Here is a 60,000-nt window from a genome sequence, read left to right as displayed (position 1 = left end):
TAACTTATTGACTACATAATAACATGTCCAGTCCTGATGTTAATTATACATATACATATGATACATGCACAAGCATATAGATGATTTAGTTAAAGACATTTATGTCCTGTTGACTGGTATGTAGTTCCAGAGTAAACCCGGGCATTGAATGTGTTCTCTGTGTTTGTGGGGGTGTTTCAGTGTGATAACTATGAGATCAGGCCGGGGAAGTACCTGGGCGTGTGCATCTCTGTGGCAAACAACCGCCTGTTTGTCGGATCAATCCCAAAGAACAAGACCAGAGAGAGCATTCTGGAGGACTTTGGAAAGGTCACAGGTCAGAGTTCAGAGCTCTTACCCTTAAATCGTCATCTGACACACAGTTAATCCAGGTCTCTAGAGGCACCAGACATACATTTAATCCAGGTCTCTAGAGACATCTGACACACAGTTAATCTGTGTCTCTAGAGGCACAAGACATAAAGTTAATCCAGGTCTCTAGAATCATCTGACATACATTTAGTCCAGGTCTCTAGAGACATTTGACATACATTTAATCCAGGTCTCTAGAGACATCTGACATACAGTTAATCCAGGTCTCTAGAGACATTTGACATACATTTAATCCAGGTCTCTAGAGACGTCTGACATACATTTAATCCAGGTCTCTAGAGACATCTGACATACATTTAATCCAGGTCTCTAGAGACATCTGACACACAGTTAATCCAGGTCTCTAGAGACATCTGACATACATTTAATCCAAGTCTCTAGAGACATCTGACATACAGTTAATCCAGGTCTCCAGAGACATCTGACATACAATTAATCCACGTGTCTAGAGACATCTGACACACAGTTAATCCAGGTCTCTAGAGGCACCAGACATAAAGTTAATCCAGGTCTCTAGAGACATCTGACACACAGTTAATCTGTGTCTCTAGAGGCACAAGACATAAAGTTAATCCAGGTCTCTAGAGACATCTGACATACATTTAATCCAGGTCTCTAGAGACATCTGACATACAGTTAGTCCAGGTCTCTAGAGACATCTGACATACAGTTAGTCCAGGTATCTAGAGACATCTGACATACAGTTAATCCAGGTCTCTAGAGACATCTGACATACAGTTAATCCAGGTCTCTAGAGACATCTGACATACAGTTAATCCAGGTCTCTAGAGACATCTGACATACAGTTAATCCAGGTCTCTAGAGACATCTGACACACCGTTAATCGGGAAGAGTTGGAACATACTGCTCTGTGTAACTGAGGGACGAGTTTGTGCAGATAAATGTCATAATAAGTAGGGGTGCACCGATACGGCTTTTTTGGTCCTGATACCGATACCGATACCGATACCAGGGCTTTGGGTATCGGCTGATACTGAGTACCGATCTGATACCAGTGTTTAATTAATAAGATGTATGCCTCACTGTGTGGAAGAGACTGGGATCATTGTTTCAGTAGATCCCAGAGTCATGGAGGGTGATGTTGTGTAAGGCAACATCTCTCAGGCTTGACTTAAACATTACTTTCCTAACTATACAAATACACACACACACTCACACACACATATATATAGATATATAAAGTACATTTATTGAATTGTTATTTATTATTAAAAATAAATAATCTTGCACCAGCAACTGAATTCAAGAACGTTTTCTGTTATTTTGTCACTTTCACACTGTCACTGGGAAGTTTATCGTGTCTTTGCGATGCACCCGACAGAGTTAATCAGTTCTTCTAATCGTCCCATTTTTTTGTTTGGTGGAACTCATGTTCTTTGGCATGATGCTTCTGGAGGTGCTCGCACCGTCCACATAAACCCAGGTAAATCTGAAAACAAATAAATATCTCTCTGTTTAGCTCCTCCATCCGCTCTAAAACAGCGTTTTCCGCCACTGAAAACGATGCTTTTCGAAAACGCTCTCTGAGGTGCATCAATTTGAAAACGGCGGTTTTACGTTGTATTCGGACAGGGAAAACGGAGAGTTTGAGAAATGACGATGTATGGTTGCCAAAAGAGAAAGTTTAGACATTGAGCATTTGAAAAATGGTACGAAAATGATAGTATATACAGAGAATTGGATTGAATATGTCGGCCGCATAGTTTGGCCCTATTGTCACCAATACCCGATCCAGCTATTTGAGTTAGTATCGGACCAATATCAATATCAGATCGGCGCACCCCTAGTAATAAGTGATGTTACTGGGGGTTTTTGGTTATAAAACGACATCATTTGTTTTCTTACACATGAGTTCACCAGACTGTTGACTTATTTTGTTGAGTTTGTCTTGAGGCGGTATGAAGGTCTTGTTTGACATTATAAAGCTGACTGACACTGGTTCCACCTTTTCTCTGCTCCACCCTCTCTGTTATGTTCTCTGTTCTCTGGCGCTCTCAGAGGGACTACAGGAGGTCATCCTGTACACCCAGCCTGACGATAAGAAGAAGAACCGAGGTTTTTGTTTCCTGGAGTATGAAGACCATAAGTCTGCGGCCCAGGCCCGTCGGCGGCTTATGAGCGGCAAAGTGAAGGTCTGGGGGAACCCCGTCACAGTGGAGTGGGCCGACCCCGTCGCAGAACCTGACCCAGAGGTCATGGCAAAGGTCAGTCAGCTGTTTTCCTGATACAGTAGTGAGAGAGAAAGCCACACACTGAACTCTGATCAAAGCATTACTCCTTTGCCAGCCAGAGGAGAGTGGGATCTCCCTTCATGAGTGTTGGTTTCTCTGGATGTCATTTTCTCTTTATAGTCAGAGGAGGCTCTGTGTCTTCAGGCAGATTTAATGGCCAAGGATGCAGTAAAGCTGCTCTGTGACCAAAGAAAACATGAAGCAGTATATGACTAGACACTCAGTATCTGACCTCCAGTCATGGCACCATAGATTGCGTTTGAGCTTTGGCTCCTCTGAGATTTGTGCTGGAGAGAAGCTGATTGTGAATTGTGTTGTGTGTGTGTGTGTGTGTTTGGTAGGTGAAGGTGTTGTTTGTGCGTAAGTTGGCGACACCTGTGACTGAGGAGCTCCTGGAGAAAACCTTCTCTCAGTTTGGGAAGCTGGAACGGGTCAAGAAGCTAAAAGACTACGCTTTTGTTCACTTTGAGGAGCGAGATGCAGCTGTTAAGGTGAGTCATCTCTGCTCCGGACACAGGAAAATCCAATCTTCTATGGCTTCTTTATCCTCCTTTTGTTTTATCTATCAGCTCCATCATTCCTCACGCATGTCATTAAAGGAAAGTGTGCCTCGTGACTTCATCACCTACTCCATCCACTGTTTTAATGCACCCTGGCATGTGTTAATGCTGTGTGTGACGTTCTGTGTGTTATTCCGTAGGCCATGCAGGAGATGAATGGAAAGGAGCTGGGAGGAGAAGAGATAGAGATTGTTTTGGCAAAGCCTCCAGACAAGAAAAGGAAAGAGAGACAGGCTGCTCGCCAGACCAGCCGAAACACAGGGTTAGAGTCACTTCCCACTGTTACTACAGCATCACACACAACACTGATAATATGACTCCCACTGTTACTACAGCGTCACACACACCACTGATAATATTACTCCCACTGTTACTACAGCATCACACACACCACTGATAATATTACTCTCACTGTTACTACAGCGTCACACACACCACTGATAATATTACTCCCACTGTTACTACAGCATCACACACACCACTGATAATATTACTCCCACTGTTACTACAGCGTCACACACACCACTGATAATATTACTCCCACTGTTACTACAGCGTCACACACAACACTGATAATATTACTCCCACTGTTACTACAGCGTCACACACACCACTGATAATATTACTCCCACTGTTACTACAGCGTCACACACACCACTGATAATATTACTCCCACTGTTACTACAGCGTCGCATACAACACTGATAATATTACTCCCACTGTTACTACAGCGTCTCACAACACTGATAATATTACTCCCACTGTTACTACAGCGTCACACACACCACTGATAATATTACTCCCACTGTTACTACAGCGTCACACACACCACTGATAATATTACTCCCACTGTTACTACAGCGTCACACACAGCACTGATAATATTACTCCCACTGTTACTACAGCGTCACACACAGCGCTAATAATATTACTCCCACTGTTACTACAGCGTCACACACAGCGCTGATAATATTACTCCCACTGTTACTACAGCGTCACACACAGCGCTGATAATATTACTCCCACTGTTACTACAGCGTCACACACAGCGCTGATAATATTACTCCCACTGTTACTACAGCGTCACACACCACTGATAATATTACTCCCACTGTTACTACAGCGTCACACACAACACTGATAATATTACTGCCACTGTTACTACAGCGTCACACACAGCGCTGATAATATTACTCCCACTATTACTACAGCGTCACACACACCACTGATAATATTACTCCCACTGTTACTACAGCGTCTCACACAACACTGATAATATTACTCCCACTGTTACTACAGCATCACACACACCACTGATAATATTACTCCCACTGTTACTACAGCATCTCACACACACCACTGATAATATTACTCCCACTGTTACTACAGCGTCACACACATCACTGATAATATTACTCCCACTGTTACTACAGTGTCTCACAGCACCGATAATATTACTCCCACTATTACTACAGCGTCACACACAACACTGATAATATTACTCCCACGGTTACTACAGCGTCTCACACCACTGATAATATTACTCCCACTGTTACTACAGCGTCGCACACAACACTGATAATATTACTCCCACTGTTACTACAGCGTCTCACAACACTGATAATATTACTCCCACTGTTGGTACAGCATCTCACACACCACTGATAATATTACTCCCACTGTTACTACAGTGTCTCACAGCACCGATAATATTACTCCCACTATTACTACAGCGTCACACAACACTGATAATATTACTCCCACTTTTACTACAGCGTCACACACCACTGATAATATTACTCCCGCTGTTACTACAGCGTCACACACAGCGCTGATAATATTACTCCCACTGTTACTACAGCGTCACACACAGCGCTGATAATATTACTCCCACTGTTACTACAGCGTCACACACAGCGCTGATAATATTACTCCCACTGTTACTACAGCGTCACACACACCACTGATAATATTACTCCCACTGTTACTACAGCATCACACACAGCGCTGATAATATTACTCCCACTGTTACTACAGCGTCACACACACCACTGATAATATTACTCCCACTGTTACTACAGCATCTCACACACCGCTGATAATATTACTCCCACTGTTACTACAGCATCACACACACCACTGATAATATTACTCCCACTGTTACTAGTGTCTCACAGCACCGATAATATTACTCCCACTATTACTACAGCGTCACACACAACACTGATAATATTACTCCCACTGTTACTACAGCGTCACACACACCACTGATAATATTACTCCCACTGTTACTACAGCGTCACACAACACTGATAATATTACTCCCACTATTACTACAGCGTCACACACCACTGATAATATGACTCCTTAACGCCTTAACCTTCACTTTGACAATTAGTCAGAGTCAGAGTTAACGTGTTCTTTGACAGCCATAGTAGTTACATAAAGTTGAATGGGATAATTCGATTAGATTGATCTTCAGACGTCTGCTGTTGATGATATAAATGTATTGAATTTGGGATTCATACGAATATGGATGTGTTATACATGTTGATTTGGGGTTAGTAGGAACACATTTTAGTGCTAAACACATGAATTTGGGGTTAGTAGGAGTATTGTATGATGTGGGTTTTAACTGTCACATTGTCTACTGGTGCAGGTACGACGATTACTACTATTACCCTCCCCCCCGCATGCCTCCACCCGGGCGTGGCCGAGGGCGCGGCGGCCGGGGCGGATACGCCTATCCTCCCGATTACTACGGTTATGAAGAGTACTACGATGACTATTATGGCTATGATTACCATGACTACCGTGGTGGCTATGACGACCCTTACTATGGTTACGACGATGGTTACTCTATGAGGGGCAGAGGCAGCCGCGCCAGCCGGGGAGGGCCGCCTCCGCCCAGAGCCCGAGGAGTTCCCCCTGCCCGCGGGAGGGGCGGTTACGCCCTGCGCGGAGCTCCGATTGGCGCGCCAAGAGGCGGGCGCGGCGGGCGAGGAGGCCCGTTCCAGCCCCCCAGGGGTCGCGGAACCCGTGGGGCCAGGGGCAGTCGGGGCGGAAATGTGGGAGGCAAGAGAAAAGCAGATGTGTTTAACCAGCCTGATTCCAAACGCAGGCAAACCGCCAACCAGCAGAACTGGGGATCTCAACCCATCGCCCAGCAACCGCTACAGCAAGGAGGCGACTACTCCGGTAACTATGGTTACAGCAATGACACCCTGGAGTTCTCCCAGGATTCTTATGGGCAGCAGTGGAAGTAAGCACCACAAACAAACAAAGGTATTTGGCAGGAAAAAAAAATAGATGATGTTGAAAAACAAACACAGCACCCACCCACCAACTCCCGCCCCCTCCCCTTCTGAAAAACGATTGGTTGCAGCAGTTGATTGACTTTCTTTCACTATCTCTCTCTACCCGTCATCCCAACACTAAAATGTCTCAAAGGACACGCCTCCAAATTGGCCTGGTAATCCTGATTGGCTGGAAGTCAGTTTTGGCAGAAGATGAGAATGTAAACTGTTGGGATCTTTTGTTGTTGTTGTTTGTTTATGGTTTTTTGCCCTGGTTTGATCCCTAACTTCATGGGACATTTTGTCTTAAAATCACAACACTTTTATCCCATGGTTTTTTGTGTTTTATTTTTGTGTTTCTTTTTTTTTTTTTTTTTAATTTGTTTTTTTTGTTTTTTAAGCCAACGATGAACATTTTTTAAAACAAATAGAGGACATTGATTTGCAGAAATCTGAGAGGACACAGAAATCATGAAATGGCCTTGGAAGAAGCTCATGTCCATATTACCCCCCCCCACCCCCCCCTTTCTCTCTTTCAGTTGTAGTGGCATTAGGGACCTGCTTGTAAATAACGGCAGTTGGCTAGAGCTTCTTTTTCAATTGTTTGTCTTTTTTCGCAGAGGTGGAGAAAAGAATCCACTGGAAGGAAAAAAAAAAGAGTTTTGTAGCAGGACGTATCGTTAAAAGTGTATGTCTAGCATTTCTAGAGGTAGTTCAGTTGTGTTTTTTTAAACTGATATTATAACTTCAAACATTTTTTTCTTTGAAATTTGCTGGTTAGGTTTTGGTTTGGCTGACCTTAAGAGCCATCACGTTTGTTCTCTGATGTTTGTATTTATAACGTTTATTTTTTGTTTGTTCCGTTTCAATAAAACTCAATCGAGCAACAGAAATTGGTCACGTACCTCAAATTCAATGGTGTCATCGAAGTCTGATTACAAAATTCCTATTCTGAGTCTGGTTTAACTAAAGCATCGTGCCAACTGAGTTCCTGGACTGGCCAGGCATGTCACATGTGTAGTCCCATCTGAACTGGGCTGATTACAAATGAACTATATATTACACATCTTAATAAACAGTATTTTAACCCTTTGCTTTTCAGGAAAAGCTAAGTTGGAATCATAAACCATGTGAAACGACATTAAGATGAATCTGTATCCAGATTACACGGTTTGCTTCAGACGTTTTCTCTTTTCTTCGGAGTGTAAGATGATCTTACAAACCGTTGAATGCCCAACCTTCTGTTGGACTCCTCTCCAGTCTTGGATTGGACCAAACCCGACCGGATCCGTTTGAAATTCACTCCTCCATTCCAATACACGAGCAATTTTCATACCGAACATAACGACACACATATTCACACATATTCCTCCAAACTCGAACCTGTGACCTAATCACACCCACGCAAAGGGTTAAAATCCTCCCAGGTGCCAGAGCCGTCTGTTTGAATGTCCAGTGCGGTGTCTGAGTAAATCTGCGGCAGTCTGTGTGAGGTGCAGAGTGGCTGAGTGCTCTTGTGCAGTTGCTTGCGTTGGTAATGTGGTAAGTGTGTCTTCCTCTGTATCCGACTCCCCCAGGTGGCGCGGGGGCCAAGGGCGTGTTGCTAGCGTGTGAAGAACACCTCAGCTGTGTTCTTCTCAGAGGGTGAGCTGGCATTTCACCTTCTCTCTCTCTCTTACTCTCTCTCTTTTCCTCTCTCACTCGCTGTCCTCACTCGCCAATCAAGCACTACTCACTCCCTCTGCTGTGCTGCAGCTGGGTCTTTCTCTCTGTGGCCTTCCTGTTCTTCATACGGATCAGACTTCTCTACCTCTTCACTGCCTCGGTTTAATCCCTGTCAGTCAGAGCATTTCACGCTCTTTCTTTAGCACATACAGTCATGCTCCACCTTGACCTTTTTATTTGTCTATGCTCTGTGATCATGTGATTTACCACAGGTGGATCAGTTCAGTAACCATGGAAACCTCTCAAACATGCAGTGGCTGAGTACAGACCGCAGTTTGAGCCTAATCTTCCACCGTAAAAAAAATGAGCTGTGTATCTGAGAAATGGCCAGGTTGAGGAAAACATTTGCCCATACTTGCCAAAAAATACTCAGATGGACACTGACAGACCTATAAAAAAAAAAAAACCCAACCCCAGAACTGTCTGCCTGCCTGGCCCTGTGTGTCTGATAACCCAACCCCAGAACTGTCTGTCTGCCTGCCTGGCCCTGTGTGTCTGATAAGCCAACCCCAGAACTGTCTGTCTGCCTGCCTGGCCCTGTGTGTCTGATAAGCCAACCCCAGAACTGTCTGTCTGCCTGGCCCTGTGTGTCTGATAAGCCAACCCCAGAACTGTCTGTCTGCCTGCCTGGCCCTGTGTGTCTGATAAGCCAACCCCAGAACTGTCTGTCTGCCTGCCTGGCCCTGTGTGTCTGATGAGCGAAAGGACAGAGAGTGATGTAAAAGAAATCCCAATTCCCATTGGCCAAAGGACACGGCTGGTGAGTGTTTTCCCACTGGCTCCAGCAGTGAACAGGCATGAAAGGTTTATCCTGAACTTGTCCACAGGGTGGCAGTAGATGCCCTACAACTGAAGAGGTTGAAAAGGCGAAAGTATTGAGCCAAGGCTCCATCGTGCTGGCTCATCGTACAGAAGGTATGGTTGAGACAGGCAGCCGTCTGTGAGAAATAGCATCAGGATCTTAATATAATCTGTCACGAAATCCAGGGGTGAGCGACGTCTGTGGTCTCTGGGTGAAATGGAGAGTACAGACTTACATTACACAGAACAGGAGCACCATGAAGAGGAGAAACTCAAATCCCGTTAAGAAAATGTGATTGTTGGCAAAGGAGGTTAGATTCCATCGTACCCCTCTCGTGTTAGAGCGCTCTTACATGACTCCCATTTCCCAGTGGACTGAGAATTCAAACGCAGTGAGACCAGGGAGGGAGCAATGTTGGATGCCTGTTAGATTGGCTAATGGCATTCAAATCTTTGGCCTGTATTTATGTCAGTAGTGTACCACTGACACACACAGATGCAGATGTTTATGTAAGTATTTATGTCAGCCTTGTACCACAGACACACACAGATGGAGATATTTATGTCACTAGTGTACCACTGACACACACAGATGGACATGTTTATGTAAGTATTTATGTCAGCCTTGTACCACAGACACACACAGATGGACATGTTTATGTAAGTATTTATGTCAGCCTTGTACCACAGACACACACAGATGGACATGTTTATGTAAGTATTTATGTCAGCCTTGTACCACAGACACACACAGATGGACATGTTTATGTAAGTATTTATGTCAGTAATGTACCACTGACACACACAGATGGAGATGTTTATGTAAGTATTTGTCAGTAGTGTATCACTGACACACACAGATGAGGATGTTTATGTAAGTATTTATGTCAGCCTTGTACCACTGACACACACAGATGGACATGTTTATGTAAGTATTTATGTCAGCCTTGTACCACAGACACACACAGATGGACATGTTTATGTAAGTATTTATGTCAGTAATGTACCACTGACACACACAGATGGAGATGTTTATGTAAGTATTTGTCAGTAGTGTACCACTGACACACACAGATGAGGATGTTTATGTAAGTATTTATGTCAGCCTTGTACCACTGACACACACAGATGCAGATGTTTATGTAAGTATTTATGTCAGTAATGTACCACAGACACACACAGATGGAGATGTTTATGTAAGTATTTATGTCACTAGTATACCACAGACACACACAGATGGAGATGTTTATGTTGGTTTTGTCAGAGATGGAGGTGTTCATGTGAGTATTTATGAAACTATGTTGGTTTTGTCCTCTAATTGTTCCCAGGGGGCGTCTACACCCTGCTCCCCCAAAAGAGTAAAGCAGAATGGGGCACAGAGGACGGAGGAGTCTGGGTAAGGACTGATTTTATTTGCCTTTTTTTAACTATCGGACATAATGATTTAGGGATAATGCGCTGCTATTTCTCTCCGCTCCATATTTGAATGGTTTATATGAAGTGAGCTTGTTAGTCTGCTCAGACTGACCGGTCATATCTGATGTCATAATGTGTGAAGGTTCTATGGTGAGATTCCACTGAAATGTTCCGCTCCTTAGCCAACATTCTGTTCACTCGCTCACTGTGTCTCTCAGCCCTGCTTCTTCTCACACAGCTCTCTGACTGAACTAAACCACAATGGCTTTCCTCCAGTGGTCTTCGCCCAGACGTCTGCCTAAGGACAGGTCCTCTGGTCCGTCCCAAACCCCTGCCTGGGCCACACCGGGCAGCCACCTCTCTCTACACGGGTTCTCAGCTCAGACCGCGGAGAGGAGCTCTCGTCTGGGCCATACTCCAGAGCTGCTTTTTGCTCTGCTCTCCTTGGGCATTCTGCTCCTCTCTGTCACTCTGATGGCTCAGCAAACACGGCAAATACACAGGAAGAGGAAGGTGTGTGTGTGTGTGTGTGTGTGTGTGTGTGTGACATGACACGACACAGTAAACGTTACCCAGAACCAGTTGTCCAACCTGCTTTGAATCCTCTCTGTCTGTGTCGTCTGTCTCCACTGTGGTTATATGTATGTCAGAATGGATCTGAGCACTTCTCTCTGGGCACTAGGTGCAGATGAAGGTGATCATCTCTCTCTCTCTCTCTGCAGTGGAGGCGTGAGATGGAGGCTCTGGTCATGCAGTTGGCAGAGGTGGTGCTGTTGGAACAGGATGTGGCAGTGCGACTGACAGAAGCAGCACAGAGTCTGCACCTGTCCCTGAAGCCATGGTCCTATAGACCGCAACACCACACTCAGATCCACAGAGGGGCCACAGCCACATAGCTGTTTTATTTATTTTTTTTTTATTTCTGTCATAAATAAAAGTTATACATGTCATTTGAGTTTGGTTTTGATGTGTCAAGTCTGTCTTTTTTGTCAGGAGGGTCTGAAAAGTCATATATATTAGGCTGGATAAGGAGTTGGTGTTAATGTATTAAAACATTGAATATTCAGAGGTTGCTGTGAATATGCAACTTTATTTGGAATATTAAACTGATCTCAGAAGAATTTAAGTAACGCTTCACAAAAAGTTTTGATTTTTTTTGTCAGCTCACGGTTGCCAGGGCAACGTGTCCTGTGATGTCTTAAGTCAGGTGACATCACAATCGGGTGTTTGAGGCTATGTATAAGACAAGTGATTGAAGGCTGTCCTTCTGCATTCGCTTTATTCGAAGTCCATACACGCTTTAAACGGGCTGACTACCGGAGACGGCAACAAGAAAACGTCGCTTTGTCAGAGATGGCTTGTCTGAATCTCTGTGGGATGCCTGCGTGGTCACAGGTGGGCATCGAGTTCCCATCTGTGCAGTACACGGACGCTCCACCCAGTAAACTAGAGTCACCCAGTCTACACAGTGACCTGCTGTGCTGGGTCCAAGAGGAGTGGCCGAGCGTGCAGTTTGTTCTCACTGGCCTGGCTCTGCTCGTCTGCATCCTGAGTTTCTGTATCTGCATCAGGAGAAAGCTCCTAAAGGTAAGTTACCCTTCAAAACGGTCACATGCAGTTTGCTGTCCTCGAGACGGACGGGGCAGTGAGTGGCAGGCGAAAGAGGGTTGTGGTGTCCAATACGCATACGGTCCTACTTTGCCTTTTTTTTGTTTGTTTGTTTTTGTTTTTTTTTTACTGTGTAGACTGTTGTAGCTAGTTTCATAACAGCTGAAAATTGCAAGCTGAATTGGTTAACTTTGTTTAATGTTTTACAGGACGGTCTGCGATCGATGTGTCAGCTGAGCGACAAAGTGCAGATGACTGGTCCACAGAGAATGGAGCGACTAGAGCAGAGACTTGCAGCGCTAGAAAACATCATTTACCCCTGTGCGCACAGATCGCCAGTGGAGACGTGCGTGGACAGAGACCCGCTGAAGATCTCGGATGTGTCTGACTGAAACTCTCCTATCTCCGTTTTTTGATGAAACGCTGAGATAGAGTATTTTGAGCATCGGCAAGTTTATCGTAATAAAGAAAAGTCCAAATTGTGAGACATGCATGCTTTTTATTTTTAAAACTCAGATTCAATCTGTTGGAACCCAGGGAAAATTTCTGTTAGGTCCATGTTTCAACCCTGATGGGAACTGTGTAGGACTCTAAAGTGTACAGGAGCGCATTTACACGATAAAAACTTGAAATAGCCTATGTAAAAATGATGGGTCTAGATTCAAACGCGGGTTTTGATAGATGTTTCTCCAACGCTGTAAAGTGCTGGCACGTTTAAAGCAGACCATATACTTTGGGCAAGAGCGGTTCATTACAAAAGATCTTCGTTACAAAAATTTCTGCTACCTTATTTAAAACACTCAGGTGCGAAAACAAGTATTATGGACACATCGAAATTAGAGGATCAACAGCCCGCCAGCTACGATAGTGCTGTCGTATCTAGTGAATGCAAATAACTGTATTAATCTGTGAGATCTGAGAACAACGTGTTTACATGCAATACAAATCTGCTTTAGGCTGAAAATTTATTTCGCAAATTCTCGCTACGGTTCAGTGAAGTCACGTGATCCTGCTTGCGACGTCACAGATTTGTGTTAGAACCAAGATGGCGGCTGCCGGTGGAGATTCCGCTGCCGAGGGTGTTAGCTGTGACGATGCGTTTCAGACGTTTTATTCAGAGGTGAGATGAATGAACAAGATTAGAACAGACTATACGGATACTAATGAGGAGAAATATACACAGAATAAACTGCAATGCAAACTTGAAATCTGGTCAGATATGAACGCAAAAATGCTCCAGTGGGCCTAGCGAGAAACTGTAAGATGCTATTTCAGCGTTAGCTTCTCTGGCGGCTTGTATGAAAACAATTGGCAAACGGGATAAAAGCCACATTTTCCGTATTTTTAGGTGTAACTGTTGTACTTTGAATGTGAATCGTAAGTTTAGGTACAAGCCTTTCAGATGCTCTTGTTGTGGTTTTGAAATTAAGGCAATGTTCGGAATATATGCTTAACTCATAGTCCTGACACCGAGTGCTTTATATCTGATAACGCCAGAAACACCATCCGTGATAATTAATGCTGATAGCTTTTGTTACGTATTCAGAGTGCAAAACAGAACTGAACAAGTCACCATGAATAGCTATGTATGCGTGTACCGTTTACTCATAATGTCAGTTGTATCGTTAATAACCGCTTGAGGCTCAATTCAGTCACTTGGACAAAGCCACGATGTGAAGATTTAAGACGCGACGTTTAGTGTTTGGAGACGCAGACTTGGAACTATCTTTCTGTCATCAGCTGATTATGTTTTTCTCCTTTGTGTTTATGTGTGTGTGTGTGCGCGTGTGTTTCTGTAACGGGGAACAGGTGAAGCAAATTGAGAAGAGAGATTCTGTGTTAACCCCAAAGCAGCAAATTGACAGGTTGCTGAGGCCAGGTTCGTCCTACTTCAATCTGAACCCGTTTGAGGTGAGTGGTCTTTCCATCACACCGCCGTCTCAGAGAGAGTGGAGCGGCTGAGGTGTCGAGACCCGTGTCACTGCTGACCCGTCTATCTGCACTGATGAACTGTGTTGTCTTTAATGGACCCTAGGTCTTACAGATTGACCCAGACGCGTCAGACGACGAGATTAAGAAACGGTTCAGGCAGGTGGGTTTGGGCCAGCGGCCTTCAGAGAAAGGGGGACTTTCCCCCTTGTTGCTAAGGACATTGTTGCTAAGGGAACTTGTCTCCCATTGGGTGACTTATATGTGTCCTGTGTCTGTCAGCTATCCATCTTGGTCCATCCAGACAAGAACCAGGATGATGCAGATAGAGCCCAGCAGGCATTTGAAGGTAAGTGAACACACACAGTGATACATGAGAACAACTCATTAACACACTCAGAACAGAGCACCTCATTAACACACTCAGAACAGAGCACCTCATTAACACACTCAGAACAGAGTACCTCAGTTTAGTGGTCTTCAAAACAGAGCGAGAACAGTCGAGATGGTGCCAAAGACACACCGTTTACTCTTTTAAAGTAGGGGGGGGGGGCATGTGCCTTTTTTAAAAATTATTCGTGTGTGTGTGCGTGTGTGCGTGCGCGTGTGTGCGTGTGTGTGTGTGCGTGTGTGTGTGTGCGTGTGTGTGTGCGCGTGTGTGTGCGCGCGTGTGTGTGCGTGCGTGTGTGTGTGTGCGCGTGCGTGTGTGTGTGTGTGCGCGTTTGTGTGTGTGTGTGTGTGCGTGCGTGTGTGTGTGTGTGCGTGCGTGCGTGCGTGTGTGTGTGTGCATGTGTGTGTCCGTCTGAAGCTGTGGACAAGGCGTACAAATTGCTTCTGGATGCAGAGCAGAAGAAGAGGGCGATTGATGTGATCCAGGCGGGGAGGGAGTATGTGGAGCACATGGTAAAGGAGACTCTACATTCTCTGTGATGTTTACTCTCTCAGTGTTTTAGTAGTTACACAATGCCTTCTCCAGTTCAGACCATTCATGACCATTCAGTCTGTCTTTACCCTCAGCCTGCCAAAGAGAGAGAACAGAACAGGCATCCATCAGGATGGACATTTCTCACAGAGAAACTCTCTCTCATCTTCAGATCTGATGTTGACGTGTTTGTTGAAAGATTGTTTGTGCATCGTGTTTGAATGACAGATGAAAGAGAAGAGGAAGCAGCTGAAAAAGGAGGGAAAACCGCTGGTGGTGGAGGAGGACGACCCAGAGCTGGTACTGTCCTGACCGACTGTTTACACATCAGTAAAATCACACTATTAACATGACCGACTGTTTACAGATCAGTAAAATCACACTATTAACATGACCGACTGTTTACAGATCAGTAAAATCACTCTATTAACATGACCGACTGTTTACAGATCAGTAAAATCACTCTATTAACATGACCGACTGTTTACAGATCAGTAAAATCACTCTATTTACATGACTGTTTGCAGATCAGTAAAATCACTCTATTTACATGACTGTTTACAGATCAGTAAAATCACTCTATTTACATGACCGACTGTTTACACATCAGTAAAATCACACTATTAACATGACTGTTTACAGATCAGTAAAATCACTCTATTTACATGACCGACTGTTTACAGATCAGTAAAATCACTCTATTTACATGACCGACTGTTTACAGATCAGTAAAATCACTCTATTTACATGACTGACTGTTTACAGATCAGTAAAATCACACTAGTTACATGACTGTTTACAGATCAGTAAAATCACTCTATTAACATGACCGACTGTTTACACATCAGTAAAATCACTCTATTTACATGACTGTTTACAGATCAGTAAAATCACACTATTTACATGACTGTTTACAGATCAGTAAAATCACACTATTTACATGACTGTTTACAGATCAGTAAAATCACACTATTTACATGACCGACTGTTTACACATCAGTAAAATCACACTATTAACATGACCGACTGTTTACAGATCAGTAAAATCACACTATTAACATGACCGACTGTTTACAGATCAGTAAAATCACACTATTTACATGACTGTTTACAGATCAGTAAAATCACTCTATTTACATGACTGTTTACAGATCAGTAAAATCACTCTATTTACATGACTGTTTACAGATCAGTAAAATCACTCTATTTACATGACTGACTGTTTACAGATCAGAGAAATCACACTGTTTACATGACTGACTGTTTACACATCAGTAAAATCACTCTATTTATGTGACTGACTGTTTACACATCAGTAAAATCACACTATTAACATGACCGACTGTTTACACATCAGTAAAATCACACTATTTACATGACTGTTTACAGATCAGTAAAATCACTCTATTTACATGACTGTTTACAGATCAGTAAAATCACTCTATTTACATGACTGACTGTTTACAGATCAGTAAAATCACTCTATTTACATGACTGACTGTTTACAGATCAGTAAAATCACACTATTTACATGACTGTTTACAGATCAGTAAAATCACTCTATTTACATGACTGTTTACAGATCAGTAAAATCACACTATTAACATGACTGTTTACAGATCAGTAAAATCACTCTATTTACATGACTGTTTACAGATCAGTAAAATCACTCTATTTACATGACTGACTGTTTACAGATCAGAGAAATCACACTGTTTACATGACTGACTGTTTACACATCAGTAAAATCACTCTATTTATGTGACTGACTGTTTACACATCAGTAAAATCACTCTATTTATGTGGCTGACTGTTTACACATCAGTAAAATCACTCTATTTATGTGACTGACTGTTTACAGATCAGTAAAATCACTCTATTTATGTGACTGACTGTTTACACATCAGAGAAATCACACTGTTTACATGACTGACTGTTTACACATCAGTAAAATCACTCTATTTATGTGACTGACTGTTTACCAATCAGTAAAATCACTCTATTTATGTGACTGACTGTTTACACATCAGTAAAATCACACTATTAACATGACCGACTGTTTACACATCAGTAAAATCACTCTATTTACATGACTGTTTACAGATCAGTAAAATCACTCTATTTACATGACTGACTGTTTACAGATCAGTAAAATCACTCTATTTACATGACTGACTGTTTACAGATCAGTAAAATCACACTATTTATGTGACTGACTGTTTACACATCAGAGAAATCACACTGTTTACATAACTGACTGTTTACACATCAGTAAAATCACTCTATTTATGTGGCTGACTGTTTACACATCAGTAAAATCACTCTATTTATGAGACTGACTGTTTACAAATCAGAGAAATCACACTGTTTACATAACTGACTGTTTACACATCAGTAAAATCACACTATTCACATGACTGTTTACACATCAGTAAAAGAGACTTCACAAATCAGCCATGAGCGTATAGCTAGAACTTTCAGAATGAACTCTCTCTCTCCAGTTATGAGAGTCAGAACCCAGACGCCGAGGTTCTGCTGGTCTCAGCAGTTTCAAAGCTCAGTCTTGAATGCCCAGAATGAGAACAGGCCCGTTCTCCCAGTAGAGAAGAGCATTTGGACAGGGTTTAATAATAAGATTTTTTTTATTGAGAAGGAATGTTTTGGTGTGAGTTATGCTGTGGCTGTCATTATAATGCCATCTAAAAGAACAGGGAGCAGACAGCCTGCTGATGTGAACACGTTCACCTGTACCGGGAGAGCACCACACAGTCAATACCCAGACATGCTCAGAAAGGACCTGGTTTTCTCCTTTCTCTCATTTCCCTGTGTTATGACCTTTTCTCTTAGTCCCCTGTGTTAGGACCTTTTCTCTCAGTTCCCTGTGTTAGGACCTTTTCTCTCAGTTCCCTGTGTTAGGACCTTTTCTCTTAGTTCCCTGTGTTAGGACCTTTTCTCTCAGTTCCCTGTGTTAAGTTCAAGTTCAAGTTCAAGTTTATTTAGAGCCCAATATCACTGTTTACAGTCTCAAAGGGCTTTACAGGCCACAACAGTCAAATCAAAATATGACGGCACCCCCTGACTTAATCCTCATGACGGGCAAGAAAAAACTCCCCAAAAACCCAAGAGGGAAATGGGAAAATGGGAGAAATCTTGAGGAGGACCACAGAGAGAGGAGACCCCTCCTTAGTCAGACAGGTGTGCAATAGGTGCCGACCACGTGGGCAGTTACAGCTGAAAGTAAATTGGGGCATGAACAAAGGGGATGGCGATGTAGACAGGAGGCTGACGGGGGATGGAAGATGATAACACCAGGATGGGTCAGTCCAGAGGGCGGGAGGAGTCAGGATCACTGGTGTCTCAGGAGTAGCATGTGTGGCTCGACAGAGAGAGAGAGAGAGAGAGAGGGAGAGAGGGAGAGAGGGAGAGAGGGAGAGAGGGAGAGAGGGAGAGAGAGAGAGCGAGAGAGAGAGGCACATTGTTAGATGTTCATTTCCACATAATGGTTAAGGTAAATATACATCGTGTGCCGAGTGCAGGCAGGGACTCCAGCAAGACTAACTAGTACAGCATAGCTAAAGGGAGAGCTAGAAGGTAATATGGACATGATGGCACTCTGGGACACAAGGCGGCCACCCACTCCACAGTCAACAAACCTGAGTGAACATGTTAAAGTGGGGGGGCGACAGCATCCAAACATCCCAGTTCACCAAACAATCTATGCCCGAGGACCCTCCAGATCTGCTCCTTTGCCTAGTAAAGAGCTATTAGCAAAAGGCTTGGCTAAACAGATAAGTTTTCAGCCTTGACTTAAACATAGAGACTGTGTCTGAGTCTCGAACATTAATTGGGAGGCTATTCCATAACTGTGGGGCTCTGTAAGAGAAGGCTCTGCCCCCTGCTGTAGCCATCATAACTCGAGGTACCAACAAATAGCCTGCACCTTTTGATCTAAGTAGGCGTGGTGGATCATAAAAGACCAGGAGTTCGCGCAGGTACTGTGGCGCAAGACCATTTAGTGCTATATATGTTAATAGTAAGATTTTATAATCAATACGAGATTTGACTGGGAGCCAGTGCAGTGTGGATAAGATAGGGGTGATGTGATCATATTTTTTGGTTCTAGTAAGAACTCTGGCCGCTGCATTCTGAACTAACTGTAGCTTATTTATACACCTAATAGAGCATCCAGACAGTAAGGCATTACAGTAGTCTAATCTAGAGGTAATGAAAGCATGAACCAATTTTTCAGCATCTTGAAATGACAATGCATTTCTTATCCTGTTAATATTTCTGTGTTAGGACCTTTTCTCTCAGTTCCCTGTGTTAGGACCTTTTCTCTCAGTTCCCTGTGTTAGGACCTTTTCTCTCAGTTCCCTGTGTTAGGACCTTTTCTCTCAGTTCCCTGTGTTAGGACCTTTTCTCTTAGTTCCCTGTGTTAGGACCTTTTCTCTTAGTTCCCTGTGTTAGGACCTTTTCTCTTAGTTCCCTGTGTTAGGACCTTTTCTCTTAGTTCCCCATATTTGGACCTTTTCTCTTAGTACCCTGTGTTAGGACCTTTTCTCTTAGTACAGTTTCATGGGGTGAGACGTTTTCTGTTAGTACAGTTCTGTGTGTTAGGACCTTTTCTGTTAGTACAGTTCTGTGTGTTAGGACCTTTTCTGTTAGTACAGTTCTGTGTGTTAGGATGTTGTTTACATTCGTTCACTCAGACTGATACTGACTCAGACATGGCTTTGGTGAGAGTTTGGTCTTAAATGTTTTGCGAGAGAGAATGAGGCAGGCAATCTGTAAGCAGTCTGTTTGCAGTAGACTGTGACGTTTAGTAACAGAGTTTGTGAAGTTTTGACGTTCTATGTTCTATGACGTTCAGAACACCAGCTCAGTCACGTCCCTATAAAGGCTTTGTGAGTAGTCGCAAGAGAGAAAAGTGCCTTATCTCCTCTCAGTTCTGCCATGAATGGACCATGACACTGTGTGTGTCTTTCAGTTCAGACAGGCAGTGTATAAACAGACCATGAAGCTGTTTGCTGAGTTGGAGATTAAGAGGAAGGAGAGAGAAGCCAAGGAGATGCATGAGAGGTGAGCACACAGCCAACTCAAACACTAACCACCACTCACTGCAGTCCAATGGCATCTCACACACTAACCACCACTCACTGCAGTCCAATGGCATCTCACACACTAACCACCACTCACTGCAGTCCAATGGCATCTCACACACTAACCACCACTCACTGCAGTCCAATGGCATCTCACACACTAACCACCACTCACTGCAGTGCAATGGCATCTCAAACACTAACCACCACTCACTGCAGTCCAATGGCATCTCACACACTAACCACCACTCACTGCAGTCCAATGGCATCTCACACACTAACCACCACTCACTGCAGTCCAATGGCATCTCACACACTAACCACCACTCACTGCAGTCCAATGGCATCTCACACACTAACCACCACTCACTGCAGTCCAATGGCATCTCACACACTAACCACCACTCACTGCAGTCCAATGGCATCTCAAACACTAACCACCACTCACTGCAGTCCAATGGCATCTCACACACTAACCACCACTCACTGCAGTCCAATGGCATCTCACACACTAACCACCACTCAATGCAGTCCAATGACATCTCACACACTAACCACCACTCACTGCAGTCCAATGGCATCTCAAACACTAACCACCACTCACTGCAGTCCAATGGCATCTCAAACACTAACCACCACTCACTGCAGTCCAATGGCATCTCACACACTAACCACCACTCACTGCAGTCCAATGGCATCTCACACACTAACCACCACTCACTGCAGTCCAATGACATCTCACACACTAACCACCACTCACTGCAGTCCAATGACATCTCACAGGATGATTACAGATAACACTTTGGATTATACCCAAGTCAGAAAATAAGAAACTGGATTATTCCCAAGTGAGAAAGGCCACGACCTTGTCCTTGGATGTCACTAACTTTGGTTAACGTCGGTTTAGTTGGACCTTTGATCAGGGCCAGACTCTCTGAACTCTGAATTGGACATTTTGTCAGTACCATGCGCCTACTCATGTATTGATTTGGTTGTTTATTTGTTTGTCTTCAGGAAAAGGCAAAGGGAAGAGGAAATTGAAACCCAGGAGCGAGCGAAGAGAGAGAGGGAATGGCAGAAGAACTTTGAGGTCAGTGTGTCAACTACTCAGCTTCAGTGACCATCACAACAGCCTGTCTCCCTGATGACGCTCCTTCATCGGCCCTGTGGCTAACTGCACATTTTAAACTCTCAAAGTGACTGGAGTTTGACAGTGCGACAGTCTTCAGACCTGTTCTGTGTGATGAGTGACTGGTCTGCGAGAGGAGTGACTGGTCTGCGAGAGGAGTGACTGGTCTGCGAGAGGAGTGACTGGTCTGCGTGATGAGTGACTGGTCTGCGTGATGAGTGACTGGTCTGCGTGATGAGTGACTGGTCTGCGAGAGGAGTGACTGGTCTGCGTGAGGAGTGACTGGTCTGCGTGAGGAGTGACTGGTCTGCGTGAGGAGTGACTGGTCTGCGTGAGGAGTGACTGGTCTGCGTGAGGAGTGACTGGTCTGCGAGAGGAGTGACTGGTCTGCGTGAGGAGTGACTGGTCTGCGTGAGGAGTGACTGGTCTGCGTGAGGAGTGACTGGTCTGCGAGAGGAGTGACTGGTCTGCGAGAGGAGTGACTGGTCTGCGAGAGGAGTGACTGGTCTGCGAGAGGAGTGACTGGTCTGCGTGACGAGTGACTGGTCTGCGTGACGAGTGACTGGTCTGCGTGAGGAGTCAGTGGAGTGGCATGGTTCAGTGTGTGCTCCTTCAGTCCGGGGTTCAGAGTGGTTTGGCCTGTTGTGCTTTAGGCTGTGGAGAGAGGGTGTGAAGATGCGATTTTTTTGAAACAGTGCTGTTACTTGTGTGTGTGCACGCACAGGAAACGAGGGATGGCCGCGTGGACAGCTGGAGGAATTTCCAGGCAAAAGGAAAGAGCAAGAAAGAGAAGAAGAACAGATCTTTTCTCAAACCCCCCAAAGTGAAGATGGAGCAGAGAGAGTGAGAGTGGTCTGGTCACACCAGAATGTGTGTGCGTGCGCGTGTGCGCGTGCGTGCGTGCTTGTGCGTGTGTGTGTGTGTGTGGGTGTGTGTGTGCGCGTGTGTGTGTGTGTGCGTGCGTGTGTGTGAGTGAGGACTTGTTTTGGATGGTTTGTCACAAAGCCCTGTCTGTCTTTCCCTGCTTTAGTTCCTCTGAGCTGACGTCACTGTGTCTCTGTCAGACAAGAGCACAGACTCCCCTCCACCTCTCCCTGGTTTTTTAATGTACATATTGATGGAAAAATAGTTGTCTGACAGATTGTTTTTTTTTTTTTCCTCGGCAGTATGTGTTGTGATGCTAAAGGTGTTCCACTCTGTTTCTGGATTCACTTCTGCAGGTTCCATTTTGTCTCCAGTTTTTTTTCCCCTCTTTTTTTCTTTTTTTACCCTGGTCACCCAAATAAAAGCTCCTTTGAAGCTCCTTTGTTGCATGTCTTCAAATGACTGTGTAAAGGTAGAGATCTAGGAAATTAGCATACTCCACTGCTGCACTTTCTGTAAATCGCTCCTGAAAAAGGCATCTGCTAAATGTCTAAAATAGTGTTGCAGATAATTTTGTATGTATTTGTGTTTTCAAATCACAAATTACTTGTATTTAAATACATTTTCTGACACCGGTATTTGTATTTTATTTTGATACATTTGATGAACCAGTATGTGAAATTTGTAAGAAGATTTGTGCCCATCTCTGCATGGCCGTCAGCCTCCCAATCAGCACGGTGTTACACCAGTTACACCAGTTAAACAACCTGAACCACAGCCTAAATTATAACCTGAACCACAGCCTAAATTATAACCTGAACCACAGCCTAAGGCATAACCTGAACCACAGCCTAAATTATAACCTGAACCACAGCCTAAATTATAACCTGAACCACAGCCTGAATTATAACCTGAACCACAGCCTAAGGCATAACCTGAACCACAGCCTAAATTATAATCTGAACCACAGCCTAAATTATAATCTGAACCACAGCCTAAATTATAACCTGAACCACAGCCTAAATTATAACCTGAACCACAGCCTAAGGCATAACCTGAACCACAGCCTAAGGCATAACCTGAACCACAGCCTGAATTATAACCTGAACCACAGCCTAAATTATAATCTGAACCACAGCCTAAATTATAACCTGAACCACAGCCTAAGTCATAACCTGAACCACAGCCTAAATTATAACCTGAACCACAGCCTAAGTCATAACCTGAACCACAGCCTAAATTATAACCTGAACCACAGCCTGAATTATAACCTGAACCACAGCCTAAATTATAATCTGAACCACAGCCTAAATTATAACCTGAACCACAGCCTAAATTATAACCATAACCACAGCCTAAATTATAACCTGAACCACAGCCTAAATTATAACCTGAACCACAGCCTAAGGCATAACCTGAACCACAGCCTAAATTATAACCTGAACCACAGCCTGAATTATAACCTGAACCACAGCCTAAATTATAATCTGAACCACAGCCTAAATTATAATCTGAACCACAGCCTAAATTATAACCTGAACCACAGCCTAAATTATAACCTGAACCACAGCCTAAGTCATAACCTGAACCACAGCCTAAATTATAACCTGAACCACAGCCTAAATTATAACCTGAACCACAGCCTAAATTATAACCTGAACCACAGCCTAAGTCATAACCTGAACCACAGCCTAAATTATAACCTGAACCACAGCCTAAATTATAATCTGAACCACAGCCTAAATTATAACCTGAACCACAGCCTAAATTATAACCTGAACCACAGCCTAAGGCATAACCTGAACCACAGCCTAAATTATAACCTGAACCACAGCCTAAATTATAACCTGAACCACAGCCTAAATTATAACCTGAACCACAGCCTACGTCATAATCTGAACCACAGCCTAAATTATAACCTGAACCACAGCCTAAATTATAACCTGAACCACAGCCTAAATTATAACCTGAACCGCAGCCTAAATTATAACCTGAACCACAGCCTAAGGCATAACCGGAGGCACAGTTTCTGAGCCGCCAGAAAATCACGATAATCACAGAAAAACTCTGAGGTCCTGGTAGGACTGATACTTCACTTTGTACTGGACAGGGATTCAGTACATTTCAGTACATCCAGAACAGACTGAGGCTCTGCCAGACTGAAGCTGTTTTCTCACACACATGAACACTGTGCACGCAGATCATTTCCATAGAGAGAGGAGACTTTGCATTGGCAGCACATGCTTCAGTGCTCTGGGAGTGTTTATAGCCCTGTGAGTTTAACACTTGATGACTGAGAGCTGCCTGCCCCACTAACTTAACACACAGACACCATGACTTTCATCACCATCTTCATCTGGACACTGACCTGCTGCTGTTTTAAAGGTGAGAGACAAATCAACATATTTTAGTCACATTTTTACATCATTTAAGTAAAACTGTTTTGACAGGGAATTATCATCAGTAAACACACTTTGGCTTGAATGGCTCATTGTGAATTTTTTATTTTTTTTTTTTAACTTTTTCTTATTTTAGAGTCCAGAGGACAGTGACTGTCCTGGAAGAGCAGATTTCACTACAGGAGTCTGAATCACTGTCACCTATCAGCTGTAAAACCAACATTGTACCAGGTGAAAATGGAAAAAGTATATGACACATACTGGTTTCAACTGAATCCTGGAGAAACTCCTAAACTCCTGATTTGGGTGGGAGATCGTTTACAGTCAGGAATTCCAGATCGTTTCAGTGGCAGTGGATCTGAGACTGACTTCACTCTGACCATCAGTAACATCCAGACTGAAGGTGCAGGAGATTATTACTGTCAGAGGTACCCTAAGATCAGTGTTAACTGGGTGTTCACACAGTGATATAGAGCCGTACAAAAACCTCCCTCAGTCAGACTGCACAGAGACTGCACTGCTGCAGCTGGGACCTACTGCAGGTGCTGAGGAGGAGGATGTGATACAGCACAATGACACACTCTGTGGAGGAGAGAAATCACACACTACACTAACTCTACAAACACACTACACTATCTCTACAATCACACTACACTAACTCTACAAACAAACTATATTATCTCTGATAACTATAATCATTCTGCAATAGCAGAGTTTGAGGTCAGTAAAACTGCTAAATATAGGCATACAAATGGACAGATATACTGATAGATAAAGGCATCCCCAAAAATAACACATCACATCACAGACAAAGCGCTTTTCATGGTCAGCTGGCTCTTTAAGGCAGCTGATGACAGTAAACAGAGTGTGTGTGTGTGTGTGTGTGTGTGTGTGTGTGTAGATGAGCATAGCCACGAACACTCTACGCATACAGTCAATCTATGATGATGATTTGTCTAATGTGATTGGACGTAAAGCTAATTTAATCATCTGGACATGCTGAGATCACTAAATTTAAGACTTTGTACAGGAACAGACCAAGTTTTTAGACCCATTATAGTCTGGCCTGCACTGCACTGCACTACAGCGCCCCCATGTGGCAATGTAGTACTTAACAGACGAGCTGATGATTTGATGGAGCCTGAGTGAGAGTGACATCAGGGTTGCTGGATGATTTGTTGGAATAGTCATGTGATCAGAATTCACTGCCTGTACCACAGTTTCAAAGCAGACAAAATAAAAAGGCTGTAAATGATTCATTGTTTCTTTACGAGCCTTTAAGTCGCCCATTGTCTGCCTCAGAGAATGAGTGAATGAAATGTGTGTCCCTGCCACGTGGTCCAGTCTTAGTTTGATCTTTATCAGATTAGCCTGAGATTTCTGAGGTCTGAGACCTAAGCCCTTAACCGACAGATTCTCTAAATAAACAAACTGCTGATTTTCATCACACTGTGAATTAAACAATTATCCTGGATATTCTTCACTGAGTCTCATACAAGACTAAACTCACAAACTGGATCTGCTTGTGAAGTTGCCTTAGTGACATGTATATGAATGTCTGTCAGTGTGTCTTCTCACCACTAGATGGCAGCAATGGCTGAATAATGGACGCTGTCCACGCCAGAGCCCTTCAGTCTAAACCCAGGAAATGACTCACAGGAAGCTGCCTGTGCACACGCACATGCGCGCGCGTGCACAAACACACACACAGTATGGGGCAGAAGACGATGTGTGATGTGTGCTGCGTTGATCTGGGCAGTGCAGGATTTCACTGATAAAGTAGCGCGTTTATCGCCTGTTTGTAGTAAGTCCAACGCAGCATGGCTGAGAGCTGAACACAGTGTAGTGGAATATGTGTGCAGGCCTCCAGGGTGCTGAGGTATTAAAGCCTCACGTTTTGCCTTTTCCACTGAGCACAGCTGTTATTTCAGTCCTCTCATCTGATTCCCCATACACCATCAACGTGTTACAGTGAATTACGTTTTTGATGGAGATCTCCATCTCTTTACATGTCTCTCTGTTCGTCTCTCTGCCTGTCGCACATCTCTGCCTGTCTCTCTGTTTGTCTCTTTGCCTGTATCTCTGTCTTCCTGCCTGTCTCACTGTATCTCTGCCTATCTATCTGTCTCATGGCCTCTGTATCTGTCTCATGGCCTCTCTGCCTGTCTCTCTATCTCTCTCTCTGCCTGTTTATCTGCATGTCTGGCTGTCTTTCTGCCCATCTTTCTATTGACCTGTCTTGCTGTCTCAGAGAACGTAGCACAGCTGTGAGAGAACAGGCTCGTCTGTCTGTTGTTCACCAGGTCACGTCGAGGACGTCTCCCTCTTTCTCTCCCTCCCTCCCTCCCTCCCTCCCTCCCCCTGTTCTCCCCTCTTCTGTTTTCCTCTCTCTTCACTGAGTGTGCTGCAGTCAGGCCTGACCTACATCTCACACTGCTCCTCTGAAAGCTAATGCTACAGTCAGAAGCTACTTCTGCATGACAGTGTTCTCTATCACACTAACCGTATCACATTATATCACACTAACCGTATCACATTATATCACATTAACTATATCACATTATATCACACTAACCATATCACATTATATCACACTAACCATATCACATTATATCACACTAACCGTATCACATTATATCACACTAACCGTATCACATTATATCACATTAACTATATCACATTATATCACACTAACCATATCACATTATATCACACTAACCATATCACATTATATCACACTAACCATATCACATTATATCACACTAACCGTATCACATTATATCACACTAACCATATCACATTATATCACACTAACTATATCACATTATATCACACTAACCATATCACATTATATCACACTAACTATATCACATTATATCACACTAACCGTATCACATTGTATCACACTAACCATATCACATTATATTACACTAACCGTATCACATTATATCACACTAACCGTATCACATTGTATCACACTAACCATATCACATTATATTACACTAACCGTATCACATTATATCACACTAACCGTATCACATTATATCACACTAACCGTATCACATTATATCACACTAACTATATCACATTATATCACACTAACTGTATCACATTATATCACATTAACTGTGTCACATTATACCACACTAACCGTATCACATTATATCACACTAACCATATCACATTATATCACACTAACCATATCACATTATATCACATTAACTATATCACATTATATCACACTAACCGTATCACATTATATCACACTAACCGTATCACATTATATCACATTAACTTTATCACATTATATCACACTAACCATATCACATTATATCACACTAACTATATCACATTATATCACACTAACTGTATCACATTATATCACACTAACCATATCACATTATATCACACTAACCGTATCACATTATACCACACTAACCGTATCACATTATATCACACTAACCGTATCACATTATATCACACTAACCATATCACATTATATCACACTAACCATATCACATTATATCACACTAACCATATCACATTATATCACACTAACTATATCACATTATATCACACTAACCGTATCACATTGTATCACACTAACCATATCACATTATATTACACTAACCGTATCACATTATATCACACTAACCGTATCACATTATATCACACTAACCGTATCACATTATATCACACTAACTATATCACATTATATCACACTAACTGTATCACATTATATCACATTAACTGTATCACATTATACCACACTAACCGTATCACATTATATCACACTAACTGTATCACATTATATCACACTAACCATATCACATTATATCACACTAACCGTATCACATTACATCACACTAACCATATCACATTATATCACATTAACCGTATCACATTATATCACACTAACCATATCACATTATATCACACTAACTATATCACATTAACCATATCACATTATATCACATTAACCATATCACATTATATCACACTAACCATATCACATTATATCACATTAATCATATCACATTAACTATATCACATTATATCACATTAACCGTATCACATTATATCACACTAACCATATCACATTATATCACACTAACTATATCACATTAACCATATCACATTATATCACACTAACCATATCACATTATATCACACTAACCATATCACATTATATCACATTAACCATATCACATTAACTATATCACATTATATCACATTAACCATATCACATTATATCACACTAACCATATCACATTATATCACATTAACCATATCACATTATATCACACTAACCATATCGCATTATATCACACTAACTATATCACATTATATCACATTAACCATATCACATTATATCACACTAACTATATCACATTATATCACATTAACTATATCACATTATATTGTACTAATTACCACATTATATCACACTAACTGTATCAACTGTATCAAACTGTAACAAGTCTGTCTCAAAGGTTTCAGACCAAACACTATCTCTGATCAAACTAAACCACCCAAGTGTGTCCACTATAATAATGTGACCTCTGAATACCGTGAGCTTAACTATGGTGTTCCTCAGGGATCAGTCCTTAGCCCTCTTCTATTCTCTATTTACATGCTCCCTTTGGGTGACATTATTCGTAGTTACAACATTAACTTCCATTGTTTCTGCTGACGATACTCAGATTTTCTTACCTATCAAGCACAATGACCGCTCTGAATTGGCTAACTTTGAGGTGTGTCTTTGTGCTATTAAGGGTTGGATGTCTTCAAATTTCCTGATGCTTAATGCAGGCAAGACTGAAATGCTGGTCATTAGTCTCTCTACACATAAGCATCTTTTTATTTATTACCCTACATTTTGACAACTACATCATCTCTCATAACTCTACAGCTAAAAGCCTTGGTGTGATTTTTGACTCTAGTCTCTCGCTGGTCACTCATATAAAAAAAACAACCAAAACTGCTTTTTATCACCTCCGTAATATCGCTAAAATAAGGCCCTTTCTAAGTATGGCTGATGCAGAAACCATTGTTCACACATTTGTCACGTCTCGCCTGGATTACTGCAATGTTCTGTACTCTGGCCTGCCTGCCTCTATTATCAAAAGTCTTCAGCTGGTCCAGAATGCTACTGCCAGAATCCTAACCAGAACAAGGAAGTTTGATCACATTAGCCCTGTCCTGGCTTTCCTTCATTGGCTCCCAATTCATCCAAGGGCAGATTTTAAGGTCCTCTTAGTAACATATAAAATTTTACATGGGCTTTCGCTGGCCTACCTATCTAACTTAATTACACCCTATAACCCACCTCGCACCCTGCGCTCTCAAGATTCTGGACTATTAGTCATTCCAAGAGTTAAAAAGAAGTCCGTTGGCAACTGAGCCTTTTCCTACCGCTCTCCCTTCTCTAACTTATGGATAATATAATTTTGATTTGACTTTGTTGTGGACATGTAAAGCTCTTTGAGACTACAAATAGTGATGTTCGGCTCTAAATAAACATATTATTATGATTATGATTATGATTATTATTATTATTATTATTGTAAAACGCACAAGCCACCATCTCACAGAAACCATAGAAAATCTTAGTGACCAACGTATACAGTATGTACATGAGTTTAGCTGTTAGAAATGTGTTTATTTATGCATTTAACTGTATTCTTTAGGCTGTGGACATTATTATATCACAGTTTCAAAAGACATAAACAGCAACAAAGCTGTCAATTTTGCAACTTAGATCTACAATTGAATTTTTTGACATTAACCATCCCAAAACAAACAAACATAAAAATGTGTCTCTGCCCTTAGGTTGCTGCAGCACTGCTCTGTCTAACATGGTTCACTGAAGAAAACAAAGAAAAACAAAACGAATCTCAGAGACAGAGAGAAAAAGTGTTAAGGTCCTGAGCACTGACCGTGGACCAGTCTAGAGCGGCGGTGTCTGTGATGAAAACCTGTGTTCACCACCGCAGAGAGACGGCACAGAGGACGGTTTAACTGGCCTTCCAAGACAATCCGGCGTCTCAGTGGGCTGTCATCAACCACGGCTCGGCACTGAAACTAAAGAAAACAACAACATGCACATGCTAATATCAGTTTAGGAATTTAATCTGTAAACGCAAACTCCATGACACCAGAACAGCTCTGTCCCTCCCAGTCATTAACGAGGCCAACGGAACAAAAGGGGGGGGGTCAGTCCAAACCTGAGCACATTTGAAAACCTTTTAGTGTTTTTAAAGCTAAATAACCATCAGTCCAAAACAAATCGTTTTCAAAGTTTCTGGGTGTTTTTCGGGGGGACTTTCCCATTTTTCGATCGCCTGGCACACCAGCAGGGGGCGCTAAGCATACTGCAGCCTCAGATCCACTCAAATAAACTGCACTCCATTAACAGACCATCTACACTCCATCCTGTGACTGCCCCTAGGCCTCAAGACTGATTTAAAAACGTGACAATCCATACACACACCCCTATACTATATCATATACTCCACCCATACACACCCCCCTATAATACACCATACACTAAACTCATACACACCCCCTATACTACACCATATACTCCACCCATACACACACCTCTATAATACACCATATACTCCGCCCACACACACCTCTATAATACACCATATACTCCACCCACACACACCTCTATAACACACCATATACTCCACCCACACACACCTCTATACTACATCATATACTCCACCCATACACACCCCCCTATAATACACCATACACTAAACTCATACACACCCCCTATACTACACCATATACTCCACCCATACACACACCTCTATAATACACCATATACTCCACCCACACACACCTCTATAATACACCATATACTCCACCCATACACACCCCCCTATAATACACCATACACTAAACTCATACACACCCCCTATACTACACCATATACTCCACCCACACACACCTCTATAATACACCATATACTCCACCCACACACACCTCTATAATACACCATATACTCCACCCATACACACCCCCCTATAATACACCATACACTAAACTCATACACACCCCCTATACTACACCATATACTCCACCCATACACACACCTCTATAATACACCATATACTCCACCCACACACACCTCTATAATACACCATATACTCCACCCATACACACCCCCCTATAATACACCATACACTAAACTCATACACACCCCCTATACTACACCATATACTCCACCCATACACACACCTCTATAATACACCATATACTCCACCCACACACACCTCTATAATACACCATATACTCCACCCATACACACCCCCCTATAATACACCATACACTAAACTCATACACACCCCCTATACTACACCATATACTCCACCCATACACACACCTCTATAATACACCATATACTCCACCCACACACACCTCTATAATACACCATATACTCCACCCATACACACCCCCCTATAATACACCATACACTAAACTCATACACACCCCCTATACTACACCATATACTCCACCCATACACACACCTCTATAATACACCATATACTCCACCCACACACACCTCTATAATACACCATATACTCCACCCACATACACCCCTGTAATACACCATATACTCCACCCACACACACCTCTATAATACACCATATACTCCACCCACACACACCTCCGTAATACACCATATACTCCACCCTCACACACCTCTATACTACACCATATACTCCACCCACACACACCTCTATAATACACCATATACTCCACCCACACACACCTCTATAATACACCATATACTCCACCCACACACACCTCCGTAATACACCATATACTCCACCCTCACACACCTCTATACTACACCATATACTCCACCCACACACACCTCTATAATACACCATATACTCCACCCACACACACCTCTATAATACACCATATACTCCACCCACACACACCTCTATAATACACCATATACTCCACCCACACACACCTCTATAATACACCATATACTCCACCCACACACACCTCTATAATACACCATATACTCCACCCACACACACCTCTATAATACACCATATACTCCACCCACACATACCCCTATAATACACCATATACTCCACCCACACACTCCTCTATAATACACCATATACTCCACCCACACACACCTCTATAATACACCATATACTCCACCCATACACACACCCCTATAATACACCATACACTAAACTCATACACACCCCCTATACTACACCATATACTCCACCCATACACACACCTCTATAATACACCATATACTCCACCCACACACACCTCTATAATACACCATATACTCCACCCACATACACCCCTGTAATACACCATATACTCCACCCACACACACCTCCGTAATACACCATATACTCCACCCTCACACACCTCTATACTACACCATATACTCCACCCACACACACCTCTATAATACACCATATACTCCACCCACACACACCTCTATAATACACCATATACTCCACCCACACACACCTCCGTAATACACCATATACTCCACCCTCACACACCTCTATACTACACCATATACTCCACCCACACACACCTCTATAATACACCATATACTCCACCCACACACACCTCTATAATACACCATATACTCCACCCACACACACCTCCGTAATACACCATATACTCCACCCACACACACCTCTATAATACACCATATACTCCACCCACACACACCTCTATAATACACCATATACTCCACCCACACATACCCCTATAATACACCATATACTCCACCCACACACTCCTCTATAATACACCATACACTCCACCCACACATACCCCTATAATACACCATATACTCCACCCACACACACCTCTATAATACACCATATACTCCACCCACACACTCCTCTATAATACACCATATACTCCACCCACACACACCTCTATAATACACCATATACTCCACCCACACACTCCTCTATAATACACCATATACTCCACCCACACATACCCCTATAATACACCATATACTCCACCCACACACACCTCTATAATACACCATATACTCCACCCACACACACCTCTATAATACACCATATACTCCACCCACACACACCTCTATAATACACCATATACTCCACCCACACACACCTCCGTAATACACCATATACTCCACCCACACACACCTCCGTAATACACCATATTCTCCACCCACACACACCTCTATAATACACCATATACTCCACCCACACACACCTCTATAATACACCATATACTCCACCCACACACTCCTCTATAATACACCATATACTCCACCCACATACACCTCTATAATACACCATATACTCCACCCATACACACCCCCCTATAATACACCATACACTAAACTCATACACACCCCCTATACTACACCATATACTCCACCCATACACACACCTCTATAATACACCATATACTCCACCCACACATACCCCTATAATACACCATATACTCCACCCACACACACCTCTATAATACACCATTTACTCCACCCACACACACCTCTATAATACACCATATACTCCACCCACACACTCCTCTATAATACACCATATACTCCACCCATACACACCTCTATAATACACCATTTACTCCACCCACACACACCTCTATAATACACCATATACTCCACCCACACATACCCCTATAATACACCATATACTCCACCCACACACACCTCTATAATACACCATTTACTCCACCCACACACACCTCTATAATACACCATATACTCCACCCACACACACCTCTGTAATACACCATATACTCCACCCACATACACCTCTATAATACACCATATACTCCACCCACACACACCCCTGTACTGCATCATGACCATAAGGAATCTCCTGCATCTCCACCCAGGCCACTCTAGCTCCATAAGATTGGGTGACTGGAAGCTTTATCCTGTTTTGGGTCTTTTTTAGCACAGAGGGATAGATGGTGTCATCCAACTGACCTCTGTGGCCTCACATTGACCGGACCCAGAACAGTCCGGCCCGGGGACAACACCACTCAGGACCTATTATGCAATAACTTGGGGGGGTGGGGGGTGCACAAACAGCTCATTCACACGCCATGTTGTCTGTCCCCGGTCTGCAGGCAGGTTTAGCATGTGTCAGCCACAGCGACATTGTTCTTCACTGGAGAAGCCTCTATTCAGACGGAAACTTCATCTCCCAGAATGACCATGGAGATCCTCAACCTGAGACAGAAACGGGTCTGAGGGTGGCAGTGTGGGGTGCAGTGGACTGAAATGCAGTGTGTGGAGAGGTGCAGTGGACTGAAATGCAGTGTGTGGCGAGGTGCAGTGGACTGAAATGCAGTGTGTGGAGAGGTGTAGTTTTTAAGAATGTATGACGAATTTAGATGTTTCAGACATTCGGAGTGAAACGACCTCTGACATCAGGAATAAACAAACATTCTCACTTATAATGTTGTATTGTACTCCATTTGCATGTCTGAAAACACACAGTGTGCCTAACATGTCTGAAAACAATACATTTCCCTGAATCTGAACCCTAAAATTCACAGTATTGTGTATAACCACCACCAGAATAAGAGCATATGTATGTGTGAGGCAAATCCAGTAGAAGCATACAGGCATAAACATCTACACAATCTCTGCACAAACTCACAAACTTAAGTCTTAGAACACGCACATCAATTAAATACATATTACTAAGTATATTATATCAGTATACATAGTATAAGAATGAAATGAATGATCCTCAATAGAAGATGAAGTTTAATGTAAGGGTTTTTGGGGAGAAAATATGATTGGCAGTGACAGGCTCTGAGATGAAAACACACATGAGGGTGTGCAGCCACTCATTCCAGGGGGCAGTGATGTATAACTGGGTAAGGATTTTATTTTGCATTTTGTCTTTTATACTGCTTGCAGTGATTATGACTTGCACTGTGATCACTGGCAGTAAGAACTGTTCTGCCTTTGTTTTTCTCTGTGTACTTGTGTTCTGACTGTGTAAAATAAACTACTGGATACTTAACTTTCCCTTGAGATGAATAAAGTATCTATCTATCTATCTATCTATCTATGGGTGATCTCTCCAGTTAACTGGAGGGAATTTGTTTGAATTTCACCCAAGGAACTGACTTCCTGTAATTCAAATTCAAATTCCAATTCTACTTCCTGTAGAGTGTGGAAAATTCCATTCATATTCAGAGTGAAGAACTGAAAAGGAGTTCAGTCCCAAATTCCAAACCTCAATCATAGGTCAGACAGAACATGATTCATGAACACTCATGACCCCATTCACAGGCACAGCGGATCTGGCGTTCGGGGGGGGGGGGGGTCTTTTGTGGACTCGTGAATTGTTAAAAGTGTGTATGATGGTAAATTCACTTGTCTGTTACACAGAGGGCGGGGCATTAACGTAATGTCACTGAAACAGCTCCTGACCTGTTTTTCAGATGTTCACTCAATGCAACAACTTAGTCAGGGTGTCCCTGAGGACACACACACACACACACACACACATCAGTACTGCTGTCTAATGTCATATGAGGACACGCACACACACACACACACACACACACACACACACACACACACACATCAATTCTGCTGTCTAATGTCACATTCTACAGATAATGAGTGATATGAATCAGTACAGCGTTCGAACTGTAGTGCCAGTGAGGCACCTCGCCAAATGTGTCCTTACAAACTGTCTCTCTCTCTCTCACACACACACGCAGAAAGAATGAGAGCGAGCTGTCCCATGCAGAGAGCAGGTTTATCTGGGTCACAGCTGACATGAAAGCGTTCTCTGAGCACAGACATGTTAATCATGCGTCTCTACCCTCTCTTAATGCCACATTTTTATTAAACCCCTACAGGAGTCATTTTTATTAAACCCCTACAGGAGTCATCCAGAGTGTGGGGGAGGTGTTTGATATTACTCTTTTTGGATTTGATGACTCGTTCTCACACGTAGCCGAACACACACACACACACACACACACACACACACACACACAGCAATGCCTCCGTATCACTGCTGTCACACCAGCTTCTCTCTCTCTCTCTCTCTCTCTCTGCTGTGCCAGAGCCAGCGTGTCCTCAGACGACCTGTAGTGTCCTTACACGCCCTCTGGCATTCTACACTGCACACTTCCTGCTGCGCGCTGCCAGGTTCTACACCAGAGCTCCAGCCCACTTTAGCTCATCCTTCCACTGAACCTTCCCCGCTCCTAACGCTGCGCACTACCCGACTATACGAAAACACCAAATCTGAGTGTCTGCCCCCCGCCCGTTCTCCGTGTCTCTCTCACACACAGCAAGATTTGATCTGCTTCTTTGTATGGCTACTGGAGCCAAAGCAAAAACAACAAATGCAGTTAAAAAACAAAGTAGAATGTAACTATTTCAGAGAGTTAACCTACATATCTCAGTGTTCACTCTTCAGGGTGCAATGCTTGGTGGCTGTTAGCTACGAAACATGGTAATGTTCATGGTAACTCATTTTTACTGTTAAATGCCTGATGAGCTATGCCTAACACGGTTGGCATAGCTGCACAGCAACACAAATGGCAAACCTCCCCAGTGATGTAAAGTGTGCAGAAATGTTGAGAACTGGCATATTTGCATGTGAAGTATTAGCATAGCTCTGTGGTATTTTAATGGGTAAGGTAAATTTTGCTTTGCTGTGCAGTAATGTAAGGAACTTAGTCAGCTTGTTAGCGATGCTAATGTTAGCCTTGCTGTACAGTAATGTAAATAATGTGTGTAAAGATATAAAATGTATCAGTGGTGAAGGGTACAGCATTAGCACAGGGTTAGCGCTCTCCTGTGGCACTGGGACAAGCTCACAGAGGACAGGGCACCTGCTCTTCTTCCCAGAGTAGTAGATCGTATTAATCCAGAGTTGGGATTAATCCAGAGCAGGTAAACCTGTCCAGAGTTTTTCCCGCCTCACCATCTGCATGTGTACAAGCGTGTGTGACGTGTGTTGCATTGATTTACCCAGTGCTTCATGTAACCAACAAACAAACAAACAAGCCATCACAGGTTGTCCCTGGTGTTTATCCCATCTCAGAAAGTGAAACACTGAAACCAGTTGGAGAGCGGCAAAGTGTAGTATGACAGTGCATTATGAAGTAAAAAAAAAAAAACAACCCGAAAGCAACATCCACAGAAAGGCGACTCTGCTTCACACAGCACAGCGCTCCTGGGTTTCTTTCACTCAGCCACACGTGTGCAGGAGGCTAAAGACTATTTGCCACATTCAGCCTCCTGTCTCCTCTCTTTGCTGTGGACGGTGTCTCACAAGCAGGGGAGGAGAAAGGAGCTGGAATTCTCCTTTTTTCTCCTCACTCTACAGTTTCTGGCTGGAGGCATTTGGGGAGGGCTGGACCCAGTACAACTAACAAATGTCCAAACATTCAGCGTGTGCTGGCCAAACCAGGCACTAACAAAAAGCTTTAAGCATCTAAAAGAACAGCGTATGTTTTAGATTCAGCTCTCGCTCTGTCACGTGACACCCCTCAGGCCTATGCACACAGACATTCAATCTCTTATGAGCATTCATCAGTATTAATGAAGAGCACTGCATTGTTCTATAAACTGATTCCAGACCTGTGTTTAACGAGGAGGGTCTTCTTCATCTGCTCAGAACTCAAACAGGATGTTCCAAGCAAGATCGACTCGAACCAAAACATGAAAGACAATTAACTCTAACGGAAATATAAAAGACAGTTAACTCTAAGAGAAACATAAAAGTGCAAAAACTGAATCTGGAGTCAGATGGAAGGCCCTTCAGAGGTGGAACTGTGATCTGGTGGATAAAGGAAGAGTAGGACACAGCGTAAAGGTGTACGCTCCAGTTCCGTTAGTCTGGGACAGAGAGCCAGTTTTCCTGTTCACACAGACAAAGGCCCAGTGTCTTCCCAGCCAAGTGGATCTGCTCACCAACTGTGTGTCGGACTGCATTCAGTTCTGCCACATACAAACCCTTCCCCGTTTGCTTCTCCTTGGCCTGTCCCATATGGGTTACACAGGCTTGGGTTTCGGTCCGCTCAGGGGGGACGCTTTAACTCCTTAAATCGTCATGGTATCAAAAGCTAGACCAGCAACAATAACTTTCGCTGGCCTCTAGCCAAACAGGACAATCTTCGGCCAAATCTTCATCTATCTCAGGTGGCCATTTAAAACAAGGCTCGGGGCCTGAAATAACATGGCGGTAAATACACCACGGTGAACAGAGGTGTGTCAGAGCAAAATGTTACATAGGAGAGGCCGAAAGAAGGGTCTTTTGACACATTAAATCCAATGTTATGTATGTTATGTACATGTTATGTAAATGTTATGTATGTTATGTACATGTTATGTATGTTATGTACATGTTTTGTATGTTATGTAAATGTTATGTAGTTCTGTATGTTATGTACATGTTCTGTATGTTATGTACATGTTCTGTATGTTATGTACATGTTCTGTATGTTATGTAAATGTTATGTAGTTATGTAAATGTTATGTAGTTATGTAAATGTTATGTATGTTATGTAGGATCACAGATGAGATCCAAAAGGACTGGATCTAAGTGAGCACAGCATCTGACTGCCAAATTACTCAGGAGTGTTCTTCAAATTAACACGCAAGAACAAAAAATAACCCAGATTACACAATTAGGCTCCCACTGGGCTCTTACTGTGAACCCAGTCCGTTTTTCGTTTGGTCCGCCGGCCCGTCGGCTGTGGGATAAGGACCTGTCCTTACCTGCTCCACTCTGCAGCTTGGTGTCAGCTCAGCAGTAGATCAGCCTTCCACCACTTCACTGCTTCAAAACGCAACCATTATCATTCCACTCGGAGTAAGAACAGGACCGGAGAGACAAAGAGGGAGCAGCAGTCCCTTCGTGGTGAGAACAGTATTCAGATGGAGGATTATTTAGCTGTCAGAATGCAAACAGGACACTGTCATTTCCATAACACTTCACAAACAGCAGAAGGATGCTCCAGTTTTTACCTAGGCTGTGTTTTATTGGATTACAGCACACAACACTGTCTTTTAGAAAAGAGTAAGCAGTACCTTGCCATAAGTACAGTATTTTTTTGATATATGTATTGAGTGATACATGTGTCAGATACCAGGTTTTCTACTGTCAGAGCTGAACTACCACTACAACTACAAAGCCAGAATACAAAGGCAGCAAGGATGCGTGTGTGTATGTGTATGTGTATTTGTGTGTGTATGCATGTGTGTATGCATATGCGTATGTGTATGTGTATTTGTATGTGTGTGAATGTGTGTTTGTGTGTACGTTTGTGTGTGTGTTTCATTTGCGAGACAGATTGAATCAGAGACGGTATGTTCACAGGACATGATGTAGGCAGCATGGTAGCGGACTGGATTTGATGTGTTTGTTGTTTATTGATGTGTTTATTGTTTATTGTTTGTCTCTGTGATTGTCCTTGTCTTCTGTTTTCTTACTGCGTCTTTGTGTTTGTTTATTTCTTACTGTGTCCTTGTGTTTGTTTATTTCAAATGATCCTCCGATGTTACTTGGTCAGAAAACGGGTGATCCTATTCGAGAACGACAACAGTGAATGTCCGAAAAGTACAACAGCACCTTGATACAGTCGTAAATGCATTCTGATTTGTAGGAAGTCCATCTGAAGAGAGAGAGAGAGAACTGCGGAGGAAGTGCTGTCCGTGGAGCTGACTGATGTATTGCCAATGCTTGTAGTGGCATCAGGTTACAAAACGTAAGACGTGTCCACTGTAAAGATGAGTCAGGAAAAAAAAAAAAAAAAAAAAAAAAAGACCAAAAAAAAAAAGAAGGGACGGCTTGCTCCCATTATAAAATGTAACAAAATTTCCCCCCACATTTTACAAATCTGTAGCAATACAGAGAAAAAATATATGTACACAAATCCTTTTTTTAAAAGTGTAGTAATGCAGCAGATCCAGCTTTGGCACCCGGCCCCGGACACCCCCACGGTGCCTCCACCACGCTCTCAGTGCGCTCACTTCGCCACCCGCAAGCCCAACTCACCCACAACGTTCCCACAACGTTTCAGCTGGAAGCTGCGTGTCGTGGAAAAAAAAGAATCATCTCACAGAACGCTGTGTGAGAGCTGGGATGGAGAGCAGCAGTGAAATCATTGGTTCCAAAAATACAATATTTAGTATTTAACTTCCATTCCTCTCCTTCCTTTCCTCCTCTGTGCAAATGGCAGCAGCAGCAGTTAACACCTGCAACGAAGAAAACAGAACAACCATCAGCGTTTTCAGTTGGAACCACACATGCACGACTCTCCAGTGCTGATAATCAGCCTACACTCTGACCCAATCCCACTGCTAACTGGGTCTAACCAGCACACAAACTGTTCTGATCAAAGACAGTTTGAACTTCACTGCTAACGCTGCGCTGTGGGTCCTTTTCTGTAGTTTTCCTCCATATTCACTTGGAAAACAAACTTCTTAAGACAGAACCAAACACTGGCCTTCTCTCTAAACAAACACATCTGCACACTAGTGTCCTCTATATCACTCTTAACACACTGAGCTCAGAAACTGTCAGATCTTCCCAAATTATTGTTAAGATGTGGAAAACTACAATGAACTTCATTGCTTTATTCATCAAATATTTTTACCCTAATATTCTCCTGCGCTTTGGGCATAGCTTGCATGCTGGTGTTTCATCCTGTTTACATTAGGAACATCTCTAAAGGGGCCTTCTCTGTGGACACCGTTAATCTCCGGATTATACTCACCCCTGGTCCTCCCCCCCACCCTCTGTAGACATCCTCTGTCACCTAATCAGTGTCTGAGACCAGCTCCTGTGACCTCACAGTGTCTTTCAACCAGTTCCCACAATCCTTTCTCCCTTCGCCGTTCTGCCCCACGTCCATCATGTTCTGGTTCAGTGTGCTGGTAAACCAGTCTTTGATCTCTTGGCTGCTCGGTTTGGCGTTTTCCCTCAGCCTACCTGTATCCTCCATTCTGCCCTCCTTCCTCTCCTGGCAGCTGTGTGTGGTGCCACTTTGCTCAGAGCTCACAGCCTCTCCGTGGCCGTTCTGCCCACTGCCACTCAGCTTGTGGAACAGCTCCTTCCACTCCAGAGCACCGCTCCTGAGGGCCAGACGGCTGTCTTTGAACCAGCGGACAAGGTCTGTGCGAGCCAAACCTGTCTGCATCTCCAGTTGGTTGTATTCTTCAGGCGAAGGCCATCGAGTTCGGACAAAAACCTCTTTGAGCAGGTTCAGAGTTTTGATGTCCAAAGGTACAGGAGAGGAGGGGGCAACAATTGGACAGAGGATGTTCATGGGAAGGGCTCCAGGCTTGTGAACTCCGTTTAGTATGCCATGCTGATGCTGTGAGTGCTGATGACGCTTCTCGGTGACAGAGTCCATCTTCTTGGAACCCATGGAGTTCAGAAGGGCTTGTTCGAGATTGTCGCGAAGTGCACGACGTTCGATAAACCAACTGTCGATTTCCTCTCTTGAAAGTCTGGTCGCAGCCACTAGCTGGTCAACCTCACTGTAAGTCGGAAAACTGTGCCTTTGAAAGCTCTCTTCTAAAATTTTCAGCTGTTCTGTTGTCTTCCCCTTCACCCTCTCAAGGAGAGGAAACTGAGTGGGGACTGTTTTCGGACGCTCCTTTGGAGCAACGTCATTGTTTGAGCGATTCGAGCCATTACGAGAAGGTGTGCTCTGATCAGTAGACAGATTTTTAACGTCCCCACGGGGGACTCCATTGGCATTGTGACTCTCTGAAAGCCTGCACTCAATGCTGACAGGTTTCTGCTCTGCTGGCTCCTTGGACGCCTTACACTGCAAAGGCAGAGTGGGAAGAAAGGAAGGAACCTTGGATGGAGCCCATGCAGTGTGAATGATGCTCGGCCTTTTCATCTGAGGTGGGACGAGAGGTGGAGCCATTGGTAACTTTAGGTCCGGGGCCAGCAGGGACTGTGACAGGGACAACTTGTCTTTAGGAGCTGACGGAGCGGCTGGAATGAGACTCCTGATTTCAGAGGCGGCTAAAGGCCGTTTCAGGTCTGAGGAGACGATGGGTGTCATAGAGAGCCTATCTTTGGGCAGCAGTGGAGGGGCTACCATGGGTAACTTGTCTTTGGGGGTTACAATAGGGAACGCCATTGGCAATTTTCCTTTGGAGGTTCCCATAGGTGCTACAATGGGCCTCTTCACTTCTGGAGCAACTAAAGATGGTGCCATGGTTCGCTTAATCTCTGGAGGCACTGGAGGTGGAGGCATGGGTAATCTGTCCAGAGAAGGAACAGGAGGTGGTGCCATGCGAAGCTTCTCCTTGGGGCCATCTGTTTGGGGTACCATGGGACGCTTCACCTCCTGGATGGTAGAGGAGCTCATTAAAGACCGTTTTAGAGCCTGTGCTTGATTGGCTGTTGTCACAGTAACAGTGGTACAAGTCACAGTCAGACCATTACTGCTGGTTGCTGAGACAAGTCTGGACTGCCCAGTGACGTGGGAGAAAACCTTCTGAGCTGAAGGCTGGCTGGCTTTGTCTGGCTGGCTAACAGGAACAGGCAGAACGGTGTACGTCTGGTGAGTGGGTGGGATAGAGCCATTGAACATCTTTTTGCGTGCTTCCTCCACCTCCTCAGGTGACCAGGTGATGCCCTGTTTCAGCCTCTGGGTGGTGAACCACACTTTGATCTGCTCCTCAGGGTGCTTCGACACAGCGGTCAGCCAGGACAGCTCTGCATGAGTCGGGTACGGGAACTTGTTGAAGGATGCGATGAGCGTAGCATTATTGTCCAGTAGAGGATTGTATTTGGTGGTATTGAGAGGAACAGCAATTTTTGGAACAGAGTTGAAATTGGGCGGCCGCTGCAGCAGAGGAGAGACGTGAGAAAGCCCTTGTAACATTGTGGGATCGGGGATAATGATAGTCCCATTTACGTTGACAGCTGTGATCTGATCCTTTGGCAGGATGTTTTCTAACTGGTTCTCTAACTGGTTCTCTGTGCAGTTGCCAAGGAGCAGTGGGATGTCTGCTAGCAAGTTGTCTGTAATTCCTGTAGCTGAGTTATGTGATGGGAAAGAATCAAACCCTTCCCCGCCTTGTGTGTCCTCAGTGTCCTGTGGCTCTTGAGTTGAACCGTCTGTGCCTTCGATTGTCTGCTCTAAGACTGTCTGGTTGTTGAGTTTAAGCCTCTTGAATTTGAAATTGTTCTCTCCTGGATGGACTGTCTCGTTGTGATCGGAGAGGGAGTCAAACTTCTTGGTGCTGAAGTTGCAGATTGTGCACAGGTAGAGGGGGTTGAGTATGACATTGGGATGGGTGCCGTCCACATGCTCTTTGAAGTCACTGAGGTTCTGAGTGGAGAAGGGGCAGTACTTGCACTCATACCCTCCACTCTGCTGTTTCTGTGAAGCTTTGGCATCGGTCTCTTCCTCCTCCTCCCTCTCTTTCCCCGTCTCCTCGCCGCTAACGCTCTCTTCATCCTTCCTCATCAAGACCCAGTCCTCCTCCAACAGGTGCTGCGGATGCAAGGACACGTTTTTGGCCACGTCGCCGGCCGCAACATCGTCCTCTGCCAACGCGTCACCTACTCGAATCATGCAGGGAGTGGACGACTTCCTCCGACTGGACATGGTAACCTTGGTAACCAGGATTGAGGGTTCAGCCTGACTGTGTTAGACAGGCGTTAAGTGAGCAAGCCAGGGTGGGAGGTCAGGTCAGGTCAGGTCAGGTCTCCTGTGCTGGTCCTCAAAGTGCAGCGCAGTCTCCCACTGGCTGCAGTCATCAGCTCCGGTGCAGGGCTTCATGGAACTTCATCAGAGACGACACTCACCTGGAGGAGAGCATGAGAGAGGAGAGGAGAAAAGAGGAGAGAGGAGAACAGAGAGGACGCTTAGGTGGTGAGCACATGAATTACAGAGGGAAGATTAACAATGCTGTCCAGTGAGATTTAGTCCACGTATTACCTCTGCCTGTACCCTTTTTAATGGAAGCTGCATTGTCACTAAAGTAATGAACATGGAACACATTGACTCTCTGTGCTGTCTAACATCCTCTGAATATCCTTTACTGCTGAGCTGATCTGAGCCACACTCTCATGTATATTTTATACATATGATCAAGAAAGTAACTCAAAGTGCAGAAACCCCTTTATATCCCATGTGTGCCCTCCTGAGGAACAGTGTTCTATTGTAATGGCGTCTGAGAGAGGTCTACGAGTTTGCTGAAGGGTCCATGAGTTCACACATTCCACGGAGCAGGCCAACACAACTCAGCACTGCACAGAGAGCTTATCAACAAGGCCAAAGAAAAAGACACACACACACACACAAGGTAGTGGGAGAGAAAGAAAGAAAGAGTGAGAGCAAGAGAGAGAAACAAAATAAATGAAATACAGGCTAGGAGAGAGAGATGGTGAAAGAGAAAAATACTCTCTGACAAAAAATGACAGACTGAAAATATTCTTTCGACAAAATCTGTCTTAAGGCCTGTGTCCACTCAACTCTTTAGTTTAATTTATGTAGCCTAAATTTCCCAGAAAACTTCACTGTATGAATTTCAGTCTTGCAGCAGTGCACAAAGCAGTGTTTCTCTCAGGGTGACAGAGAATATTTAGGTCAATAGACAGACAGAAGCCAGATACACTAACATGAACCTAATATTGTCAGTATCACTTTTCGCTGGGACCAGAGTTAAACACAGATTTCTCCTGCAGTACACAAAGACAGGCCAATGCCAGTGTGTGGTATAGTACACGAAGACAGGCCAATGCCAGTGTGTGGTATAGTACACAAAGACAGGCCAATGCCGGTGTGTGCTGTAAAGAACACAGAGTTGCTGATCAGTCATGAATAATTACTCAGGAACAATATTTGCCTGAGCAGTGAGATCTTCAGCTGTAAACGCACACGGCCGTTACAGCGAGGAAAAAAAAAAAAAAAAGAGAGAAGAGAAGAGAGAAAAAGCAGCAGCGTGTGGGTGAGTGCAAAACTGTGGTCATTAGAGAGAGAGTAATCCTGCTGTGTGCTTCAGCTCAACAGAACATCACATTCCTCCCAATCCAGCACAATCCCCATGTCACACCACACGTCACACAAACCCCATGTCAAACCACACGTCACACAATCCCAATGTCACACCACACGTGACACAAACCCCATGTCACAAAAACCCCATGTCACACAATCCCAATGTCACACCACGCGTCACACAATCCCAATGTCACACCACACGTCACACAAACCCCATGTCACACAATCCCAATGTCACACCACACGTCACACAATCCCAGTGTCACACCACACGTCACACAATCCCAATGTCACACCACACGTCACACAATCCCAATGTAACACCACACGTCACACAATCCCCATGTAACACCACACGTCACACAATCCCCATGTCACACAATCCCCATGTCACACCACACGTCACACAATCCCAATGTCACACCACACGTCACACAATCCCAATGTCACACCACACGTCACACAATCCCAATGTCACACCACACGTCACACAATCCCAATGTCACACCACACGTCACACAATCCCAATGTAACACCACACGTCACACAATCCCAATGTAACACCACACGTCACACAATCCACTGCAACAATGCAATCATCAGCAAAGCAATTCTGACCAGACAGCACAACGCCCCTAATGGCCTGCAGACTTCTGAGTACAGAGGAATAAAAAGAAATAAATAAAGACAGAAAGAAAGAAAGACAGAAAGACAGAAAGAAAGAAAGAAAGAAAGAAAGAAAAGAAAAGAAGGGCAGACAGATTCGTCAGACGACTCTACTGCTTTTGGGAAATGATGAAGCGTTTTAATAATGATGTGAATGAGCTAATTCTTCTCCCATATTCACCCTCTCCATATTAAAAACAAGGACTGGCTTCATTTCCATGCTGTTGTTATAGCAACAGCAGAGACAGTGAGGTGCCCTTCTGTTGGCTCTCTCCTGCATATTAACGATTTCTTCTTGCAGGTATTAATTAGGTGACACTGTCCTCCACAGAGCCGTCGGAACGATCCGTTCCAGCTACAGCGTGACTCTCACACAAGTGACTGGGCGCATGGTCGCGTGTCGCCCTGACAGATCCCAGGCTGATAAAACATGCATGAGATTCTGTCTCACGTCCTTAGTTCACTCCACACGCCCATCACACGGAGAGAGACAGACAGACAGACAGACAGACAGAGCGAGAGACAGATAGAGAGCGAGACAGACACACCCTGCTACACAGCTACAGTAAGCATAACATTCACCTCAGTTAACCTCTGTAAAAAAAAAAAAAGTCCTATCTATGCTATTAAATAAGCATATAAAACTCACACCCGCACACACCCACACCTACTAACAAACAGAGGCTCGCTCACACCCACACACACGTAAACACACACACACACACACACAAGTGCACTGCCACACATACAAAAAGATGCACAGAACCACACACAGACGGGCAAACAAACACACACAGATGCACACACAAAGCAAAAGTCTGTCACACAAACAGGCTGATAGACAATATGTGGCTACACCCATCTGAATCTTAGCTGATTAGAAAAGAAACGCTGAGAGTCTGACTTCATATTTGACTGGGGCAGCATTAGGAGGATGACAATGACTATGATGTGTGTGTCCGCAGACAGAGACCCAGGACGATACAATAAGTACACGCGCGTGTACGTGTGTGTGTGTGTGCGTGCGTGCTTGCGTGTGTGTGTGTGAGTGTGCGTGTGTGTGTGTGCGTGCGTGCGTGTGTGTGTGCGTGTGAGTGTGCGTAAGTGTGAGTGTGTGCGCGCGCGTGTGCGGGTGTGTGTGTGAGTGAGTGTGAGTGTGCGTGTGCGTGTGCGGGTGTGTGTGTGAGTGTGCGTGCGTGAGTGTGTGCGTGTGCGTGAGTGTGTGTGTGCGAGTGTGTGCGTGTGCGTGAGTGTGTGTGTGCGTGTGTGTGCGTGTGCGGGTGTGTGTGTGAGTGAGTGAGAGTGTGTGTGGGTGTGTGTGTGAGTGTGCATGTGCGTGTGCGTGTGTGAGTGTGCGTGAGTGTGTGTGTGTGCGTGAGTGTGTGTGTGAGCGGGCTGATGGAGGCCTGAGACGATGTGTGCTCTGTCAAGTGTCTGAGTGTGTGTGTGTGTGTGCGTGTGTGTGTGTGTGTCTGAGTGTGCTACATAGAAAAAGCCCAAGGACACATCAGTACATACAAACCATTCTACTCCTCTCAAGAACCCAGAACTACTATTAAACGTTTTTTTTCAACAATAATGAAGAGAGAGAGAGAGAGAGAGAGAGAAAATACCCACAGAAAACCGCAGCAGCCTTCAGGCTTCAGAAGGAAGAACTGCGGCCAAGACACAAACAATCTGTAAGGATCAATACCCTGTACTGCAGATGCAAAACACACACACAAACACACACACTCTGCTGCAAAGGACACCGACAGACACACATAATCACACATGCACACACACGACATTCAGCTCCTGGGAGAAACTGTTCTTAGTTTGTGCATGTCAGTCTGTGAGATTTAACTAAACACACAAAATAACTTAACTTGTCTTAAACCAAACTTATATTACTCTGGAAGCACAGCATCATAAAGCATCGGACCGGTTGGGTGGGTGGGGGTGGGGGTGGGGGGGTGGAGGCATGAGTGCCTAATAGAACCACTCCTCTCCACAGGCCAGGCCAATCTCAGCCAACTCACTGTTCATGTAAAGATGTAAAGAGTGTTTACTGCATTAACATGTAAAGAGTGTTTACTGCATTAACATGTACAGAGTGTTTACTGCATTAACATGTAAAGAGTGTTTACTGCTGTAACATGTAAAGAGTGTTTACTGCATTAACATGTAAAGAGTGCTTAAGAGTGTTTTAATATATAGAGTGTTGAAGCGTGCTGTAACATGTAAAAAGTGTTTAGTGATTTAACATGTACAGAGTGCTTAAGAGTGTTGTAACATATATAGAGTGTTTACTGCTGTAACATGTGAAGAGTGTTGTAACATGTAAAGAGCGCTGAAGAGTGTTGTAACATATATAGAGTGTTGAAGAGTGTTGTAACATATAAAGAGTGTTTACTGCTGTAACATGTAAAGAGTGTTGAAGAGTGTTGTAACATGTAAAGAGTGTTGAAGAGTGTTGTAACATATATAGAGCGTTTACTGCTGTAACATGTGAAGAGTGTTGTAACATGTAAAGAGTGTTTACTGCATTAACATGTAAAGAGTGTTTACTGCATTAACATGTAAAGAGTGCTTAAGAGTGTTTTAATATATAGAGTGTTGAAGCGTGCTGTAACATGTAAAAAGTGTTTAGTGATTTAACATGTACAGAGTGCTTAAGAGTGTTGTAACATATATAGAGTGTTTACTGCTGTAACATGTGAAGAGTGTTGTAACATGTAAAGAGCGCTGAAGAGTGTTGTAACATATATAGAGTGTTGAAGAGTGTTGTAACATATAAAGAGTGTTTACTGCTGCAACATGTAAAGAGTGTTGAAGAGTGTTGTAACATGTAAAGAGTGTTGAAGAGTGTTGTAACATGTAAAGAGTGTTGAAGAGTGTTGTAACATGTAAAGAGTGTTGAAGAGTGTTGTAACATATAAAGAGTGTTTACTGCTGTAACATGTAAAGAGTGTTGAAGAGTGTTGTAACATGTAAAGAGTGTTGAAGAGTGTTGTAACATGTAAAGAGCGTTTACATGTAAAGAGTGTTGAAGAGTGTTGTAACATATATAGAGCGTTTACTGCTGTAACATGTGAAGAGTGTTGTAACATGTAAAGAGTGTTGAAGAGTGTTGTAACATATAAAGAGTGTTGAAGAGTGTTGTAACATGTATAGAGTGTTTACTGCTGTAACATGTAAAGAGTGTTGAAGAGTGTTGTAACATGTAAAGAGTGTTGAAGAGTGTTGTAACATGTAAAGAGTGTTGAAGAGTGCTGTAACATATAAAGAGTGTTGAAGAGTGTTGTAACATGTAAAGAGTGTTGAAGAGTGTTGTAACATATATAGAGCGTTTACATGTAAAGAGTGTTGAAGAGTGCTGTAACATATAAAGAGTGTTTACTGCTGTAACATGTAAAGAGTGTTGAAGAGTGCTGTGACAGACAATCGCATTACACAGACACTCCTGTATTTTTCCCTCCACTCCTACACTCCACCTCAACACAGATGCTTTAAAACTGGCTGCTCACGTGTTAAGAGGGCTGAAGAAAAAAACAGGGACAGACAAGGAGAGAGAGAAAGAGAGAGAGAAATGTGTAACTGAGTCTATCAGTACAGACAAAATGACTAAATTAGGCTGCATGTTCTAACTTACTCATTCTAGAGCGTACCGGGATGCAGTGCTGATGGATTAACTTTAACATACAATCTACTCCTGGGCATAAACACCAAACTCCACAACAGAACCAGTACTGTGGAGTTGGAGTCGGAGGCAATTATTGGGTTACTGGAGTCGGAGTCGATAAAAATGTACCATAAATTGAGAAGTCGGAGTCGAAGGTTTTGTGTACCGACTCCACAGCCCTGAACAGAATGAAACTCACAACAACAAACAGCCACAGACGACATGAAAAACACAACACACGCACACAGAGTTCGAAAACCTGCTATTGCACTCACACTTTTTTGTTAGCACAGTGTGTGATTGTGTGTGTGTCTGAGTGTGAGTGTGTGTGTGTCTGAGTGTGAGCGTGTGTGTCTGAGTGTGAGCGTGTGTGTCTGAGTGTGTGAGTTTGAGTGTGTGTGTCTGAGTGGGAGTGTGTATGTTTGAGTGGGAGCATGTCTGTGTCTGAGTGGGAGTGTGTGTATCTGAGTGTGAGAGTAAGTGTGTGTGTGTCTGAGTGTGAGTGTCTGAGTATGTGTGTGTGTCTGAGTGTGAGCGTGTGTGTGTGAGTGGGATTGAATGAGACAGACCTAAACTGCTCTCTGAAGTACATAGGACAACCAGAGTGTATGGACATGGGTAAACATACTCCCATCCTGATTACAGTCTTCAGAGTCTAATGGCAGATTTCTCCCAAAAAACTCCAGAGGAGAAAACACTCACCCTTCCCGTCAGCGGGAGAAAAAAAGAGGAAGAAAAGAAACTGGTTGCCTTGGAAACCGGCAAACTTCAGGTACAAGTGGATAAATTTGTTCCCCTATGTTCCGATGGCAACATTTCAGCTCTTCAGTTCCTCAAAAAAAGAAAAAAAAAGGGAGATCAGACCAGAAAAGAAAAAAAGAGATGTACCTCTTCCATGACAAACCCATAAATTAGCCTGAATCTTTTCACAGCAAGTACAAGATTTGCATCACCTGCTTTTCCCAAAGAAAAAGAAAAAGAAAAAGAAAAGAAAGAGAAAAAAACAGGAGAGGAACACTAGGCTCTACAGCTGGTCATTGTCATTCACAGTAAAACATTCAGTATGATGTCAGCATGATGTCACAGGGTCATCAGTGTGATGTCAGAGTCTAACTCAGAGACACAAAGGTTTAGGGCACTGTTTTTAATTAAACCTTTAGATGTTATCATAGGGGTGTCTTAAAGCAAACAGCCTACAGAGCAAGTCTTTTAAGTCCTCAGACGTGCGCCCCGACATAAGAGCTGCCCCTGGTCACACACGCATTAACTATGCTGCACACTGAGGTGCCTCACTGAGGGACCAGATTTTACGCAACCTTCTCCTGTGTATTTGATCGGACCTCAATCCCACAATTGCCATATAGGTGTGCAAGTATGATTTTATTTACAGTTTTCCTTAAGTCACTGGTCATTTTACACATTTCAGAACATCAAGGATACTCACAGATTAACCCCACATTACTGCCTCAAATGGCCAACTACATAACTAAGTTAACTAAGATAACTACATAACTAAGTTAACTAAGACAACTAGATAACTAAGTTGATAGCTTAGCTAACTAGCGCTAGGTTGTTAAAATCTCTTTGCGAGACATAATTAGTTGGGTAGCTGTGGCTAGCCATCCTGGCTATGTGGCTTAGTCTTACATAATTAGTTACAGTTTTGTGTACTCCTGTGGTCCTGTAAATGTCAAGGAAAACAGCAGGAACTGGTTCTATGGGTGTTACCCTTTGACAAAAGCTGATGGCTACGGTAACTAAACACCGACTGTGTAAAAGGGGCGGGAACAATTGGTGATGTCATTATTGCCTAATGGGAGAATCCCAATAAGCTGTCTTTTACCGTTTCCGTTCGGCGGACCCAGACAGCTCCCTCTACAGGCGGTAGGGAGCGTGGCAGCTCAGTGGGGCCGGAGACACGCCCGTACAGTAAAAGACATGCAGTAGAATGGCAGGCGCCAAATCAGAGACATATACAGAGCGCTGGGACACAGATGACTCCCTCAGGAGAGAATGGAAGGAAGGTTGGCATGATATTACACCCACCTGTGTGTGTGTGTGTGTGTGTGTGTGTGTGAGAGAGAGAGAGATCTGAGCTTGCAGTCCCCCCGCCCCCCCCCCCCCCCCCCCCCCAACACCCCTCCCCTTCACAGTGCTCCACACATTAAAGATGTTCATTTCCCAACACCAGCCAAGCGGGGAAATAGTTTGGCAGCACAGTCTGAACTGCATGTTTGAGCGCTGATCTGGTGAACGCCAGGTTTTTTTTTCCCTCTCTCTCTCTCTCTCTCTTTCCCCATTCTTTCCTTCATACACCCCTGCGGACAAAGAGAGCATTGATCCATTTACACTGCAGTATAAAAACACTGCTCGCCAACACACTCAAACAAAAGAAAGGAAAAAAATAGACAACAAACAGAAAAACACAGAAGGTAACTCTCAGAAGAGAATCAATCCGTGTGATTAAAGTGCTGACAGTGATTGGGGCAGCTGTGTATGTGTTTATGGGCATGTCTGGGATAACACTCTATGTCTGTGAGCACATGCCTCTCTGTACACATAAAACAAAAACTGAACCCTGCAGGACAGAAACATATGAGCCCTGCCCAGAGAGAGAGGGAGAGAGAGAGAGAGAGAAAAGGAGAGAGAGAGAGAGAGAGGGAGAGGGAGGGAGAGAGAGAGGGAGAGGGAGAGGGAGAGGGAGAGGGAGAGGGAGAGGGAGAGAGAGAGAGAGATCATTCTTACGGTGTCTCCAGGGTAAAGGATAGAATGATACAGACACACCAGAACAAAAGGGAGTTTGAAAACTGATCAGAGAAAGCGAGAGAGAGAGAAAGCGGGAGAGAGAGAGAGGGAGAAAGAGAGGGAGAGAGAGAGGGAAAGTTAGTAAGCCATCAGTATTATCTGAACATGTAGAGGCTACAGACACAAATCACCTGATAACAGAGTCAGAGCAAAAACATCTCAGAACCCCCCCCCCCCCCCCCCAAATGTCTACCCCCCTCCACCCTTCTCCTACTAGCAGACAAAGTTCACAATATTATTTTAACTGGAATTGGCCTCATCAGCAGGGGTCATGGGTTCAGATCCCAAAAATGCCAATTCCATGCCGAAGCATGCCGGAGTAAGGCACTTAACCTCCAGCCGCCCCCGACTGCCGACATACACGGCGACGACTGTCGAATACTCCTGACAAGAGCGTCAGCCGAACAAACGAGAGACAGAGTGAAACTGTGATCAAAGCAGAGTGAGAGTGGGGATAAAGGCACGCAGAGTCTGGGCCAGCGTGTCCCGTCTGCTCCATAGAGTCTCCGGCAGTGAGAAACACACATGATCAGTTTTCCTGACATGAAACAAACCTCAGCAACTATTTATATGCAAATGCTCCAAGATCAGGATCCAAAGCAATAATCAGCTTCCCTAAACAAAAACTCCGTCTAATGCAGTTCTCTCTGCCCCACACGCAGCCTCGTTACTGACAGCGTGCAAACAGTGTGAAAAAAAACAAAAACCAAAATACAATAACCATAATAATACATCAGTGGTATGGTTAAAGTCTCTGCCAGTCGATATAAAAACCAGTGACGCGGCACATCTGTCGACAGTCAGCCTGCTGCCAGTCCAAATCTTTGATTCGCAAACACAGACATGATCAGAGCTCAGAAAACTGGCAAAAATGTGTGTTTGTCTCTAATCACAAATCATGACGGAAGACAGACGAGGGGGCGACATCATATCTGAAATCATCCACAGACAGCACAGTGTGAGGAGGCAAGAGAACCTGAAATTAACATTAAAGAGAAAAGATCAGCGTTCATTCATTCATCTCGTCACCCCCTTAAAGAGATAACCGACGTTACGTCAGCATTTAAGACACGGCAAGATTAAGAACCAACTCAAACTCAGGTTTCTCATTTACAGAGAAGCCATCAGGTCTGGAATATTATGTCATTTCAGGTTTATTTTGGGGTTGTTTCTTGAGTTATCCTCATACCAGAGTTAACCAGCTAATTCCACCTCAATGACACTCACCAGAGTTAACCAGCTAATCCCACCTCACTGACACTCACCAGAGTTAACCAGCTAATCCCACCTCACTGACACTCACCAGAGTTAACCAGCTAACTCCACCTCACTGACACTAACCAGAGTTAACCAGCTTATTCTATCTCACTGACACTCACCAGAGTTAACCACCTAATTCCACCTCACTGACACTCACCAGCGTTAACCAGCTAATCCCACCTCACTGACACTCACCAGAGTTAACCAGCTAACTCCACCTCAGTGACACTTACCAGAGTTAACCAGCTAATTCCACCTCAATGACACTCACCAGAGTTAACCAGCTAATTCCACCTCACTGACACTCACCAGAGTTAACCAGCTTATTCTCTCTCACTGACACTCTAACTACACGCACTGAAATGAACGTCCTGTAACGAACAGTACAGTACAAATATGTGTACCATTACATCTCTAATATTTACAAAATATACAGCTTGCCCTAACTTTAAATAGATTTACACGTGTTATAGTGTTAAGTGTGAAATAAAAAATGAGTTTTGTTATATTAGTAACGCAATGAGAGTTCAACAGCGGGTTGGGGGAGGGGGTCACAAGACTGTGGACGTTTGTATTGTGGTTTCAGTCTCAGTTTCAGAACTGTTACAACGTTACTAAACACATAAATAAATATGGAAATCAGAAAAGGAGCCAGATCAATACTTAACACAGATAAGATGAGAAGTAATTCGTCAGAGGTATAATAAAGATGAAAAATTCCAACAGAGTAAAGGATCAAACAGATAAAACAGAGATAAAACATTCCATCACTTATCCCGCTGTGTCAGCACTTACAATGAATGAAGAAAACCAGTCACCATTTTGTGTCTTAGCTGATGGAACCCTGTCTGGCTGCCAAATTCAGCTTCCATTACTGTGTGATCTGTGACGGAGCACCAAGATAGAGGGATCAGACGAAAGAGAGCGTGAAAGATGGATCTCAGCCAATCAAAGAGGAGAAAAGACCCCTGACAACACTCTGTAACACAAATAAGCTTATTCCGGATGCCCCCACCCCCACCCCCCCGGTGAAATCAAACTGAATTTATAATCCTCATTCGGAGAGGAGAGGAATTCCCAGCAGGTCCAGCTACAACACTGACCCATGTGGAGCGGAGTCTGCTGGCTGAGAGAGACAGAGCTGATCACACTGTTCTTCCCAAAACCTTTCAACACTGGCCTGACAACACACAGGTGCTGTCAGACATGCTGCTCAGCTTCCTGCTTTGCCAAGAGCAAGGTTGGCCAATTCTTTACCCTCTCTCCATTGAGTTCTTCCCTAAAACACTGTGGAGGTTTGGGGTTTTACCGCTGAAATTCAGCCTTGTTGACTTGAGCCCACTTCTCTTCACCACCGGCACATTTACTTACCGATGTTTTATGTTGTTTATAATGTTTCGATACTCAGTAAGTATATCAATGACTGGCTGACAGAGCAAAAGCACTTTCACTTCCTGTCTTATGGACCAATGGGAAGAGACATTGCTTGGTTTGTCCCACCTCCTGTGAGGACCAATAAGAGCAGTATTTCCATGTTTACATGTCACAAAACTGAAGACCTGCAATAAATCAGCCTTTTTTTTTTTTTTTTTTTTTTTTATTTCTTAACCAAACATAAGGTCAAAAGACGGTCAACTCATTCATGGATTTCACATGAACTAAGTCCTGAGCATAAATGCCACTGTAAAATATCCTGGTTTGGGTCACACTGTAGGTCAGTATGCAAAACGAAATTCCGGTTTACAGCTTTAAAATGAATGCGTATGTTAGCAAATGTTCAAAAACGTACATATCGAAATTAGGAAATCAGGACAAACCAGAAGAAAAATCCCTTTTTATATTAGTTCTGAGATGACACTTTAAGCTAAGAGTCCAATGTTGACAAGAGGAAAGACTGGTCGACCGAAATCTTCAGTTCACCCTTGGTCCAGTCAGTTTACCCATGGTCCAGTCAGTTTATCCATGGTCCAGTCAGTTCACCCGCGGTCCTGTCAGTTTACCCATGGTCCAGTCAGTTTAACCGCGGTCCAGTGAGTTTACCCACGGTCCAGTCAGTTCACCCATGGTCCAGTCAGTTCACCCATGGTCCAGTCAGTTTAACCGCGGTCCAGTCAGTTTACCCATGGTCCAGTCAGTTTAACCGCGGTCCAGTCAGTTTACCCATGGTCCAGTCAGTTTAACCGCGGTCCAGTCAGTTTACCCATGGTCCAGTCAGTTTAACCGCGGTCCAGTCAGTTTACCCATGGTCCAGTCAGTTTAACCGCGGTCCAGTCAGTTTAACCGCGGTCCAGTCAGTTCACCCATGGTCCAGTCAGTTTAACCGCGGTCCAGTCAGTTTACCCATGGTCCAGTCAGTTTAACCGCGGTCCAGTCAGTTCACCCATGGTCCAGTCAGTTTAACCGCGGTCCAGTCAGTTTACCCATGGTCCAGTCAGTTTAACCGTGGTCCAGTCAGTTTACCCGCGGTCCAGTCAGTTTACCCATGGTCCAGTCAGTTTAACCGCGGTCCAGTCAGTTTAACCGCGGTCCAGTCAGTTCACCCATGGTCCAGTCAGTTTAACCGCGGTCCAGTCAGTTTACCCATGGTCCAGTCAGTTTAACCGTGGTCCAGTCAGTTTAACCGCGGTCCAGTCAGTTTACCCATGGTCCAGTCAGTTTACCCATGGTCCAGTCAGTTTAACCGCGGTCCAGTCAGTTTAACCGCGTTCGAGTCAGTTCACCCGCGGTCCTGTCAGTTTAACTGCGGTCCTGTCAGTTTACCCGCGGTCCAGTTAGTTTAACCGCGGTCCTGTCAGTTTAACCCCGGTCCAGTCAGCAAATAGGACAGATGAACCAGCTCAACCATATGAACAACACAATTAAAGCTGGTGTGATCCCTGAGAGGAGCAACTCAGGCTTTTACTCTGGGCAAGGCAGACGACAAGACTTAGACTGCACTTAGACTGTCATTTAAACAGGCCATTCTCATCCTGGACCGAACCCACTGCGGTCCGGATTACAGAGTCTGATACTGGAATTCAGCACACAAACACTGTGCAGGAAGGCAAGAAGGAAAAAGAGAAAAAAAGACCATTACAGTGTTTCAGAAGGTGTTTACACACACACACGCACGCACACGCAAACACACACACAAACACACACACACACAAACACACACACACACACACACACAAACACTGTGCAGGAAGGCAAGAAGGAAAAAGAGAAAAAAAGACCATTACAGTGTTTCAGAAGGTGTTTACACACACACACGCACGCACACGCAAACACACACACAAACACACACACACACACAAACACACACACACACACACACACACACAAACACTGTGCAGGAAGGCGAGAAGGAAAAAGAGAAAAAAAGACCATTACAGTGTTTCAGAAGGTGTTTACACACACACGCACGCACGCAAACACACACACAAACACACACACACAAACACACACACAAACACTGCAGGAAGGCGAGAAGGAAAAAGACCATTACAGTGTTTCAGAAGGTGTTTATGTGTTTGGGAGCTCCAAAGCATCTTCATGCCAACAGTCATTTAGCCTCCTCATTCTGCTGATTCACACACACACACGCACGCACACACATACACACACGCACGCACACACATACACGCACGCACACGCAGACACACACGCGCACGCACACACGCGCACGCAAACGCAAACACACACGCACACACATTCACACACACACACACACACGCATGCATGCACGCACACGCAGACACACATGCGCACGCAAACACACACGCAAACACACACGCAAACACATGCTCAGAGACACGCACTGCACAGACACACGCACTCGCATGCACACACGAACGCACGCACAAACACACAAACACAAAGACAAAACACACACAGATAAACACACACACACACACACGCACGCACATACACAAACACAAAGACAAAACACACACAGATAAACACACACACACACACACGCACGCACATACACAAACACAAAGACAAAACACACACAGATAAACACACACACACACACACGCACGCACATACACAAACACAAAGACAAAACACACACAGATAAACACACACACACACGCACGCACATACACAAACACAAAGACGAAACACACACAAATAAACACACACACACACATGCATGCACATACACAAAGACAAACACACACACACATACACACACACAGTAGTACACTGGGGTGGAGTTTTTGCCAGTCATACCTTACAGTTTTTTTTTTGTAATCGTTCTGAAAAACGAGGACTGTTTCGCAAAAGCCTGAAAATTTCAGCTGTATCTTTTACATGTGGCTGTGGGTCCAGCCCCCAACTCCACCATCATCCAATGAGAAAAAAAGCAGTTAGAGGGACAAGAGGGATTTGCTACTTCTGTCTCCACAGTTTCTCTCTCTCTCACTCTCTCTCTCCCTCACTCTCTCTCTCTCCCTCACTCTCTCTCTCTCTCTCTCTCCCTCACTCTCTCTCTGTCCTGAAAGGGCACACAGCACTCTGGTTGACCCTCCAATGAAGTCCAGAGACGAACAACAGAAGATGTGTGTGTGTGTGTGTGTGTGTGTGTGTGTGTGTGTGTGTGTGTGTGTGTGTGTGTGTGTGCGTGCGCGCGTATTGGTCAGCTCTGAGTCAAAGCCCGCAAACACCAATGAATCAAGGCTTCTGTTGGGTGAGGGAAATGGAAGGTTGTTACCTAGGTAACTCTCGTTGCCAATTTTTTTAGGGGGTGGCGGGGCTTTGTCAAAATCTTAAAATACAGCAAAAAAGAAAAAGGGTAACGCAACATTCATAACACACGCATTCCTCTGTAGGGTCTGTTCATATTACACATTTCTATTGGGCAACACTATGTTCCTTATAAGTTAGGTAATATTCAACAGTAATCTGAACTGTGTGTCACAGGCACTGGGCTGGTCTGGCTCTAAGCCTGTTCTCTGCTCAGCTGTAGGCCTTTATTTACCTTCAGCTCTTCAACTCCTTCTGTTTTCATCAGAACATTAGGAATAGAGGAGAACCTGCTGCCCTCCACTATACTCTGAACTTACTACACACCCCGGAGTCTGCGTAGCAACAAGATTATCCAATAAACCAAGACCGGCTGAAGAGAGAAACATTCAGGGCATACTACACACAGTTAAAACTGTTTTTTGGTGTGTGTTTTTGTGAATGCTTTGTGACTCCCAGTACCACATAAACTGGTTTTCCCAAAGCCCTGTCTCCCGGTCCGTAATGAACTGGTTTTCCCAAAGCCCTAGTTTTTCAGCTCTTTGTGTGTGATCTGTCACGTGCCCTTAATCATCCAAATCTGAGTGTCCCCTCAAGAACAGCCGCTTAAAAAACAACAACAACAACAACACCACCCAGTGAGTCTTACACTGAACTCACAAACACCAAGCTGAGAGCGGTCCACTACAGAGATTCAGAACCAGCCAATGCCAATGTCTCAGTCGAGTCTGTGTGACAGGACGGGCTTCAAAATCTCCCTCCTCACTTACTCAAGTGACATCTGACCTTAAACACTCATCTGAAAACAGCTTATATCTGAAACACAATGTCAGTGTCACCCAATCACACCACCACTTTTACAATGCTATAATTTCTTCACAGGAAAACAGTCTGAAACATGCGATTGTGTTTCACGGGTTGTGAGGCCCTAGTTATGCGAGGCAGTCCCGGAGTGGGGTGTGTGACTGGGTCAGGCTGAGGGTGTCTTGACTAAAACACTGCTCTAAATGACATCATCTCTACACGACAACACAAAGTCACTCAGTTCCCACAGAGGCCTGTGCTCTCTGGAGCGATGATGTCATCAGTCCAACTGCTGATGTCACCCAGGGCTTCCTAAACAAAACTGCCTTTCACGGTAAGGCAGCAGGCAGCGCTCACACATCGCCACGGCAACACACGGCGTCTGATGTGAGCTGTGATACTTCTCACTGTGGAAAACCAAAGTTATGGTCAGGATGGAGACCAGTGGAGACCACGCTTCCCGCCTCTAAAGTCATCCATTGCTGTCTGTTCGTGTGTGTGTGTGAGTGTGAGTGTGTGTGTGTGTGTGTGTGAGTACAGTGTGTGTGAGATTGTGAGTGTGTGTGTGTGTGAGAGTGTGAGTGTGTGTGAGAGTGAGTGTGGCCTCCGATATTACAGAAAAATCAGTTGCTCCTCTTGGTAAGAGAAGAATCAGC

The 60,000-nt window shown here is 44.0% G+C and overlaps 3 protein-coding genes across 4 annotated transcripts in view; 2 read left to right on the top strand and 1 right to left on the bottom strand.

Annotated features, from left to right (window-relative positions):
* hnrnpr (heterogeneous nuclear ribonucleoprotein R) overlaps positions 1-8,121 on the top strand; it is a 15,076-nt gene extending 6,955 nt beyond the window's left edge. The window contains exons 7-12 of one of the 2 annotated variants that reach the window (XM_030789050.1): positions 181-316; positions 2,392-2,597; positions 2,966-3,115; positions 3,325-3,446; positions 5,844-6,469; positions 8,058-8,121. In XM_030789050.1, coding sequence (XP_030644910.1) covers positions 181-316; positions 2,392-2,597; positions 2,966-3,115; positions 3,325-3,446; positions 5,844-6,450 — 1,221 coding nt within the window. In that variant the 3' untranslated portion in view covers positions 6,451-6,469; positions 8,058-8,121. Of the gene's footprint in view, positions 1-180; positions 317-2,391; positions 2,598-2,965; positions 3,116-3,324; positions 3,447-5,843; positions 6,799-8,057 lie in introns of those variants that run through there. The other variant, XM_030789049.1, reaches the window with a different exon arrangement.
* Positions 8,122-13,075: 4,954 nt separating this feature from the next.
* Positions 13,076-22,012, top strand: dnajc8 (DnaJ (Hsp40) homolog, subfamily C, member 8). The gene is made up of 9 exons (XM_030789126.1): positions 13,076-13,150; positions 13,840-13,941; positions 14,066-14,122; positions 14,242-14,308; positions 14,768-14,862; positions 15,110-15,181; positions 19,869-19,960; positions 20,995-21,070; positions 21,834-22,012. The coding sequence occupies exons 1-9, from the start codon at positions 13,076-13,078 to the stop codon at positions 21,954-21,956; spliced, it is 759 nt and encodes a 252-aa protein (XP_030644986.1). The 3' UTR covers positions 21,957-22,012.
* A 19,184-nt stretch (positions 22,013-41,196) lies between these two features.
* Positions 41,197-44,016, bottom strand: zhx2b (zinc fingers and homeoboxes 2b). Its single transcript, XM_030789246.1, has one exon. The coding sequence runs from the start codon at positions 44,014-44,016 to the stop codon at positions 41,197-41,199; it is 2,820 nt and encodes a 939-aa protein (XP_030645106.1).
* Between the last annotated feature and the right edge of the window lie 15,984 nt (positions 44,017-60,000).

Source organism: Chanos chanos, chromosome 12 (genome assembly GCF_902362185.1).
Source record: "Chanos chanos chromosome 12, fChaCha1.1, whole genome shotgun sequence".
NCBI lineage: Eukaryota > Metazoa > Chordata > Actinopteri > Gonorynchiformes > Chanidae > Chanos > Chanos chanos.
This window is presented reverse-complemented; position numbering and strand designations above follow the sequence as displayed.

Bases quoted from the DNA above. Each gene is read 5' to 3' on its own strand.
- dnajc8 (XM_030789126.1), top strand. From the start codon at position 13,076: ATGGCGGCTGCCGGTGGAGATTCCGCTGCCGAGGGTGTTAGCTGTGAC. The intron at 14,863-15,109 runs GTAAAGGAGACT...TTTGAATGACAG, and splicing joins GGGAGTATGTGGAGCACATG to ATGAAAGAGAAGAGGAAGCA. The intron at 19,961-20,994 runs GTGAGCACACAG...GTTTGTCTTCAG, and splicing joins GCCAAGGAGATGCATGAGAG to GAAAAGGCAAAGGGAAGAGG.
- zhx2b (XM_030789246.1), bottom strand. From the start codon at position 44,016: ATGTCCAGTCGGAGGAAGTCGTCCACTCCCTGCATGATTCGAGTAGGT.